The following is a 72089-nucleotide window of genomic DNA, read 5'->3' on the forward strand; positions in this document are numbered from 1 at the left end:
CTCACAAAACATGGTGGCCTATCATACAGAAAAGTGCATTCTGTGTATTAGTGCCTTGAATAGCCTTGTTGGAATGCAAAGTTAAATTGTTGAATGAATTCATGCTCTTTTGGAAGTACAGTACTCACGGATTGAAACAGGACACTCGGAGCGTGTGGCCGACGGTACATGTGCCGCCGCTCGTGGGTCCGCATAGAACCAATGTGTTGCGTTGTGGTATAGGGTGATAGGGAGAAGACCTATGGAGCAGGACTACTCCTTCCGATTGCCAAATTGTCGGCCTGTAGTTCACCACGTGTACACTGCCAGGGCAGCGCTGCAAGGCTCACGCACATTCGCATGTCGACCAAACTGGCTCGCCGCTGCGCACCACTTTTACTGCCAGGCCAGCAGACGACCCTCTCGTTCTGCGTGCTTAGGCAATGCAGTACGCATGCTGTGCAAGTAAGACGCAGGATTCAGTTAGTAGATTGCGCCTTGTGTGCGTTTGTAGACATGATAAACATCTGCACAAAAGCATGAAAAGTTTACTTCGTGGTTTCTGTCTCGACAAGAAAGAAAATGTGTGGCCATGCTTTTCTTCATGCAACATGGAAATAATATCATGTATTAGTGTCGTTAGGGCAAACTGTGGCATATTGTTGAATAAAAATGTGAGAAGCCCGCTTGTTCTTCCGTGGCCGACAGCTCTACGAATGCTTGCCACGCAAAATAGCCGCACTATTCACTGCTCGTGGCGAGACAACAAAGTACTAAGTTATTGTTTTATTGCTGCATGGAAACAGGCCCGTGGCTGGTGCTTTTCTTTTTCGTCGTGACAAAAAGCTTGAAAAACTTTTTATGCTTTTGTGCAGCTATTTATCACGTCAACGAGCGCATTTCAGGCGCGACATCGTAGCGGTATCCAATTTCTTGCGCAGCCTACGTGCCCCATCGTCGAAGAGCCGATCGAGAGCGTCGTCTGCTTGCGTCACAATATAAATGGTTCGCACCGTCCCCATCGATTCGGGCTGCATGCATGCGAAAATGCGCGAGCCTTGCAGCGCCACGCTGGCAGTGTGCATTTTGTGAACTAAATGCCAACTTTTTAGCGACCGGAAGGAGTAAACCTGCTCCATAGCTGTTTTTGCTCTCACTATATACAACAGGGCAACATCCTGATCCGCAAGCACCCATGAGCGGCGGCACATGCATTGGCGGCCAAGCGCTTCGAATGCTGTTTCGATCCGTGAGTACTCTACATATATGTTGACCATACTGGGCATATTAGTACGTACTTGGGAGGAAACAGGAGTGCAAGAAAATACATGGACTGCTGAATCCATTATTCTTTCGGTGTTCACTCCTTAGTGTACATTTTATTTCCTCACTGAGCTCGTACATACCCTCTAAATTGTATTATCTCTGTGACGTGTTGGTTCAGGTGATATTTTTGGCATCTGCATGGTCTGAAATAGTCATGAGTTCAACACTTTGATGTGCTGTTTCCTTAATTACTCTATTAACGCAAGTGTTTGGTCGGGTTGGTAATTTACCGCCTAGAAATGTTTCTAAGGTAAGGAAAATTTTAACTGGGAAAAGGGAGACGACACAAAGTAGTGCTAGTCGTGCTGCCGCCCTTTTGAATTTGCATGTTTTTTCGGCTGTTGATTTTTTTCTTTAGAAAGGGTTCCTATCCTTGTCCTATCAAGATCTTCAGCAAGTGCCAACTCACCCCAGTGTGGATTCTTGTGCTTGTTAATGACCAGCTATCAATTTCATAATTTGCAATACTGGCTAGTGAACATGGGCAACTGTGCACTCTAAAGCATGAAGGTAGGTGAAAATATTTCCTTCTTTATAAAGCTTTTGTCACCTTTTCAAGGTACCTAAATAATGCATTTTTAGCTATTGAATAATATGCAAAAGTAATCAAGGGTACAAAAATGCTTTGCTTGCTTCCTCTAATCTGTTGCTTGTAGAAAGATGTGTAGAAATGACCTGTAACATGTTACAACATGCATATCTGTGTAATATACTGTAAATTACAACAAGCACAATTTTTTAATTGTTTTCACTAGAGTTGTGTAGCTGTATCACCTAGACGTATACCTCTACATTTCATGTGCCTGTTTGTTGCTCAATTTCACCTTGCACATAGGTGTGCGCATAGGAGTGGGGGGCAGCCTCCCTCTCCCCAAACTTGTTACCTAAGACGGGGGCTACAAAACTAGAAGCTTAATTAAGTAAGGGGGAGTGCCGTGGTGAACCTCTCCGCCACCCAAGTGTAGGGAAACCCTGCACACGCCTATGACTTTGCACCTCTGAGCATGAGCCCTTAATAGTTCTCAGTTAAAAAAGAGGGATTTTAATGTGGAAGTTTTGTGTAAAACAAAGTTGTGGAATAGACCCACTGTTGCATGCCGTAGTCATACATTGGATACCATTGGAATCGTGAAAGGAGGTTATTCTGCAATATTGCCTTAGAGAAGCTGACTCAGCTGATTCCTCTGTTCATTGTAGTTGGTTTCTCTCCAATTACTGATGAATCGGCAGCCCTCTGAACTGATGTATAGCGGTTATTTTTTTTTCAACGCAGCATGAAGTCAAGGCTATGTGGTTCGATGTTGAATCCAGATAGATTATTTATTATAACTGATAAATATATATCACTATTTCGAAAAGGCATAACTCATCGATTGTTATGTCTATTTATGTGCTGAGATAAAATGTATGCTTGAGGGCCTTCTAAGTTTTTATGTTCTCCCTTGCAGGTTTTAAATACAGCAGCGGTGCGACCACGACGGTGCTAGAAGAGACCCTATCATCAGTGCAAAGTCGAAAATTAAATACAAATGCAGTTATTCCCGGAAACGTCTCACTTGGTGTTTCTTTGTTTGTTTGTAATTATAAAACAGCACTTTTGCAAGAATTGTAAACAAAGACGAACTAGCTCTATTTATTGTCCTATCGGAACTGGATCGTTTGACAATGTAATGCGTGTTTACAAACGCAGGAATTATATACTTGCAGCATTATTTATCGGCCTTGAAAGATTCTGACATGTAAAAAACAATGATCTGTTCTTTGGTGAAAATGGTCTGATGGTATTTCGTTTACAATCCTGCAATGTGCGCACACTTTCATATGTATAATGAAGCCATTTATTTATGCCGAAGACATAGAATCTGACCAGCCGCTCGTGGCGCTGAAAGCAGCGCAGTATCTCGGTTGCAAAGCCCTACGGGAGTACACACTCATGTATCTCCATGGCAAGGCGCGTAGCGGTCATGGCCAACTTTCTGACCACAAGCGCCCAGCGAGACTCGGTCCGCCTTTTGACGGCTGCGGGACTATTTTTTTTTTAATTATAGAGAGGGTAACGATTGGAGTACGTCGTACTCTACAATGGGAGAGCATAGAGCCGTCCCGGGGGCATACTTTGGCTTTAGAGCCCCGCCAACATCTCTCGTGCGCCGCTGAGAAATAATGTTATTCCGCCCTTTGACGGCTGCGGGACTATTTTTCATTTATAGAGGGGGTAACAATTGGAGTACGTCGTACTCTACAATGGGAGAGCATGGAGCTTTCCCGGGGGCATACCTTGGCTTTAGAGCCCCGCCAACATCTTGCGTGGGGGGGAGGGGGGGTAGAAAAGGGGGTACCGATTTAGAGCACAGGGTACTCTACTATGGGAGAGCTTAAAGCCGTCCCGAGCAGCGACTAAAACGAAGCGTTTCCCTCGCACGCCCAGCGTGCGTGCTCCGCTGAGATGTAATGTTATCCAACAGCTACCGGCGAACACCGGCGTCGGCGAAATTGGACAAATGCGGCCATCGAACGCGCGCCCGCTGTTGCAGAGTTCTTAGGAGCTTTGTTTTACAAACTGTTCTTTTTTTTGTTGAAAAATTTATTGATTTCAGCTGGTTTTGATACGTTAGTTTGATCTTTTATACGCACAATTGTAATTTGGTGGTGCGGTTTTTGTAGGTGCCGGTAGAGACCAAATGTTTCGTCGCCACCGCTAACAATTTCTTTCTACGCCAACGACGCCTATTGATCAGCGCGCCGCCGCCGCCACTGACGTGTGCTGTCGGCGCGATCGGCGCTCCATTTATATATATATATATATATATATATATATATATATGTGTGTGTGTGTGTGTGTGTGTGTGTGTGTGTGTGTGTGTGTGTGTGTGTGTGTGTGTGTGTGTGTGTGTGTGTGTGTGTGTGTGTGTGTGTGTGTGTGTTTTAAAGTTGACCTTCGTTTATTCTGCACCTTCTGTCACCGGTAAATACTCTGTTGTTTCTTAATTCTGCTCAGTTCGCAAACGCATCGCAATTCGTTTGCCTGCCACTGCAGCTTAAATAACCGGACTAAAAAAAAAAAAAACTCAAGCGCCCCTAAAAATGTGAACGTGTAGTGTTGGATTCCATTTCAAGGTTAATTTCAAGCTACTTTCGAGCTCAATGTAGTTAAGCGAATCTCGGTAAGTGACAGTGCCAATGGTGGTGTTGGCCAAGGACTGTCCGCATATTCTGGCTGACGAGTGCACGTAATGACGAGTACACGAGCAGTTGTGGAAAGCCGGTACTGGAATGTTTATAATTATGACTGTGAAAGCGCGTCGAAGAACAAAGGCACTTATGATTCAGATGCGAAGGGAGGGGGCTAGGAATGGGGACGGGCACGGTAGAAGCGCCTCTATTCGATGTGTATGCATGGAAGACATTGCTGTACAGGCTAATGTGGTAGAGCTAGCTGTTTAGGGCTTATTTAAATGAAAAACGTCAGTTCAAAAACAAGAACGCCAGGCCTGCACAGAAGGCGCAGAACAGTCACAGCGAAAGCTAGAAGAACGGCCTTTCAGAGCATTTTCTAAACACTCACTGGGTAACTGCTGGAAGCACACTTGGTTATCACCCATTACGGCATTAATAACTATTTCTTGGTAGTAGGCCGGCATTCGCTATGCTATTTTTCGTCATTCTTCTAAGAAGCGTGGTATCCGCTGAACACTTGCAAAGCATTTTGTGCCAATTGTTGATGCAGTGTGCCCATTGGGCTGATAACGATGAAGAATTAAGACCTACTCGCGACAGTGATGAGCGACAAGATTTGCTGTCGCGGAGGCCCATCCGTCGCCGCAGCTTGTCGCGTGCCTCATTTCTGGAAAACTAGACAAGATCGCTTGTCACCCGGAAGCCAGCTTGGCGATATCCGTCAACATGACTGCGCCCCTGTTCCTCGCTTAGTTTGCGATTTGCTCTCAATGCTTGTTATCTGCGCGTGCTTCGAAGAATGCAAGGTATCGACTACACTTTTTTATATTCTCATGTCATGCCAAGAAAGGGCGAGTGGTTGAATTTTGTCGTAATATCGTTATCGAAGGTTTGTTTTGATGTCCCGATGGTAGCTTGTTGCTACAATGCAAAAACTTCGTGCGAAGTGCGTCGCAGCCATCGTACCGTACGCTTCTGTGCAGCCTGTCGTGGTTACACTAAAGATTGCGAAAAAAGAAGGTCGTGAAATTCTTTCTTGGCTTCCTTATGTCACACAAGACAGTAATAAACTTGACACATTGTCGTCGACCGACTTTTAAACTTCTATTCACAATCAATTGTTATGCACGCGATAGTTTCCATTCAAGCAACAATGACCCTTTGTCGCCGACATGCGGTTGCAGACGTCGCGACGCGACAATGCGAAGAAGCAAGTTTGTCGCTGTTGCTAGGAAATCGCGTGCATGTGGTTAGGGCTTTATGTCTGAAGTGGGTCTGCGCCACAGTTAATAGTTGATCAAGAACAAGTATTTGCAATGGGTTGGAGCATTGGACGACCCACTCGTTACGCTATTCGCATTGTGCGACGCCTGGTTGTTCTGCTGTTCTAAAGTGCTTTATTAGTCATAACAACGCCATTCCTTTTCCGAGATCAAGCCTGCCTAAGACAACTTTGTGAACACTCTCGACTGGATTTTGACGGCACCGTTGGCATCGACGTAACCGTCACTCCCCGTATATGCATACGTATCTATACCTATTCTTGAAAACGCAAAAATGAATGAATGAATAAACTTTATTTAAAGTCCTACAGTTTTACCAGGCGAGGGGGGAAGAGGGGATTAACCCCTGTCTCTTCCCACTCTCCGTCGATTATGATGGCGGTGCCTCAGGTGACCGCTCGAAGTCCTTGGGCCCGGGCGGCATCTTGCCGGACGGCCCAAAGCTGGTCGGCCAGCTCGTCGCTGGTGAGTGCCGCCTCCCAGCGGCAGCGCAGCTGACGCCGTCGATTGGTTGGTGATTAGAGGAAAGAAAAGACGCCTAATTTATGCAGCCCATTTGGGAGAACGGCGCAGCGTCAGGCCGATCGGCAACAGTGACCGCGGCGGAGGCCGGTCCCTGCCCTCGCGCGGTGGTGGCAGCAACAATTGGCCTCGGAGTTCGTCCCTGCCTAACATGCGTCGCGAAGGGAGCGGCGGCAGGGATGTTTTTTCCAGCACACTCCCAAAGCATGTGCCGCAGTGTGGCCCTTTCCTCGCACGCTTTACATCCGTTCGTCGGGTATAGGTGAGGATAATACAGGCGTAGGATCACCGAGCTTTGTCTGTAGTAACCTCAGAGATACGGCATGTCTTTTGTCCAATTTGTTGTGGGGTGGTGGGTATTTGCGTCTGTTTAGTCTGTAATGGTCTGTAATGTTGAATGTGGTCAGGCGATCAGCCCACGACCATTCCAGTTGTTGTTGTGTGGATAGTGCCATCGGCCCGCTCTCGGAGGTGAAGGCGGCCACCGAATCGGCCACGGCTCGGTGAAGAAAAAAACGCAAGAAAAAAAAATAATTCAGAAAAAGAATCCGGTGCGCATAATGGAACTTGGGACCTCTGAAACGGGAGTGCGAGGCGTTAACCACTGAGCCACGGAGAAGCACGTCCTTCAACGTTGAAACGGCAAGCTATTAATATGTACCATTTACCGCTGTTGATGGGCATTAGGGGTGAGGGGCAGCTATCGTCTTTTCAGCATTACCCGCAAGATGGCGCAATGAGCGCGCGTCGCCACATCGTCACGACGAGCGGCGCTCTCATCTCCCGCGTGGATGGAAACTTAGCAGGATGAGCATGATCTATAAAGGAAAGGGGGACAAAGCTGACATAAACAACTACCGTCCTATAACAGTGACATCAGTGGTCTACAGGCTGGCGATGCAAATTATAAAGGAAAGACTGCAGGCATGGATAGAGGATGAGGGGGTGCTGGGGGAACTGCAGAATGGGTTTCGGAAACACAGGAGGTTGGAAGACTATCTGTTCTCACTGACGCAGTGCATCGAAATACCAGAAAAGGAACACAGGCCCCTGTGGCTAGCATTTTTGGATATCAAGGGAGCGTACGATATCGTGGTTCAAGAGGAATTGTGGGGAATACTGGACACACTAGGCGTGGAACATGTAGTCACTAATCTTTTAAAGGGTATCTATAAAGGTAACAAGGTAGTTATAAAGTGGGAAAAACAGGTATCCAAGCCTGCAGAGGTAAAATGGGGGCTTAGGCAGGGGTGCCCCCTGTCACCCTTATTATTCATGATGTACCTACAAGGATTAGAGGCAAAATTAGAGGGAAGTGGACTGGGCTTCAACCTCTCTTTAGTCAAACAAGGAAAACTTATTGATCAGGCACTACCAGCATTAATGTACGCAGATGATATAGTGCTAATGGCCAACAACAAGGAAGATTTGCAGAGATTGATGGACATATGCGGTAATGAGGGAGATAGGTTAGATTTTAGATTCAGTAAGAAAAAATCAGCAGTCATGATTTTCAATGACAACGAAGGTAGTGAGCTTAGAATACAGGAGGTCACGCTAGAGATAACAGATAAATACAAATATCTGGGCGTATGGATAAGCAATGGGACCGAGTATCTGAGGGAACACGAAATATACGTGACGACTAAAGGTTACAGGAATGCAGCAGTCATGAAAAATAGGGCACTGTGGAATTACAATAGGTATGATGTTGTGAGAGGAATATGGAAAGGGGTCATGGTTCCTGGGCTGACGTTCGGCAATGCGGTCTTGTGCATGAGATCAGAAGTTCAAGCAAGATTAGAAATTAAGCAACGTGGAATAGGTAGGCTTGCTTTAGGAGCTCACGGGAATACACCAAATCAGGGAGTACAAGGTGATATGGGATGGACATCATTTGAGGGCAGGGAAGCTAGCAGCAGGATAAAATTTGAGAAACGATTGAGAGAAATGGGGGAAGAGCGTTGGGCTAGGAAGGTTTTCAGCTACTTGTACATGAAGAATGTCGATACAAAATGGAGGAAGCGAACCAGGAAGTTGACTGGTAAATACTTAGAAAACAGCAGGTGGCCAAACCAAAAAGAACTATCGGTTAAGAAGAAAGTGAAGGAAACGGTGACTGACATGTGGAGAATGGGCATGATTAAGAAGTCCGCACTAGAGATCTATCGAAATTTTAAGCAGGAAATTGCCAAGGAAAGTATCTATGATAATACTCGGGGTAGTTCTCTACTGTTTGAGGCCAGGACGGAAGTACTGCGAACCAAGACAACATAATTCACAGAGCAGCCCACTGCTGTGTCGGTCCAGTACCGGCAAAACCACAGCTCACAGGCTGTGCTCGAGCAGATAACAGATCGGTGAAACACTTTCTCGCAAATATGATTTCTTGCGGCCATGTTTGCGTGCATAAATCTAAGTGGGCAAGGCAAACCACAACCATTCTGATGTCACCTTATATTGCAATTTTGTTTATTTTTACTGTACGCTTCGCTTGAGTGCCTTCCGAGCAAAAATTAAACCTTTACTGCCCAGTGTCACGAAATCGCGTCATACCGAAAAACTTCGTGCAACCGAGTCACGAAATGTGTGCTGCCTTTCAAGTACTCGTGGAAAATATAGCTTTCAGCATAAAAATTCTGGTGCCATCTCGACTAAAGTATTCCATGCTAGAACCTATTGTTTTGTGATGGATGGTGATGGGTGATTGTGGAAAGTGTGGAACACATGCAACAGCTCACACGTCTTCGTTTTTTCTCGCCTGGGTGATGCAGCTTCTATCTATTTGCAGGTGAACTCGTAGAGTAAACTGCAGTAATTTTTTGCAGTCAGTTATTGGCAACTTTATTGAAAGCATGTGGTCACCATTCCAGGCTTGCCGTAGTTCGTGAAATTCTGGCCGTCCATCGATGGCAGAAGACGCAGGCGCTCACAAACCTGGAGGTGTCGGCGGGGACCACTACACAGCTGCACCAGGAGCAGCTGAAGTTGGAAACAAACTCCCGCTTCTTGTAAGAGATGCAGTCATCTCATTGAATGCCTTGATGCCAAGGTTTGTGAATACCTATTGCCTTCATGCATGCTGTGAGGCCCAGCTACATGCAGGTAGCATGGATAGTTCTTGTTAGGTAGGCTTGTGTGAATGCAAATTTTAGGTTCGAAGCAAATAGGAATTTGGTTAAATAGCTTCGAATTGGATTTCATTAGTATATAGCACTTCTTGTTGTGAGGACCCAACCAACCTGCAATATATATATATATATATATATATATATATATATATATATATATATATATATATATATATATATATATATTACGATTTTTCTTCACATTTCTATACAATTGGGTTTAATACCTTCCCTTACACTTTTCTTGGCATTATTGTCTGTTTTATATATATATATATATATATATATATATATATATATATATATATATATATATATATATATATATATATATATATATATATAGAATGATTACATCTGACACACGATAATGCCAAGGAAAGTATAAGGGAAGTTATTAAACCAAATTGTATAGTAAACGTGAAGAAAGAAAAGTTGGTGAAAAGATAACTTGCCGTGGGCAAGAACCGAACCTGCGCCTTCGAATAACGTGTTCAATGTTCTAGCACTGAGCTACAACCGCAGCTATCCCCTCAGCCACTTTATTAGGTAAATACGTGAATTTAAACGTGGGAGTGTCAGGCTGCGCCACCAGTATCCATGGCGGGGAGTGTGGCACACTCTTTATGAGCCTGTTTGGCGTCATGTAGCACATGAACATATTACGAGCTAGCAGCTGACCAATAGTCCCTCTTATACAACCTAAGGCAGCAAGTCTGCCAGTACCAGAACCTCGGTAATTATTAAGGGAAAGAAGTGTACACTTAAGGGCTCATTTTTCTGTTTTAACATTATAATAATGAGATCTAACAGACCATAATGCCAAGGAAAGTATAAGGGAAGTTATTAGACAGAATTGTATAGTAAATGCGAAGAAGGACAACTGGGTGAAAAGATAACTTGCAGTGGTCAGGAACTGATTATACAATTCGGTCTAATAACTAATTAATTCCCTTAATTTTTCTTGCCTGTTAGATACCATTATATGGTGACAAAACATGAAAACACGAAAAACTAGCCCTTAAGTGTACAAATATTTCTCTCATATATATATATATATATATATATATATATATATATATATATATATATATATATATATATATATATATATATATATATATATATAGGTGTAAATTTTGAGAATTGTGCAGTATAAAAATATATAGTATAGTATAGTATATAGTATATATAGAAATATATAAATATATAGTATAGTATATATATATATACATATATATATATATATATATATATATATATATATATATATATATATATATATATATATATAAATTTTGAGAATTGTGCAGTATAGAAAATTAAACAATAAAATGTTTCTTTAATCCTAACAGTTTCGGCCGGTGGACCAGCCTTCTTCAGAGGATCTAAGTGAAATGATACAAGTTCCCGTAGCACAGGGCCACCCTCACAGTTTGAAGACCCCCAAAACGAAAAAAAGAAAAAAAGAGAAAAAAAGAGACAAACGTGCGAACGTATTATTTTTGTCTCAAAGAGAACTGGAAGCAACCTTGAATAGCAGTAGCAGGATTTGACTTTCGGTAAAATGCAAGTGAGAACCTGTATAAAAACCTGTATAGCCTTCTATAAAATGCTTTCATACTTGAAGAATATTGAATCAGTGTGAGGTTAGCGTGTTCATTTAGCCATAAGGTTAAGCTTTGCAGTGAGGGTTTTATTTCAGTTAATTCATGGTATAGCACCCCTCCATTGTAGTAAAACCACTCTTACAGGAAGGTAAGTGCAGACTAATATACTGTACATAAATTTGTTTATATTTATTGCTTTGAAAATTTTAATATTGTAAATTTTAATCAAATCAGTTTCTAATAATGTAACATTTCTTCAAATATTTAAAGTGTTAAAATATTCGCACTAGCCTAGTGTTACGGAATTTCTGTAGAAAGGTTTTTTTACAGTATGTGTACCTTGAGGAAAATCGTCTGCAACTGTTTGTAAGAGAGTGAGTTGGGAGTTGGGGGGAGGGGGGGGCTGCTGCGGAAAAACCAGGATATGAATGTGTGATACTGAGATGAAATTTTGCTTGATTAAGGACCGGTATGATCAAGTTAAGTTTTCCTGGAATGAAGTAATCACAAGTAATATCACATAGTACTCCTTTGCTGCTGTCCGCTTATGTTTAGTTTAACTTGTGAGCAAGGAAGAAAAAGTAAGGCAGCTGGGTTTATTGCGGTGTGCAACGATTTTTTATATTTTTGTAATGTTTCAGCAGCCTGCTATTTTGTTGTTCGTTTTGCAAAATTGTATAAGCCACCACAAGATATGGTTTGATAGAAAGGTGTTAGAAGAGCATTTTTGCTCAATTTAGGCATAGAATTTCACGCCATTATTATTGTGAATTGAAAAGCTATAAAATGGTATGCTGCTAGGAAAGATTGGGTTCATATGGAAATTCTTAGATTTTTGACTACGAAGTTCAGTAAGAATTTTCTTAAGGTTTGTTCTGCAGATGTGTGTACATACATTTTGCTCTTCTATGATAATATTTAGATCAGAAAGGAGGACTGGAACTCATCATACTTTAAAAATATGTTTCCATGTCAGATAGGCCAAGCTGTCAGAGATGATATTGCAATCAGTGACACCAGTCTTATTTCCATAACAGAGGTACTGAGACAAAATTCCAGGAAGGAAACATTAGTTGAGCTTGTCTTTTTCTGTTGGATTTTTTTCCAGCCAACAGAATTCAGAAAGACTGGACAAGCGCCGTGGTCTAGGGTTAGCCGTCCCGGATTTTGCGGAATTGTTCAGATTTTTCATGCAGCTTAGTAGTGTGGCAGCTTGGGCTAGTTGGTATGACATTACAGGTATAGTTATTGTTATGACGATCTGTGTCTTCGTTCTGTTCTCACACTATAACAATCGTCATGCAGCGTCCCAAGTCCTTGTCGGAGAACTGCCTGTCCCTAATTTGTTCTGAAACGTCCAGTCAGTAATTTTTATCTGATACCGTACAACGCACACCCAAAAGCGATGGACGGGGTGGGGCGGTGTATTGGCGAAATCTGATAGCAGTCCAGACAAATTTATTGTTTTTTTACTGCTGCAGCACTTTAATGTGGTACGTCAGGTGACTACGTGCACTGTTCGTTGGAAAATGTACTCGTAAAATTTGTCGCACTTCGTGACGCGCATTTTTGGGTGGTTCTGACCTCCTTCGTTGAGTATTTAACCCAGCCGTGGTCTCGTGTACTTTCTCCTCGCGTCTTATGATCATAAACCAACCAGCTTAGGGGCGTTTTCTTCAAAGTCGTCGTCACCTATTTTACCTTCCTCCATGTATTTACCATCGCGTGCTGCTCGGACCGAATCGCCTCGCGGCCAGGCCTGCTGTGCTTAACACTTTTTCCTCCCAGAATCGTCTCGTTCAATCCGTGGATGGAGCAGACGATTTACTCCATTACATAAAAAAATCTATGCATCGCTCGCCATTACGCTGCATTTCTAGTGCCTCAGTTCAACACGTGGTCAAGTAACACTTCTAATACTAATGTGATCGATAGATCTTTGTTTCGGTTGCCAACCACCGAAACTTTGTTTCGTGCACACGGGAGAAATTCGTCAGAACTACTGGCAAGGACAAATCCCACATATCGATCTATCAGCATGTGGGGTATAACGTGCCAGAACCACCATACGATTATGAGAGACGCCGTAGCGAAGGGTTCCGCAAATTTCGACCACCTGGGGTTCTTTAACGTGTCCCCAAATCTGAGCACATGGGCCTACATTGCCGCCTCCACCGGAAATGCAGCCGGGATTCGATCCCGCGACCTGCTGTTCAGTAGCCGAGTACCTTAGCCACTAGACTACCACGGCGGGGCGGCAAGGACAAGTGGATGGAGGAGTCAAGATTATGTAGCATCATAACCATACCGAACAGCCTTTGCTGTTTCTGCACATTGGGTAAGCAGAAGCCAAACAACAAAAAAAAAAGAGGGAGAATACAAGCTACCAAACAAGTGAAACATTGTTTTATTTAACACAAAAGCAGGCAAACATAACTCGGAATGAGAACAGCGATTGATAACAATACTTGTATAACAATAAATACAGCAGTGTCACTAGCAATATTCAACACAGCAAAGTTTAAAGGCTCCATCAGTTGTCAGCTTCGTAAACAAATTCAGGTAGTGGACGGTTCCACTTTGAAACTGCAATCAATGGCAACATATTAAAATAACACTAAGAAACTTATAATGAAGGACGAAAAGAGACAACACACATTACATATATAGCACTCTCACATTGCTGCAAGAGTGCTGCAATGTGAAGGTCTGTCTTTTTATTTTCAACATATATCTCATCATTTCGTCTTGTCTGTAAGTGAAGCCAGTAGCTCTCCAACTTCTTCGAGAGGATCTCTGGGGGAAACAAGAAAGAGGTTTACTCATGTGGCCCTGGCCATCCTAGTCGCCACCACAGTATTCAAGGAATGCTTGTTTGTAAAATCTCACATGCAAAAGAGCTGGTATCCTACAGTCATTTCAAACAATATTTTGTTCAAAACACTTGTCACATATATACCTGGCATGCATATCTGGTCCGAGGTTGGAAGAACCAAAGACACCCTCCAGGTGTGGCAGGTAGAGTCGAAGAAAGCGTGTTAACAACTGCAGCTGTGGAAGCTGGCTCCCACGCAGCCATGACGTTGGCAGCGTTGACACCAGCTGCATAAGCATGTGACACAATTGCAGTCAATGGACACACTTCCACTGCTGCCGAACTCTTCTTTTTTTGCAAGCCAACTTTTGATGAAGCCATTCGTTTAATATCTTTCTCTTATCCAGCCAGAGGTCAAACCAAAACATCACTGAGTAATGCCTGCACTGGCAGTGCAGGCCCAGTGCAGTTTCTTTCAAGGACATTTTATTCAAAGTAAACCTACTCAAGCGCAAAAAATACCAAACAATTTTTACTAAATACCACGAGGATACGTTCCATGGCAAGAATAACAAACAAAATAAGCTACAAATGAGCCTTAGAATGGCCATAGAAAGGCAAGTCACTCACGCGAGTGCACTTTTCAACTGTTTCAACATTTTCAACATTTTTCAACCCTTTGAGAGAGGCCGGCCTGTAAGGCCACAATGAGATAACGGTTGAGGAGGCTACACAGGGAGAGCTCCTTGAGTGGTTCTTCAGTCAGCAGACCTTGCCAGCTGAGCCCATTCTTCATTAGCTGCAACACATCATGAACATTAGTCTTTTACGCTGTTGTGATGACCCCGCAGTTACAGTGCATGGCTACTCACTCGAAAGGCATAGGTTCGATCCCAGCCATGGCAGTTGACGGTATCTCGCATAAGCTCGGTTGATAATAAACATTAAACTCCATAAACCAAACTAATAATAGAGTTTGACCACAGCCAGCTAATTATGAGAGTAAGTACAGTTTGAGATCGGCAACCTCATTTTTTAGAGTTTGTTTTTTGAGCCGTGAGCACAATGTGTGAGCGGTGGTCAGCTAGCTAACTAGCCACCTTGGCAGGTGCACAAACTGATGTCATTAGTGTGCATTTATGCAAGCTTTGTTTTGATAAGATGAAAGGTTGTTCTTCTTCTCGCTGTCAATACAAACCTTAAGGCAAGACAGGAACTGGTGGTGAAAAAAGACTGCACGCGCACCCAACCTGTTCTCCAACACCCTGTAAAGACAGCAGAATGTGAGAGGCCACAACAAAAAAGACCAGCAGTGTCACTAACTCTCTAGGGTATAATGGAATGTAGACATGTTCATCTAGAGCTCGGCTAACGTGTGCAGCCACCTTGGCGATGAAGTTCTGCAAGTTGTACGACAAGAAAAAAAATCAAGTTCTTCAGAATCATTAGAAAGAGAGATTAAGTTGGTAACTTCATTATTTTCTACTCTTCGAAATATTTAGTGAACTGTGCTATTATCTACACAATATGATTATATGCTGAATTATTAGACAGGACAGAGTACTTACGCAGCACAAATTCTGAACTATGACACCTCGAGCGAACAACAGCCATCTGCAGGCAGAAAGGCCCTGCTTTTACTAAATATTTGTTACATCTGTGCCAAATAAATTTGCGGGAGCCTTAATGCATTCATTACCGATATATACTGCGCACAGGCGCATGGGGGGAGGGTCTCCAAGGCCTAATTGTTTGAAGTAATGTCCTTCCATGGCAAAAAAGAAAACAAAAAAGTTGTCCAAGAATATGGTAGACTTGACATTTTTGGGGGGGTGAGAGAGGTGTGGGTTTACCTCTAGCCTACATGCCTGCTGCACAGTAGAGAACACGGATGACAAGCTCACGGAGACAAATGCATTACGTCTGTTCTACCATGCAGTAAACACAGATCATGAATCGTTGCCAACTGGCCAAACCGTCCACTTTGATTTGCTTCATGCATTCACCCAAGACAACTTGAAGGGTAGAGGCGTCATCATTATCATAATTAAAACCTAAATAGTCACGCTAGTTTTGGGACTGCATGTCTTGCTTCTGCAGCATTATTCTTCAGAGTCTTTGACAGCTGACCACGCAATTATTTTGTAATTCAGATGACATGGTGCATGGTGTGACTGTAGGACTCTGCCATGCACTACTGCATCTGTAAACAGGACTCCTTGCAAGACACGATGACGGTACGTGATCTTTTTTTCAACGTAGTTTCAAGCACTGGCGTGACTATGTTCTAAAATACTTGACTGCCACATGGAATACCTCGATTCCAGGTTGTCCCTGATTTGAGATCACGCGAGTTTTTGTATTGCGCACTGCATTTTTAAGGCCAGCTTGTGATGAGGCACTAGCTTACACCTTGATGAGAAAACACAGTAAAATGATGTACCAGGTGCACAGGAAGACACACACACACAAACAGCAAATAAAAGTGAGGCAAACCTGTAAGTGCCGACTCTGGGCATTGACAGTTGGGTAATCCTCGAGCAGCTTCTTGGCTGTCTACACCAGGTACAGTGTCTGGGTGCTGGACATGGGGTCCCAGACTTTTTCCTCTAGTGCTGCGCACAACTTACTAATTTACAACTTCCATCCGTCACTTCCAACCTTAGTAAGTACAACAACTAGGTGTGTTTAGTAACGTAAAATTCCACAAAGTCTCTCAGGTATACTCTGGCCAACATGCTTTAAAACAAATTTGGTAGCCTTGTTCTATGTTTCACAAAATGTGCATCAAGATGAAAGCTGTTTTGTGTTTCTCTAAAGTGCATCATGAGACAGCACAGCGACAGCCACTAGACACATACTATATGTTGTCACTGTGCTATCAATCTGTTTTTTTCTACTTGTCTAGCCTTTTGTAGTACTTATATATATTCATCCAGCTGTCTTGTATGAGTCCTAGAAAAGGTTTTTCCTTTACTTTCTTTGTAGACCTTAATCAAAACAGTGAGCTTTCTACTAAGCTCATTAAAAGTTTCTGAGCTCAGTGGTCAAGACCGCTTATCGAGATACGTAAAATCTGTTCAATGCAGCAATGACCTGAAGACAACCACAAGGGTTGAAGGACAGGACTTCTGGAGCAAGCTCAACCCAAGCTTGATATAAAATGGAAACTTAGTTGTTACAAATTTACTCATCTGCTCCTTGTTTTTTATCTCGAGCACACAGCCAATTTGGTTGTGTACCTTTTACTCCAAGTGTGGTCACTTGTCACAGAACAGATGCTTCACAAAGAGAAAGCTGACAGACCAGACATCTTTGGAAGGACGACACGCTCCACAATGCGGGGCAGGAGGCACAGATCAGGGTCTTCAGTTGTGTCTTCACCATAGAACAGGAGTGCATCATCCCACCCACAGCTTTCAGAACTCACGGGCTTCTGCACAAGGTATTGCCACACTATTAGATGAATGTCGGCCCGTGAAGAAGAACTTCCAAGGACAGAGTTCTTGCTGATCCAAACTGGCAGTTGCAAAAAAACGTACAATATGGCAGTGACTACGGCAATACAGAAAGCACAGATTATAATCGTTTAGGCTATGCTGAATCTGGTCATCTCAAATGGTTTTAAAATAGAACCAATCATTGTCCATTCCCACAGTTTTGAACTGTGCTCGCTACCTCTCATACACCCGCTAAAAATAAGGTCATCTTGCTGAAACCTACAGCATCTGCAAGACAATATCCATTTGCTCCCAAAAATATATCTCTTGCAGAAGCTGTAGCTTAGCACTTTGAGAATTGACAAAAAGGAGACATAACATTTACAGCACGGTAAAAAATTTGAAGTGGAATTTGAGATAATGTAGGCCTCCCACTATTTCAAAAAATAAAAGTAAATAAATAAATAAATAAATAAATAAATAAATAAATGAGAAGTGGAGACAGTTGAGGAATGGAAGTTTAGGCAAAGTGCAGCTCACAATAGAACACAATGCAGACTCTATGAAATCCTGGTTAAATGCTACTTTTCTCAATATACACAAAATTAAAACTCAAACTTTGACATTACCAAATCCAAGATGATAACTAGGGTTCTGGCCCTTAAATGGGGGGGGGGGGGGAGATGAGCTGCCAGAACATCACAATAGCATTGAACAATAGATACCATGTCAGGTCTTTGGCATGCAGTGCCATTTATTGTAACATTGTTTTTCTTCTGCCAAATAAATCTGATGTACAAATAAAAATGGCAGACTGAGCTAACCTACTAGTCTTATTGGCGGCATGAAAATACCCGTCATTAGAATGACGCTGCGCTTACTGCTCTGAAAAAAAAGGGGGGGGGGGAATAAAAATTAAAGAGAGCCAATTCAGTGTTGGCGGGTCCGAACCAGTCCAAAACTCCACAGCTGGCAACCATTGTGACAATACATCTCCCATATCACTGAGCTTTGAGTGCACACACTGACACTTCATATATTTAAGCATTACTTTGATCTGGCACACAGCAAACTTTGCTCTATGAAATCCTCTTTTGCTTCTGAGTTTTAGGTAGAGAAATATCGCTTTAAATAAATTCTGCAAAGCAATATGTAGAATAGAACTTTTTGGAGACAAAGGTACTACAATCAACAAACTGTGCTACAGTTTACAGAATGAATCGACCACCAAGTCGCATGGAACAGGCAGGAAGCAGGTTGCAGAAGAACATGACAAGCTGCATCTTTGCTATCCTTAAACAAAGACATTAATCAGTAAGTTTTATTTAGAAGACTATTCCTTGTTGAACACACTATAGACAGATATCAAATATTCCAGATTTCACAATAACAAATTTTTATTGATCTTGTTATAGCCAGAAGTGCTTCAAGAAATCACTTTCAGCAGCAATTTTTTACTTAGTTTTATATACTTAGTTTTGTTAGAGTGTATTTCCATGGTCACCTTAAAGATACTCAGATGATAGCATTACGATTGTCTTTAAATTTTGACTGAAGTGAATGTCACTGAAAGCAAGCACTGTTTAGGTGTTTAGATGTTAGCAAGCACAAACGGACGGGCGGACAACCAGACTAGTGGACGGACACATGGTGATATGTGGGGTTTAACGTCCCGAAACCACCATATGATTATGAGAGACGCCGTAGTGGAGGGCTTCAAAAATTTCGACCACCTGGGGTTCTTTAACGTGCACCCAAATCTGAGCTCAGGGGCCTACAGCATTTTCACATCCATTGAAAATGCAGCTGCCGCAGCCGGGAGTCAATCCCGTGAGCTGCGGGTCAGCAGCCGAGTACTTTAGCTACCAGACCATCGCAGCGGAGCCATACATTGTTTACATAATTCACCTTATTAAGAATACATCCTCATGGCAAGTAATCAGAACTTGACACTAACAGCAGAACCACATACGACTGAGTCATTGCTGTAGTCGATTCATTGAATTCTTCACGCCTCTGTTTCTTTCCAGTGAAAAAATGCAAAAGTACATCTAAAAAAAGTCCCTGTTCAATGGGATTCCAAGCAACCATCTGAAGTCGCACAAAGGGCACCAGGAGCTTGACCAAGCACAAAGGAATGTATGCCTGCACGTAAGATTCCCCGAAGTCCCGCTTCCAGCGCGCAAACTTCTGCTTCAGGGCAGCCACACTGCTGAGCTGCTCAGTGACATATTCAAAGACGTACCTTGCATCATCCAGGATTAGCTCTGCAATCCCAGACCCACCGATTAGCTGCTGAAAGGAGACTGATTAGCAAAGTGGCAAGAACGCTGAATCGGTGCTTATTGATTTCTGGAACAGCATATGGAAAGTGAATACAGGAGAGAGGGCAGACACACAGTGTCGCCTTACAACTGAAAAATTATTCGGGCCAAAAGCGTGAACTTATACACACAACTGCACATGTCAAATTAGGCCAACTGCAGGAAAAATTTGTTTTCTGAAGTAGCACACTAATTATTTTTGTGTGTGCAACATCGCAGTAGTTTGCTTAACACAAGCATCAAGTAGACTTACAAATGTAAAAAGCTTTGAACACGTCTTGGTGAATTGATCGTGGCATTTTAAACAGAACTATGGTATTCGAAAAAAATTGTGTGTACGAGTGCACAAGGCACAGTGAGATGCTGAATGAGAATGTGAACCAATCTGCAATTAAGATAGTGTTTTTGCAGGCAATAATTTAATAAAATGCGCACAGCATACAAAAATTGAGGACAAACCAGAAAGGAAGGGTCCCGTACAGGAAGAATTGTTGTACACTCATTTTAAGAACTAATCTGCAAAGGAACTTCAAGTGGATTTTTTAGAAAGCTTTGCACAAAAGGTGAACCAGCTGGTTTTTGCTGCATAGTAACACATTATTGGCAGTACCAGCACACAAACACACGGGATGATGAGAAGAGACACAAACAGCGCTTGTTTGTTTCTCTTCTCATCGTCCAGTGATTTTGTGCTGCCCATAATGTATCACCAACTAGCCCAACTATCAGCCCTGCTGCAAAGTGATAACCAAGAGACTGGAATTCGCTGAGGTGTCAGGCTGACATCATGGCAAAGTATTTTACAACCGCTTTAAATCAGCCGCCAAAGAATAAGCCGCACCCACTGTTTGTGTTCTCGTGTCAGCAATTTTCTACCCCGGGCCGCCTGGCCAAAAAACTAGGCATACCTACAGGGTTATAGTTATAGCAGTTTAGATGAGTTATGGCAGAACACTATGAACAACTGGCGATCAAAAGAAAAAAAAGAGGACAAAGCACTAATCGTTGACCCTATTTTGCCATAATGTACAGTGCTCAGGAAGTCAAATGCGACATCAAATTCTTGAGTATATTGATTAGTGTATGCAAGAGCTCAAGACAACGAAGTCTTGCCTCTGCAAATATGGCTGGTAAATGTTGGCAGTGATGCAAGTATTCAAGTCTAATCTACACAAATATGAGAGTAACTGAAAATAGAAGAAACGAAAGTGTGCATGTGCATCATATATCACTATAATTTCAAGTTTCAATCCTTATAAGTGCAAGTAAACTGACTAGCTGAGCTAAGAACTCGTGTATTTAATTTCTTCACTTTTTCCTGTTTGTTCTCTTGTTCAGCCATTCACACTATTTTACCAAAAAGCTTCACAGCTCAAGAAAGGTTAAATTTGGTTTAGTAACTTTTTACATGGCTACAAACTTTCTTTCCCAAAAATTATTATGGGTTTGATTTATAGATTTGTGGAACTTACAGGCAGATGACAGTTTTCCTTTTTTTGAGAAACAGCTAAGTTACACTTCTGTAGCGAAAAATGAAAACACTTTACCGTGCCCACATCACAAATTAGCCAACCCACCTCGCTCCTTGTCGAAGGACAGCCTGTCGGCATCGGGCTGCTCATCATATGTGAACATTCCATCGTGATGCACCAAATTCCGTGGTTGTGCTAAGCCTTGATGCTGGGCCTCACGAGCCTTGCGCTGCGCACTCTACAAACAGCACATCAGGTTACCTGGTCATTCTGATAACCATTTATTGATATTAATTATTGGCAATTAAATAGATATGTCTATTGAAACATATAAATACATTACGCACAAGGAGGCATGGACTAAATGAGACCACACTAAGATGTGACGTCGACACTGAGCCAACTGCATGCTACGTGAATGACTCTGTATGGATTAGTTAGAAAATGATAAAAAATAACTGGCTACTTCACCAGTCGACTGTTTTGCCTGCAAGTGAAGATAAGAGGGCTCATAGGAGGATAGCACCATTGGAATAATGCTTTTGACCGTGGGAGCCATCATTTAACCCTGTACTAGTGCTATTTACTATTGTAAACCCTTCCTGGTAATGCTAAGATAATCTCTGACGCCTGTATATAAAAGCCTTTTCAAATGTCTGTCTGCGCAATCATAGTGTACTGTTACATTGATTCTGTTCCAAAGTAGGCAATAAAATTATCTGGCTAATTGTACTTGCCCTGTTTACGTATACTTCTGCAGTTTGTTCTTGCCGAATTAGCCAGGCAACAGAAATACACTGACCAGCTCACGAATTATGAACTGGCGGGTAAATGCACTAGCAATGACGGCATATTATTGTCAAATGTGATCCCAAGAAGAGAAAACCCACCTGCGGCCTTCTCGTTCAGCTGCCCGCCTTCTTCGTTGCTGGCTGCCTCAATTATTAGCCTCTACGGGCTGGCCTCGCATCGCCTTCACTGCAGAAAGAAAAAAAAATTTAAAAACTCTGACTTCCGTGACTTCACTAGACAGCAGGATTATGAAAAGGTAAAAACAGGATGATACACAGGACAGAGCTGGTTCTTTCCCAAAAGATCATGTACATGACAGGAAGAAAAAGGACTCATGTTGATGCTGCTCAATAGTTTGCTATTTGCGAAGATGTACCAACCAGCCCAAATGGACACATGATTGACATCAAGTGACTCTTCCTATTTGAATCGCTGAATTCTGTGTGCTTATATTTAAATTCATGTTAAAAACCTCCCAGTTGGCCAAAATTTCCTGAGCCCTCCACTATAGCATTCCTCATAAGTATATGTAGTGGTTTTGGGACATGAAACCCAAACAATCACATTATTAGGGAGTTTTGAGGGAGGCTCAAAAGTTTGGATAACCAAAGCCATATGCATGCTTTGGGTCAAGCGGGAGCGAAGAGTTTTCGAAATTGGGTGTGCGGCGCTTTGGACACTCCCCCTATATTTTATGCCATTCCCGTCTTAGCTGAGAGCCGTCACTTCAGAGTGTGCCATCACGTTTGTCTGACGCAAAGCTTTTGGGGCAGGCTTTTGGGCTCCTGCCTAATTCGATTGATTGATTGATTGATTGATTTGTGGGGTTTAACGTCCCAAAACCACCATTTGATTATGAGAGACGCCGTAGTGGAGGGCTCCGGAAATTTTGACCACCTGGGGTTCTTTAACGTGCACCCAAATCTGAGTACACGGGCCTACAACATTTCCGCCTCCATCGGAAATGCAGCCGCCGCAGCCGGGAATCGAACCCGCGACCTGCGGGTCAGCAGCCGAGTACCTTAGCCACTAGACCACCGCGGCGGGGCTCCTGCCTAATTCGAGAAAAAGCGTCCCCAACGCAAAACCCAAACCTAGTTTGGGTACCGGGCATGCACAGTGGGCTCGATGCTATTTCTTTGGGGCCCCAAAACGAGTGGGACCTCACTCGAAAACTTTCTAATATTACCTGAATTACTTAAGACAGCAAGTTTATATCTGTTTGTCACGCTGTTTGTCACCAATCTGACGAAACCTAGACATGGAGATGACGCTGGGGCCTGGATCTCCGACTGATTCATCTGGTTGGTCAACAGGGTAGCGGGACAAGCAGTCGGCGTCCAGATGGAGGTATCCAGACTTCTAAACAACTGAGTAGGAGTACTCCTGAAGACGCAACGCCCAACGACCGAGTCGTCCAGAAGGGTCCTTCAGTAAAGAAAGCCAACAGAGGGCGTGATGATCTGTGACGACTAGGAACGGGCGGCCATACAAGTAAGGACAAAGTTTCGAAACTGCCCAGACAAGGGCAAGGCATTCTCGTTCTGTTATAGAGTATAGTTACGCTCCGACTTTGAAAGGAGACGACTCGCGTCTGCAATTACACGATCAGTCCCCCCCCTGAGTTGGGGCCAAAACTGCGCCAATGCGGGTGGTGAAGATGATGTACCTTGAACCTGTGACTTGGCAGGGCCCGTGATGATGCGGCCGCTGCGGAGCTTCGTGATGGGTACAGAGAAGGACCAGCACCTCCACCACAAATATTTTACGTAAACGAGACGGGAAGTGACTAGTTGGCAGGGTATTGACACCGATAAAATCGGAGCGCAGCACACAGTGAACGAGCAAACCTGTCCTCTTCGTCGTCTTCTGATCACAAAATGGTTCACCCTTCATGCGATAGCTACGTAGCAATATGACGGCCCTCGGTAAACCAGCAAGAAGGCGGAACGCGACAGGCACAAGTGATCCTTCCTACTGCGGTTTCAACATTTTTTCTCTGGTGCGCATTTATTACCCGTGCCGAATCTGTAGTTTCGGAATTGTCGGTGTATTGCAACGCCTCCAGGAATAAGCTAGCTCTACAGGAAGGCGGTAGAATAATAATAATAATAATAATAATAATAATAATAATAATAATAATAATAATAATAATATAATATCTGAGGTTTTACCTCACAAAACCATGATATGATTATGAGAGACGCCAACGTACAGGGCTCCGGAAATTTCTGCCTCTTGTAACGTGAATTGAATTCGCACAGTATACGCGGGCCTCTACCATTTCGCCTCCGCTGAAATGTGACCACCCGCGACCGGAATGGAACTCGTCATCTTCGGGCCGAGCACCTAGCCACTGGTTCTCGGTCGTGGACGAAGACGATCAATCAAAAGCGTTTTGGCTAAGGAAAGGCTTCACATTTTTATACAAGAGAACTGGAGCCGTATATTTGTCGCACTGAGGAAAATCTAATATACTTTATCATATTAGTGCTTAATTGTGAAGGGAAGTCAAAACTAACACATACGCACAGGCACCACAGATAGGGCTTTATAAAAGCCAGTGTGTTACGTAAGTATACCATACTGTGGGAGCTATTCCAAAGGTCTACAAATTTCGGCAGCAATGAGTTTGAGGGTTCCTAAAGACGAACTAGTTTTTTAAAACAAATCGAGAAAGCAACAGCATCCTTTTCTGTCTTGAGCGTCTTGCTCACGGCACTGGGTGTGTTCTGTATACCCAAGACACAGGTGGAGTTCTGTGCCCAATGATTAGCACTCAAATTTACAACGAGGCGTCATGAACGGTGGCAGTGATCATGTTTGTCTTAAAGTGACTGACTGTTCTTTGCTAAAGGAACCTTTTCCATTGTATAGACCTGTACCGCGGCGAAGGCGAAATTGCCTAAATAACTTTATCTTCCTGCGCTATTGCCAGCTGACGTAGAAAAAAACGCAAGCCTGAATCACGTTGACGTGATCGTTATCAACACCTTTCGTCACCAAGAAGATAGGTTGGCTACTTTTCCTGACATGTTCACACTTGTCCAAATATATATACCGCACTTTTTGTCGAGTACCTTTAGTTACCTAAAATTCAGAGTGGCCGAGAGCGCCAGCGGTACAGTTTCTCGGCGGCAGCCTGATCGGCCACTTCTTTCTGGGTCCATATCAGCCCCAAACACACAGGCAAAACACTTTATTAAGGGCTTGAGGATTCGGCCAGTGCAGTCACACAGAGCACCTCCGGCTTGCTCCATAAAAAAAAAAGTTCTGCTTGCATTTGACATTTTTCGTCATTCTCGGCTGAGCATTGTCGCTGCAACATGAAATTGTGCAAGTTTTTATGGTTGATCAAAAGGAAATGATGGTTATTATGTCAGCGCTAGTCAACGAAATACCATGTCCAAAATAAAGTTGTGTTTAAGTGTAAAAATGCCGAATGTGAAAAAAAAGAATATCGCATCAAAGCCTTCCGTTTAGGTTACTTTGCATATTAAGCAGTCTAAAGCTCTAATGAAATGCTTCTTTTCATCGGTTTCGTTAAGAAATAATGATTTGCACACTCTTCAAGCGCACATGCCGGGTATTGAATCCGGGTGAAGCCAATGTGCCGGCCAATTCGGCGCCTCCTTTAATTATTTCAATGCCAGTGCAAACGCGCACTCTTCATCGGGAGCCGTCGGTCCGCCTGAGTTCTGGGACGCGACGCTTCATGTTGTGCAGGGCTTTAGTGTGGGGCTGCTTGCGTCAACCATGCACTCGAGCGTTTTTCCATGGAGGGGCGATAGGCGTGTTTCTCTCTACTGTTTCACACATCTGTCAGATTTGTTCCTTCGGGCTCATTTTTTTGTGGCTCGAAGCACTGTCGCTGCCACCTTTCAGCGCTCTTAAAGTGAGCGCATGCTGTAGCGTCGAAGTGAGGCTTCCCCGCTGAATCCTCAAATAGCGTCGTGAACAGCAACACGTTATCTCAAAACACCGTGTCTTTTACGGAGCCAGCATGTCTACCAACATTGTGAACACGAGGAATGTAAGAAGTCGCCCCACGAATCTGTACACAACAAAACAAGACTTTAGTTCACATCCTTTCCGTCGTGAGGCATTACATGATGGGTTTTCTCCCCCATGACTTCAAAGCACACGCGAAGGCTTGGTTATGGGCGAGAGCAGGAAAGGACTATAGGACAGGGTTTTGCGAATCGTGGGATCGGGCCAATTCCACCTAGAAAATTTCAGGCCTGCTTGCTGTTTCTGCCGCAACCTCTGACGTCACCTTGTTTAGACCGCTGTGTCTCACTGCACAGACGTGCGTACGCTTGCTCTTGTCGCTCTACAGACGTGGATTGCCAAGCTTGATGAACGTTCTCGTGGCGCGCTGCTGTGCTTGTTGACGAATCGAGATGACCATGTTTTTTCTGTGTCTGTGAACTGCAGTGAGGATATGTGATGCGTTTTGTGCACCGGGTATTTGCAATGTCTACATCTGCAAATTCACACGCTGAGGCGATGCTGCGTTCGAATTGTCGCAGCAAAGAGCCGAAGTGGCGAGTGTTCTCGTTTTCTAAGGACAACCAAAGAACGAAATGGGAACGTGTCGTTTGTCAAGCTGACGTCAACGTCCGTTTTCTTCGTGATCCGAAGGTACGTGTGTCCGTACTACATATTTCTAAGTCATTTTAATGACACCATCTCCACCACGTTCTGTTCTTGCTCTAAAATAAAGATGTCATTTGTGCTTCTGACTTGATGTAAGCCCTGGATTTACAAATATAGTAAACGCACGTGGCAGTACGTCTTCAGAACAGGCGTTTTTCCCTATGGGTCCGGAAACATTTTGCCGTAAACATTAGCGACGTGGGCTTCTTTTGTTACTTTGTGTACATGGTTGAGAGAAATGGAAAGAATCCCGTTGCATTGCTTAGGCCTTCAGTTTCATGCATAGTATTTTCTTGCGCGTGTTTCCACCAGTTTATTACGGTATTATATTTTGGCATCAGTCTCGACAGCACCTTATCATAATATGTTTGCTTGAAACTTAGATGCGTGTAGACACTTATGGAAGCGCTTTCTTAAATGGTCTCCAAGTGTGTGAGCTCTACCTCAAGCTAGAATATTTAAGAACCACCACCAAATAGACCGATACAAGAGCCGCCGGTGCAATAGAAGCGCCCATGGGGTCTTTAAGCTATACCCACTACTAAGACATTTCCCAGGTCCGAAGCTATATGACCGGCTACGCACCTCCGAGAGAGGGGCCGGAGCAAAAGCGAAAACGCCGCTCCTTGCATCGGTGACGAAAAAGTTTCTGTGAAACAAAATATTTCGTTTCCTTTTTCAGTGGTCCTCACGCTGATATTGTGCTGAATAACGTACTTGTGGCAGCAGCTCACACTCACCTCCATAACTTAGTGTATATGAATACAGATGTTCGTAAGAGCACCGTAGTGAATTGATTGAAGTAACGTCACTTTGATTCTTGTGCGGTGCGTTGATCAATCAATCCGAAGACGATAAGTCCGGTAAACACATAAATATTGATGAATGAAACTGATTGCTGGCGACAATACACAGACCAACACAGTGATCCCGTACACGTATGCGCTACACGGCTACACGCAGTCTCTAGACACAACAGAGTCTCTCCCACGTGGGCTTATCGTCTGTCACACAGCCGACCAGCGGTAGAACTACTCGGTGGACGACCGAGAAGGAACGGCTCAGTGGCAGCCGTGCCTCACTCACGCCCACGTGAACGAGTCACTGTTGCGGCTAGTGACTGCGTGTAGCCGTGTAGGGCATACGTGTGCGGGATCACTGTGTTGGTTTGTGTATTGTCGCCAGCAGTCAGTTTCATTCATCAATATCTATGTGTTTACCGGACTTATCGTCTTCGGATTGATTGTTCAACACACCGCACATGAGTTAAAGTGACGTTCCATCAGTCTATTCACTACTCGTGCAAATAAAACGGCAGAACCTTTGCAAATAAGTGGGAATAGTTTCTCTGTATGTTTAAATATAGTTAGTGTGTGTGTGCGTGTGTGTGTGTGTGTGTGTGTGTGTGTGTAAATAAATGAAAAATTGTATACAATTTACCTTATTCATTTCGTCGCTTCGTAGGTTTATTAAACTTTGCTCTTACACATCAACCACACATTCGATAGCGCACAGTCTTTTTCGGGAAATAAATGGTCCGAATAAATGTCGAAGGGCTTTCAAGCGTAATACAGCACCTAAACAAGCGTCCTTTTTGACGCAAAAGGCACTATAAAGCTGTTAAGCATGTAAAACTCGCCGCGAACACTTTATCTTTTACCGGTACGATGGTGGCAATGAATTCATAGCCTCCCGTAGGCGCACTCGCTCGGGCAAAACGAGTACCGTCACGGTGGCAGTGAGCAGGCCTGAAAATATTCTTCTTGTTGGCATTGATCGGGTGCATCTGGCTGGCATTGCAAAAATAAAGGTGACGCTCGTCAATCGTTCGAACGCTACGTTTCGTGCGTCTGAGAATTTTTTAAGTCGCATGCCAAAACTTATGAGCTACAGCTCCGCGCATGTGCGGACGGTCTGGCACACTATCAGTCACAATCAGCGTATCACCGTTCTGCTAAGTGATCTGTAGTCGCAGTCACTGATGTTATATGTTTATACCAGAAATAACGAAGTCCAAGAATGCTTTTTGAAATGCCCAGTTTATGATTTCACAGAACATACCAGTCACCCTCTGCTTGGGGCGTATTCTCGCACAGAGCTACCAGGATTACATATATAGACATCGATATTTGTAGGCACAACAGCGTTGTACCTTTACAATTACTGTGAGCGATTCCTATTCCCTTCTTCTTCATTTCTAGTGTACTATCCGAAAATGACCTCAGGTCATAATAAATTATGCAAGCCTCATTTGGTAGTAGGCACCATATTTGGATTCTCAGTGTCTTACTTTCGTATCATAACGTTTAATTTTCTTTATCTACAACTTACTTAATATTTGCACCCACATTATAATCCGTCGAAATTTTTTCCCTATACCTCGTTGTGGGTAAAATCCATCTCTGCTTAAGCTGTAGCAAGATCATGTCGGCGAACAACAGCAACACCTCCGTCAGCAAAGAAGACGCTACCGAAGGCAACGTGACGATCGCTTCTTCGGAGCAAATTATCGATGAAGAAGACGACCTGGTGGACGAGTATCTACGCGAGGTGTTGAGCCTGGACCCAGAGGCGATGGAGCAGTTGTCTGTCTTGGACCAGGAGGGAACCCGAGCTCCAACCAACAGCGCCATCAGCGTGGAAGCGCGGACGCCCGAACTTCCCGCTGCGTTAGGCCCAACGCTGCGCTGCCGCGTCGATTCCAAAACCGCGTTTGCTAAGCGCCGGTCGCAGCCGACTGTAGCGGAAGGTGAGAGTTTCTTGAAAGGCTTCTCTTTTCAGCCTCGTGCTACCGAACGATCGTGGAGTACTTCCCTGGCAGCCGTTATGACCCGGTGCAGCCTTTGTCCCTTGCTCGGTGCTGTATATCTGGTTCAGCGCATGGGCTCCAGAATCCTCTCGTCCCTCTCATCCACTCTTTTCTGACGGCCCTGTCCTCTCTGTAGTGCCTAAAGCAAGATTATATTTATTTGTGCAATTATGTCCAGCGCAATCAGTTATCAAACAGATATGTTGTTCTGAGCTATTTTACAAGGTATTCTCTCCTATTTCAAGCCTGCCGTTTGCTGGGATAGCTGCTCTGCATTTGCATTACTTACAACTATGCTTATATTAGGTCGTCTATTACTGAACGGGGCCTACATGCAATGGGCTTAATTATGTGGATTGATTCGAGCAAAAACAGAAGTCGCTCTTGTGTCATATTTCAGTTCGCCCGGCTATTGAGCTGCAGGTCGGTCAAAGCGGACCCGACGTCGCATACAGAGCGTAGAAATCACGCCGGCTGGACTTTGACTGGGAATAATTTACTGTGTGAAAAAAAAGGTGGGGGGACTCTCTTGAGGCAGGAGCCGTGCAGGGATAGAAAATATTGGGCAGCTTTGCACTGGTGGTGACAAGTCTCCAAGAACAGTGGATCTGGCGGCATTCCTTAGCTTACCGACCGAGCTTGTAGCCTTGAGATAGCCGGTTAAGCTTAGATAAACGCACATGACCATGGCAACATTTCCAAAAACAAGTTCTTGATACGTTGATCAAGAGTGCCAGTTAAACAGGTGGTGCCACAAAAGTTTCGTAATATAAAAAGCTTACTGTAGGCTTCTCCTGTATGCGAAGACAATAAACATGAACTGTTAGACACAGTGAGTGCTTAAAATATATTTTAGTAATCTTTCAAGGTGTGCTCAAATTCTACGTTCTCGTGATCGAGGCCTATAGCTAGCGAGACTGGCAATGGCGTTACTACGTAAAAAACGTAAACAAAGTTTAAGTGACGTCAGAGACAATAGAGTAAAGTGCAATAAGCGGTGGTCGACAGGTATCACAGCTCTGATGCACCAGGCCAGCCAAGAGAACACTGGCTGAAATATACACCAATTTTTCCTGGACTTGATACCGAAATAGACAAAGTTTATCGTTTTTTTCGCCAAGTGCGTTGCATCACCACATAAAGCTGCGAAGGTGACATTAGAGAAGAGCAGTTCGTTCGCACACTTCGTCGACTTAGCATATCAAGCTGTCATAGCTACAAAGGGTAAACGTGAGAAGCCGAATTGCTGGAGTCACTTGTGGGTCTAACGTGAACCAGTCATGCACAGAAATGCTTTCGCAGAAAGGTGATGTGTTCGACAGGTCTGCTTGTGTAAATTCCCGACCGTGGCATAGTTCCAAATCTGAGGCCTTTTAAAACATTTTTTCTTTTCTGCCTCGGTCACTTATTGAAACCAAAGAAATGCATCCGTAGTTGTGGTCGCTCGAGATGTCACGAGATGTCCGGTAACCCGATACTCCGGAAGCATCTTTGAGTATACCTGAATACCGCACACGCTCATGTTCTCTATTAGAAAACTTTAGCGCTGAGTCTTGAAGGTTGCTCGAATGAGTGTGCAAAGGTATACGATGTATGTCCGGCCCACACGTTCAAGCTAGCCACAATATGAAGCTAGTGTCCGACTGAGTACGTAGAACTCTGACCGCTGTAGGAGCATGCTGTAATTGTTTTCCCTCTTCTTTCCTCGGAAGACTTTGGAAGCTAAACAGGGAGGGATGACATGGGGAAAAGAAGTTACGCGACGCGAACTTCATGACCTTGTCGAACGCGTAGTTTAATTTGAATGTAATTGTGAGTTAGCGAGCGGTCACGTGAAAACCTCTCGCGGAGGCCATTTTTGCTATGCAGTTTACGATGCTCAAACCAGCCAATGGCCGTTGATTGTCAAATATGGTGGTATTTGTAGAAATAATAGTTGATAATTTCTAGCTGGAATTGAGCATATATTGTAAATGCCCAGCAGCACGCGCTTCACTATAATGTTCGAATCGCGTCTCTTCAGGACCCACCAGCAGCGTTTTCCGAACATGCTAAGGAAATATTGCTGGACCCATTTAACGCGCGCGTTGTTAAGAGTAGTGGTATTTTGTGTTAGGCACTGCTTACCTTTTTCATCCCTGGACATTTTTTTATTTTGGTTAGAGTTTGTTTGTTTTGTTTTTCGTACATGTTTTTAATAGTTAAGACGCTGGAAGACTTCAAACAAAATGTTGAGCCAATGGTGCAAATATCTATATATTAATAAGGATGGCGTTGAATTAGGCCATCGGGGCCCAGTGGTCTTGAGATTAGAGAAATGGTTTGATTATTTCTGCGATTCGTTAGTGTACACAAAATCTGAAACGCCTTATTTATCAGTGTGATAGGCATTGAAACAACTTCTCTACTTCAACGGTGCTTATCCACTTCAGATTACCGGCCTGGGCGTCACCCATCATTTCGATCATCATTCTTCCAGCCACCATACTACTTCTTTGTGGCTACCACCACCGCAAACATGCCAACGTTTTTATTTTCTGCCAAAACTCAACTCTAAAAACACTCAAACATGCCACAGCTTTCCTTTCGATTGCAGTGGGATTCATTGAAGAATCTTTCTCGCAAGAATGAGAGCAGTTGTGGTTTTGTTCCCGAGGCGCTAGGAGAAATGTATGGTGGGGTCAACAGACGCCATCAGGGCGGAAAGGCTAAAAAAACAGTTGTGTATATCCACGCGAAAGAAAAATACATTGTTGGGATGTGAATATCTTGGTGCATAGTGGTTGTTGGCAACAAAAATGTTTTTGTCAATGACATAAGTGAAATAAGAGCTACAGGTATACCCACAACTTGGGAAACATAGGCAGTGGAGGAATAAGATGTCACTATCAAATATTAAAACAGAAGAAAGTAAGTTTGCGTCACCTTTAAATGTTATTGCTGTGATTATTAAAGGAACCTCGTGCATTCAATGCAGTAACAAACAGCTCTGTTTCCATGCAGTCGACCACAAGGCCACTGATGACAGCTTTTCGGATGTGGCGAGCAACGAGTGATGGTGTTTTCACGGGGAATGTTGCCACGCTCAAAGACTCCAGTTGATACCGTGCTGAAGTCTACACCCGCCGTGTCTGTCTGTGGCTCGTACTATCGCACTACAACGCTACACCAAGTCCCATCATTTGACTGAACAGGACCATGAACAAACGACTTCAAGTTTCCTCGTTCACGAGTTTGGAGAATTACCAAAGCGGGAGCTGGACGTTCGTACCTTGTCCTTGTCCCCCCAATTTTTGCTTAAAGCCTTCTACGAGTGAACTGCAGCTATGTCGTCGTTCAAAATTAAACTGCACATTGCCACCTTATACTGTTGCTTGTACAACGCCAGATTTTTTTTCTGGGTTTCAGACATCAAGAATGTGTACGTTAGTACAACGTAGACCAAATCTGTACACAATGAAAATACAGATTTGACGACTGTCACTCTGGATACTACAGGGCCCTGAAAGAGGATACATAGCTATCTTTCTCTTACCGCGGCGAGTTTTACGTGAAAATGAGTGTTCTCAGTTCTCATTGTACGAAAATTGGTTTAGAGTTCACTTATGCAGCCTGGCAGCCTATATAGCGCGCCATATATACGTGCAGTGTGCTTGTATACGGCGAAAGTGGGAAACATTTCTGCTGTGCTTTCGCATGTGTCAGCATGAGAGGCCCATTCTCTTTCTGCAAGTTTCACTCTGTGTTTAAACATCTGATAAATTTACTTCAACAAACGAAAGGAAGCTGGATCATGCCAGTGAAAGCTGGTCCATTCGTTGCTCTCATTTGAAAAACAGCATATTCGTACCTCTTAATATACCTTGAAAAGACCGACTTAAGCGTGATAAGACCGATCAATGGCGTGATAGGAGTTACACAGCACTACTCTAGGGCTTCTCAGTCGGGTCATCAATAGCCGCTTGCGGACGCTCAGAGTTCATAACACAGTAAAAGATTGTTGACACGCAGAAAGCGTCTCTGCGACGTCTCCTTCCTAAATTGCAAAGACAGCAGCTCCTGAAGGCCATCAACCTGCACTTGGTGTAGAGTCTGATTGCAAGGATCAGGATACCTAAGCACATCAGAGGTTGTAACAAAATTGATTGATTGATTTTTGGGGTTTAAGGTCCCAAAACCACCATTTGATGATGAGAGACGCCATAGTGGAGGGCTCCGGAAATTTCGACCACCTGGGGTTCTTAAACGTGCACCCGAATCTGAGTACACGGGCCTACAACATTTCCGCCTCCATCGGAAAAGCAGCCGCCGCAGCCGGGAATCGAACCCGCGACCTGCGGGTCAGCAGCCGAGTACCTTAGCCACTAGACCACTGCGGCGGGGCAAGTTGTAACAAGGCAAATGCTTGGGTTTGTTGGTTGTACTTCATAATGAAACGGCAGCGGAACCACACTAAGAAGTAAGAAGGTACATGAAATACAGCGTTGACTCACAACTGCATTTTTTTTATTTGAGAAAGATACCCGCAAGAACAATCACGATAGGCTAACCGCAAGCACGAAATGAAGGAATGCACATATAACTTCGTATCACTATTTAAAAAGGTTTAGTGAAGCACAGCTCTACGTTTCGTGTACCACATTTCCTCTGTAAGTGTGCAGTTGCTCTGACGTCCCTTTATGGCACCAGGGTTACGATGCAGATTCGAACCCTTCCTTAGGCATGGGCAGCCCCGACACCGAAATCGCAAAAACGCACGCGTCCTGACTACTCCATGATTAAGTTCAAGCTTAGGTTGACGCGGCCTCAGCCAAACTCCTCGGACAATGGAGCCCCAAGAAAGCTCCCTCATGGAAGCAGCCATTGCTGGATCAAGTACATGTGGATTGTGCGACGTAATAGAAACCGGGTTAGTATTCTTGTCCACATATCCAAACAGAAAGGGTAACTCTTGAGTGTGCGTTTGTCTGCGTCATTAATAAGTTGAAACATGAAAGTTTTTAATGTCCGAACACGATAACATTTAGGTGGGACTGGCTGGTGCGTCTTACTTTAGCTGTATCATATTCCGCTGAATGAGACCACATCAAATAAATGTTCATTCACAACTTAATTTGCCGTTTGCCAGTACTTACGGTAGCCATTCTGAATAAGTTCTGCGTCGATAGCTTTTCGAAAAAAAAACATGAGTGAGATGATTGAATACTTAGCAAGAACGCTAGTGTATATAGACGACGTCCTATAGTCAGAAAAGGTACCGGACGAAAACACGATGAGATACTAGCCCACTGCGTGCTGTGAAACCTTCAGCGTAAGCCAAGAGTGGGTGATGTGCTCATCTCGCAACACAGCGTCAGTCCTTGTCTCGTCTATTCTTTGTGGTCCGTCCTGGTTCACGTGGAAGTTATCAAGCTATGTACCTATAGTTATTTCAAACAATGCAGAAACGGGACACAGGAGGGACCACACAACGCAGGCGCCGATTTCTAGGAGATATTTATGGCGTGGTTGGGAAATATATGGATAGAAAAAAAAACACAAGAAAAGATCCATACGTAATAAAGTAAACATCTAAAAGGATGACTGGGTTGCAAGCTTTTAAAGTTGTAAATCTCGCAGACATGCGATTTTGATTGATATGTGGGATTTAACGTCTCAAAATTACCATATGATTATGAGAGACGCAGTAGTGAAGGGCTCCGGAAATTTCGACCACCTGGGGCTCTTTAACGTGCACCCAAATCTGAGCACACTAGCCTACAACATTTCCGCCTCCACCGGAAATGAAGCCGCCACAGCCGGGATTTGATCCCGCGACCTGCGGGTCAAAGTTACCTTAGCGACTAGACCACCGCGGCGGGGCGATTTCTTTGTCAAATATCTGAGTGAATCGTGAACTAACGCAAGAAAAGTTCCGTTTGATAATTATGAAGAGTGCACGCTTCAATGATCTCAAGCGTGTGCTCTTCCAAAGGGCTTCTGGGGACTATGGCCGGATTGAAATTTGGAATACAATGACATGATTTGCAATGTAACGCCCAGTTGCTGCCTAAAATCAGCAAGCATTCTGATCTTTGCTAAGACACGTTGCCGGGTTAGTTAGTTGAGATTCATCATTTTCACTGGTATAGCGCACCACGACAAGGACACCCACAAAGGAGAGATGCACACACACACAGCGCTAACTTGCAACTAATGTTTTATTTGCGATCACACACGCTGTTTATACAACAGTAGACCGATAAAACCTGGATAATGTCACGTCAAGAATACAGCACAGCCCATGCACGTTTCATCACCGATAGCGACAATCTACACTAGCCCGTCAAAGTGAAGATTCCAGATACTTTTTTTTTTTAGATGATAATGCTATGGAAGCCACACTCACCCATTTTTCTTTCATTTTGTCTATTTCAAAAGCTTCAATAATTTCACGTGTGGTTCTGCCACGGGCCTTAAAGAGTATACGGGTTGATTGATTGATTGATTGATATGTGGGGTTTAACGTCCCAAAATCACTATATGATTATGAGAGACGCCGTAGTGGAGGGCTCCGGAAATTTAGACCTCCTGGGGTTCTTTAACGTGCACCCAAATCTGAGTACACGGGCCTACAACATTTCCGCCTCCAAAGAGTATACGGGTGTTATGGAACATAGGGACGCAACCACACCTCTGACAGTGAAGGGCCAAATGACCATACACAGCTCTTTCTACATTGTACTTGTGCTCCTTTAGTCTTTCATTCGCACACCTTCCAGATTGGCCTATGTATTCGCAACCGCAAGTCAAAGGAGTGCTATAGACAACACCACAACAACAATTCACAAGTTTCTCCCGGTGCTTAATCTTACAATCCTGTTTCCCGCTACTTCCTGCATTGACCTTTTCGCATTTCCTTGCAACTTTCCGGAAGCAGAAAACACTACACCCGCACCCGCCTTCCTTGCTATCCTTCGCAAGTTATGCGAAGGATAGCAAGGAAGGCGGGTGCGGATGCATTATCATCTAAAGAAAAGAAGTATCTGGAATCTTCACTTTGACGGGCTAGTGTAGATTGTCGCTGTCGGTGATGAAACGTGCATGGGCTGTGCTGTATTCTTGACGTGACATTATCCAGGTTTTATCGGTCTACTGTTGTATAAACAGCGTGTGTGATCGCAAATAAAACATTAGTTGCAAGTTAGCGCTGTGTGTGTGTGCATCTCTCCTTTGTGTGTGTCTTTGTCGTGGTGCGCTATACCAGTGAAAATTATGAAGCATTCTGAGCAGTCTATGGTCGTGGTCACTCAAACACATTCTATTATCAAGCAGGTTCATCCAGTTACCTGAGAAGGATATATCATGTCTGCTAGTTTAACAGCTTCAAAAGCCTGAAACCTCTAGTCTTCCTTTTATCATGTGCACCACGTTATCATCTCTTGTTTCTCTCGCTTAGGGGGTGTAGGATAAGTGAGCGTCCGTGAGGCATGAAAGCGTTGCCAGAAAACAAAGTATCTAGATTAACGGTTGACAACGGTGAGAGGAACTCTGGGGTCGTTCAAAGCGCTTTCGCAGTGAATGATGGATGCGCTGTTTGGTGCGTCGGTTTTGGTTTTGCCTGCTAAATTAGCCAGATTTTATCACTCCGTGGTTATTATCATGAGGCCATCTTTCAGAAATTTGAAAGTGGCTATTTACTATGCGTAGGAAGGATTTGTACTCACCTATTAGACTCGACCGCTTATCTGCACTGGTTAAAACTTAATTGTTTTGGCTTTTATAATTATTACCGGGATTAATGTTCGTGCGCATCTTAAGGTGTCCTCTGCCACTGAAAAGGTAACGCCACAAGCAGCCTGCAGATATCACCTTTTTGTAATTTTTATTATGTTTGACGCATTTCTTAAAACACACAGCCACTCTACGTATGGCAGATGACTTGACGCAGTATGTCTTCCCGCCATACAGTTATCCCTCCAAACATAGTTGCGTAAAAAACATTTCGAGATCGGAAAAGCACACGTCCTTCACACCACTTGTGAGAATTTTTCACTCAACATCTGGCAGCATGGTACATAACTCTGCTGTCGCGATATGCAAATCGTTTAAATCAACCTTGCTCCGCCAATCGTTCTTAGTTTTTTTCTAAAAAAAGAAATACTTGAAACACACCCCCCTTCAGCTGTTGGTTTGCTCTGTTTATTTTTTACACATTTCAGAAACTCAAACGACGCCTGCAGACACAGCCGGTACCTGCACATTTTGAGAAATACGCCGAAATAGAAGTACACACCGACGCAAGCAACGTAAGACTCGGCGCTGTCCTTTTACAAAAGACCGACGGCCTGGCCGCTAACCTGTCTCTATCAAATGCCGAGGCGAACTATTCCACAACAGAAATAAATAGAGTGCCTTGCCATCATCTGGCCAGTGTCAAAATTTTGCCCTTAACTCTACGGCAGGCCTTTCAAAGTTCTGAGCTACCACCATGCCCTGTGTTGGCTAGCTAACTTGAAGGAGCCTTCGCGTGGCCTCGCACGATGGAGCCTGAACCCCGTATTCTAGAGCACCCCTTCACTAAACGCACCACCGCTTTCTCAAGTGCAGCTGCACTTGAGAAAGCGGATCAGAGCGCCATCTCTAGGCAGGGAAAGTCACTGCATATCAGTGATATTTTGCTGCTATGCTTGAGAAGCGCAGTGTCATTTTCAGCCGAGCAGCGGTGCAGTGCGCAACTGTCAAGTGAAGGGTGAAAGTCGAGTCAAGGAGCGTTTGTGAATACGGGAATAAGGCTTCAAGAATTCAACATTAACGTCGTGTACAAATCTGGAAGGAAACACTTCGACACCGACTGCCTGTCTCGTTCTCGATCCACCACTGCGGAACGACCAGCATGATAAGTACTTCTTGGGAATCATATGTGCCGACGACTTCACTGAGCGACAGTGAGGTGACCCAAACGGAGGTGGCTTGTACAATACCTCGAGGGCCGAACCAGCGTCGTTATAAAAGTATGCAGGTTAGGACTGCCGCCATTTTTGTTTTAATGAACAACATGCTGGTGAAGAACTTCTCTCTTGCCCGAGCCAGCTAACTTATCGTCGTGCCTTCGGTAATGCGACTGGAAATTATGCAGGCCCTGCACGATGACCCAACGGCAGGCCGCCTTGGTTTTTCCCGCACACTCGCGAGAATGCAACAGAAATACTACTGGCCACGCCTTGCCACCGACGTCGCTCATTGCGTGAAGACATGCCGGGCCTGCCAACGACGAGCGACACCGCCGATAAGACCTTAAATGTTGTAGGCCCGTGTGCTCAGATTCGGGTGCACGTTAAAGAACCCCAGGTGGTCCAAATTTCCGGAGCCCTCCACTACGGCGTCTCTCATAATCATATGGTGGTTTTCGGATGTTAAACCCTACATATCAAGCAATCAATCAATCAATCAATCAAATAACCGCCGATAAGACCGACAACACTTCTGCATCCAATCAAACCACCTCGCCGTCCGTTCCAGCATATTGATATGGATTTACTTAGGCCATTTCCGACGTCGGCTGTGGGAAACAAATGAATCGTCGTAGCTACCGAGAACCTTACCCACTACGCCGAGACAAAAGCCCTACCGAAAGGTAGTGCATCTGAGGTAGCCAAATTCTTCGTTGAAAATATCGTCCTGCATCACGGCGTTCCGGAGGTCCTCATCACCGACAGAGGTACGGCATTTACTGCTGAGCTAACCCAAGCGATTTTTGCATACAGCCAGACAAGTCACCGTCGTAACAGCGTACCGTTCACAGACCATTGGTCTCACCAAGCACCTAAACAGGACCATCACTGAGATGTTGGCCATGTACAGTCGAGTGCACAATTTTAGAGACAACGGGAGCACGCGCCGAGGCGCGTTTATTAAACAAACTTGGCTTATTAAGGATAAATCCTTTATTAAGGATAAATCCTTTATTAAGGCAGTCGTTTCGATGCTCAGCTGCTGACCCGAAAGACGCATCTTCAATTCGAGTAAACATGGCTTATCAAGGATAAATCTTTTATTAAGGCCACTGCGGTGGTGCAGTCGTTTCGATGCTCGGCTTCTGACCCGAAAGACGCATCTTCAAGTCTAGTCGCGCATGCCGTATTTCGATAGAGGAGAGATACTTGAAACTAGTATACTGCGCGGACGTTAAAGAACCCCAAATGAGCAAAATTCTTAAGACGTTACTTTGGTGGAGCTCTATGTCATATCTATATAATAAAATTTATTTCTCTCTATATTGTGGTTCTGTCACGTCGAGAGCCCGCACCTATTATTGGTAGGAGTCGAGCCTTGACCCAAAAGTTTCTAGGATTCGAATTTCAGATATTCATGTGTCGTCTTCTACTTCTCGAACCATAAACCCCGATTGAAGTCAACCCAATTGAATAAACCGAGTTTGTTTTCACCTTTCTTCCTCGGCTCTTTTCGGCAGCTGTTGGACGTTTGGTGGTTTCATGCATGTTCATAAACACATGACATTTGGACCTAGTATTACTACGTGCGTTAGTTCGGCGAATGAGAGCGCAAAAGTGAACACTACTGGCTGAGCTTATTGATTGCCTAACTCGACATTCAAAATGTGATCACGCCGCGGATCACCTAGAAGTAACGTGCACTATGTGCAGCACGCCGAAATCCGCAAATGATGTGCTGTCGTCGCATTAGCACTCGGCTTTTATCAGTGTCTTCACAGCGACTACAGAAGTGCCACCTTGCACCGTCCACACTGTTTCGAGATGCGTGCCGTTCAAACGAGCGAAAGAGCAGGCTGCCGGGTGATATGGGACGAGCGTGCGCAGTACGCGCTCCCGGATAGAGCCGTGCAGCCGCCAGAAAGCACAGTTACGCGCCTCGGCACGCGCTCCCATGGTCTCTAAAATTATGCACTCGACTGTACGTCAACGCCGAACATACGACGTGGGATGTCATCCTTCCGTGTGTAACCTTCGCATGCATACAACACCACCGTATAAAAAACGACGCAGATGACACCGTGCAAGTTGGTTTACGGAAGGAACCCGACAACGACGCTCGACGCCATGCTGCCAAACGTCGCTGATGAAGAAAACCTCGACGTCACCGTCTACCTTTAGCATGCGGAAGAAGCTTGTCAACTCGCCCACCTGCGCATCAAGAATGAGCAGGCTGCCGAAAGCCGCTGTTACAATCTTAGACGAAGCTTCGTGGAGTATCAGTCCGGTGACCGTTTCTGGGTATGGACACCGATACGCCGACGTGGACTCAGTGAAAAACTTCTACGAGTGTATTTAGGGCTATACAGAATAGTTCGACGTCTCGGTGCACTCGACTACTAGGTTGTTCCTGACGGCATTACGAACTCTCAACGGCACTGTGCTTCACCTGAAGTCATCCATGTCGTATACGCCTCAAGCCATTTCATGCATGAACCCGAGGACGGTATTTTGTTATTTTTCCGGAGCCCTCCACTACGGCGTCTCTCATAATCATATGGTGGTTTTGGGACGTTTAACCCCACATATCTATCAATTATTATGTTGCTGTTACTATTCTTTATTGCTTGTACTTACTGATGATTGTCTTTATTATTGTACCTTCGTCTTTTGTTAAAGCATAGGGCCTGCCTTTTTTCAGAGGGGGGCAATCCAACATTCGTTTCCTCAAGTTTTGTTATCAACCCGTTACACTACGTTCAGCGCAAACTACGCCTACGGTGTTCGAAAAGCCTCGAGGCTGTAGTAGATAGTTTTGTTGAGATTACGCCCACCTCGTAAACATAACAAATTTTTCTGGAACCTACGTCGCCGTTAGCGATAATTCTAGAACCTTCGATGGCAAGTGTATAAATGCTGACGCACTTCGCCACTTGTCAGTTGATCGGCGGCCGACGCTCTTCTCGCCCCTATCGGTGCCAGCGTCTTGCTGTAACCTGACTTTCCTTTTACGTGGCCATAAGTTAGGTCCAAATAACAGTTCATTATCTGACCTGCTGTCTGCTTCCATTGTCCACGTCATGACCCCATTACAATATATTTGCCGCCAGCGCCTACATGCCCGGCAGTTCATGTAGGCTCCCCATACACAACACACTTGCACTTCAATTAGGCTCATTACTTTCATACCTATACACAACGACACATGACACGTCCATGATACCACAGAAGGGTGACTTTGATTACACGGGCTTGCTTTGCCGGGCTCTTTGATCCGACAGGGCACGCAGCGAGGAAGCGTAATGATGGCAACAAAACACACCTCCCTTGCCTATTGTCGTTACTCGAATAGAAAAAACTCCCAACCGCGATTTTTTTGTTCAATTAACCTCAAAGCCGGTTGACAAGGCGTAGCCAGTTGCAGCCAATCACTTTTTCAATGATAATTGATTTATTGATTCATTTGTGGGGTTTAACGTCCCAAAACCACTATATGATTATGACAGACGCCGTAGTGGAGGGCTCCGGAAATTTCGACCACCTGGGGTTTTTTAACGTGCACCCAAATCTGAGTACACGGGCCTACAACATTTTCACCTCCATCGGAAATGCAACCGCCACAGCTGGGATTGTATCCCGAGACCTGCGGGTCAGCAGCCGAGTACCTTAGCCTTAGCCACTAGACCACCGTGGCGGGGCCACTTTTCCAATGACTTCACATGTGACGTTTAACCTTGGGTCACGTGAACCCGACCTGTTGAGGTGAAAATGGACTTTCCCGCACGGGGTAGATGAGAAGTCAGCAGCAGGAAGCGGAAACTCTATATATGCCTCCCATGTATTCCCTCTCAACAGCGGCAGCGCCGCTTTTAGCACCAGCACTTGCCGGGCGTCCTACTATAAATAAATCACGAACAGAAAATTTATTACATGACTTCTCTGGTGATGTCTCGAAATAGAGAAAAAGGATGAAAAATCAAGAGGAGGGGGGTTGCGCCGGAAGTTTTCTTACTTCGCATGAAGGGGAATGCGCTCGTGCCTTCTTTCTAGAGTCCGCGGGCCGCTTGGGCGATGCGACCATTTGTTCGCTTCGTTTGATTGTGTTTTCGGAAGAGCCGAAAGTTAGGCTAACTTATTTCTCAGTAAGACGAAACTCGATTGGCACAAACAAAATAAACTTTTTTATTGCAAGTTTTCTGTAAAAACAGACCTACGCGTAGTGTGAAAGTGTTAATCTGGTACACTCTAAAAAAAGGAGCAAGAATGGAGAAACGGGCTCCGTTCCTCCTTTGGCGCAGCGACTTACTCCCTTTCGGGCGCTTTACTCGTCCCGCCCTCTCGCGGCAAGGACCAAAGGAGCAACGTTCCTCCTTCAACGTTCAAGTTTCTCCTCAATCACGGGGTTCTTGCGCGCGCGCATGCGCACGCCAAGCCTAGCCGGCCGCGGCCAGTCTCGAGCGATTGCTTTTAGTTATGATTGTTGTAAGCAATGCAGGAGTGACGTTTTCTTTCGTTTTATTAGTGTAGAGTAAAACCCTCTCTTTTTTATCATCAGGCACTCGCACGATGCTCCGCACACTTCCATGTGTGTCTCGTGTTGTTTCATACTACCAATTTGTCACGAATACAAGAAGCTCTGCTTCCCAAGGAGTGTTGCTTAATCGATTACCTTAGAGTGTACAATAATTAATTTTTTCGGTGTCGACATACTTGGTAAGCCCACGCATTTTTAGTTTCGCACAGCACCAACAGCACTCATGCATTCAACGAGGCGCGGAAAAAAGCATCACACTTAATTTTTCAACATACTAGGAAACCTGATACCACTCTGCAGTCCATGCGTGAAAGCACGATCATATACAATTGATAGAGTTATACGTGCCACACCGCCATATGTATGTTCTTTGCAGTTTACCCCCATTCGAATACGGCTGCCGTGGCCAGACGTCGAACCTGCGCCCTCCAGCATAGTCACACGACACCCAATAAGACTATGCTACCACGGCAGGTGAAAGCACAAAGGGAAACAGGCTGCGAAGTTTCACCCAGCGTTTATTCACCAGACTAAGTTACAACCATCAGAAACGTTTTAAATATTAGCATAACTAAACTTTTGTGAAAAGTGAACCAATGACTTCTATAGGTTAAACGGAATTCTCAATCGCATTCGTTTTGAATCGCCCATGCCAGCACTGAGAAGTAGGAAGTAATTATGGACGCGTGCAGTATGCCTTTCTCGTCCACGATTCTCCTTTGTTGTGAGAAACTGAACACAAAATGCACTTCTACTAACAGCTGTGCGCAGCAAGTAAGTACTAACGCTCACTCACCTTTGTGAAAAGAGTATTCCGAGTCCAGAGTAATAACCACCACAGCCACAGCACTAACAACAAAATTGTGGCACGCACTATGATTGCAAGTTGACACGCGAGGCGAATCGCAAGAGGCATCTGAAGCAGAAAAGTACGTAGGCGCAACATTCCATAAAGTTATAGTAAATTTGCGCACTGCAGCGATAGTTCCTCCACTCAAGTATTAGAGCTGCACTGACACCAACAGCCACTGTCATAGCTCACGAAAAAATACCGTCGGATGCGAGGTCATTGCTTATTTCTCTCGCAAGACCCGCGTTGTAACATACGTATACACGGCTAGGATGGTCGTTACCGCAACGAAAACATTGTCATTGAAGGGCTAGTGGTGTACTGTATCCATGGCTAATGGTCACACTTGTGGTAAGCACGTAAAAAGAATATAAGCAAACGTAACACGAAACAACTAAACGAGGTCGACGTGACCACAGAACACCTACCACGACGGAGACAAAGTTTGGTCGGCATGCTGCGCCCTCTCGAAGCTACAAGAAGAAGAATAGAAAAAAACGGGACCTCCGAAATGGCTAACGTGCGGCAAGTGTTTGCACTCTCGGAGGATTCAAGAAAAAAAGTAACTGTGGCAGTGGTCAAGAGATGGCGCAGCGTTTGGAATGCCATGGGCATTCTATGCAAGGCTTGGGGGTAAAACCTGATAAGCTCTAGTAATGATTTCCTTCATTATTGTGCAACCATTGATAAACTTAAGTTTGTCTAAGCATCAGATACAATATATTTACGTGTGCGCATGTTGTGGTATTAATACAAAACGTAAAAAAGTGTAAGAAAACCTACTTGTACCTTGTGCCACTATGGTCAGTCAAAATTCATCGCTATATAAGCTGGTTCGCGTTCATAGTAGGGTGTGAGTAAACACGTCGAAGTGTGGGCCATTGCTGTGAATGGTTGATTGTGCTCTTGTTGCGTATATGTTAGCGTACGCGTTGCGTACTCTATGTGTAGTTTATGTCCATCTGTGCATGTGTAGGTATATGCATTGCATCGTCACATATTAGGCTTCCGGTGTCAGTGAGTAATCCTGAATGGGCTGAGGCGCAAACAATCCGCAAGGGAGCCGTGATATTGGGTATGCCAACGTACGTCGCGGCAGGCAACTTTTTTTAGTTTTGTTTAGTCCCTCCAGATGCCGCCGGCTACCACCTACTTCACGGCTATGACGCTCTCACACCTCCAGCTACTTATATAACGTTGAACATCTATCTATCAAAGCTGCACCACTGAGTCGGAAGGGTTTCGCTGTGATCGAGTCTATGGTTTGGAGGCACACCTCGCGATCTGCGGACCCGTAAACGTAACGTCGGTACACTATGTGAATCTGCGAGAAATAAATACAGAAAGCCTAGCATGCACTCTTCAGGTGACGCCCTGCAGTATCCGTGTCTTTCGGAGTGAACGTGGCTTCGCTGACCGAATGAAACGTGCTTGCTCCGTCGTTCTCTTTCGCGATGTGTTCATCGCCACAGGTTCGTCTGCTTGTTTTTGTAATCATTTCGTTCAACATCAAGCTCAGCGGGATCGTTTTTTGTAACTTTCAGTACCGTGTACTCCTTATCAGTCGAGAATCGTTGCATTTGCTAAGCCTACTCGCTTCGCCCGAGGGCAGCCATGTTTATTTTCATAAGGAGGAACATGTTTTTCCGTGGATGAGGGAGCAACCTTTCTCTATTTAGGGACAAACATTGGGGGTACCGCCGTTCCTCCCTAAATGGAAAGAACGTCACTCCAATTTTTTTAGGAGTAATAATCAAGAGTGCCGCGCCGAAGAAGAATAGAGCCACGTGGCTCGGGAAGCGCGAGCCAAGAGAAATTTAAAAACGGCCTAGCGTTCGCATCAGATATTCAGTCTGTGGGAGATTACACAAATATGTGCGACTTAAAATTGCAAGTATTCGTAATTAACGCTACATCAAAAATCTTCGCAAATTTATTTAAGCTTTTAATAAATATTAATCATAAATTCAGTATGTATGATCCGCCCGAATCATGGCTGATCCCCCAGAGTGGGTAGGTGCCAATGATCCAAGCATAATCATCAGCAGCAGCAAAGCGGCAGCGGGACTTCAAACGCCAAGTCACGTACTTTGCGTGAAGATCCCGCCCACATGACGGACTACGTGACGCCGTCCTACAGTTCTGCGGTGCTGAAAAGTACCTACGACAAGGTACGGACCGAACACAAGGCGTTTCTCCACCAACCGCCATCCAGCCTTCTTCGTAGTTTGAAGTCCCCAAAAGCGACACCGCGGCGTCGACTACGCCTCCCGCACTATGGTCCGTCCAGACTATCGCCCTGCCAACAACCACCGGGTACACAAGTGACGGAGATCACCCTGTCGCTTGAAACGGCCCACCGACCGAAAAGCCCGCCACCCCACTGTCTCCGCTTCCTGTTTTCGAGGTATTGGTTCTGCCACCATGGCCACGTCCACCTCTCCTTGGAAGATTTGACGCCGGTTACAGCTTCGGACACCGCCGGATTCTTAGCACAATCCTGTCTTGCTCACAGGCTCCCGAATCACCAATGACAGATGAGCCAGCTTAGCCGGCTGGTGGCTTCTCGGGCACAGCTGCCGAGCCTCCCACTAGGATGGTGACGACAGCGTACATTGCACCGGGCGGGCCAGGCTTGGAAACGCCCGCGCACACTACAACAGACACACAAGCAGTCAATGAGCATGCTCCCCTGCCCGCGAGCTGCTCGTCACAAGACTTTCAACGGAATACCTCGAACACTGGTTCAAAGAACAGTCTAACAGCGGGATCTTCACCTCCTCCGCGCGACATCCTCCTGATAGAGGCCCATACATGTCAGTGGCCAGGCCCCGCAAATGCAAGTACCCCGGCTTCTAATATGCCAACAAGCGGCCACGACCTCTCACGTCGCCGAGTTGTGACACAAGCACGGTGACGTCATCATACCCAGAGCCAAGCACACGGGCAGCTTTCCACTTGCCCTTCCAAGGTACCCCAGGGTGCAGTCATCCACCGCAAGAAGGCGGAAGTACGGCGAAGGCACCCTCTGACACGTCGTCAAATGCGGAAGACAGCTGGTATCAGTGCTCCACACATCAGCAGTCGGCATTGCGCGAAGACATCGTGTGAAGCACCAGCCTCATGAACACCGCAGATGCAGCCCCCCACATACGGTAGGCATCATGAGAACATTACTACGCCACATTGAAGCAAATGTTGGACAACTTCCGCATGCCTTCAGCATGTATGCCATGCAACGCGCCATTTGGCGTCATGTCATCGCCGACAGTCACGCCTGCGTCGTAGGCAAGTGACTTGTGTCACCCACCCATACGGAAACCCTTGCTTCCAGCAGTCTCCGTCCCTCGCAATTCTCGCCCGCTGCGATTCTCCCAGAGTCGCCCACCGGAGATTCACTACTTACCTACGGCTACTCCATGTTGACAACCTGGACTTCGCAACGGACACCTTACGGATCGCCGTTCACGTATATAAAATGAATGAAATAACGAAACTACTTTATTGTGAAATCCGGCTTGTTGCTGGTCTGGGCCAGACCGCTCAGATAGAGGATGGAAGACCTTGTCTCCCAATATCCTATATAAAGAAAAGACTATATAAATCTCCCAATATAAAGAAAAGACTAGTTTTTTTAGAGTGGTATCATTATTTTTTATTTGTGAAAACTTGTGAAAGCCAATAAAGGTGAACATTCATATCAGTCTCACTCCGTTTAACCGGATCTTAGGATGCCCGACAACCACGTACGCGCGTGCATGTTCTTTGAAATTTTAACGAGCGATGAGTTTCCGGGCCCTGCCTGCACGGCGACAAGAATGGAGCTACTTTTGCTATTTCTAGGAATTTTAGTATTTGCCACTGCGTTGGGATCCTAATCGTTAGCTTCGTCGGCGTTTTGCGAGGTTTTGCGATGCTTGTTGAGTTAGTGTGCATTGAGAGGAATGGCGTCGCATTGACGAAGACTCAGAGAGCATGTTTCGTGTCAGAAAGTGCAATTCGGGGTACGGAACATGCACGGCAACGGTGTCACTTTCCCATGCGTGGCCATGCTGATAGACTTGCAATTTAGAAGCATGCCATCTCTAAGCCCAGTAGAGCTATAGTTTTTTATTATGGGGCCCAACAAACAATGACTATGGAAGGAGCCAGGCTCGTACCACCAGCATAACCGGAATAAAGTTATGCAGGAAAATTTGGACATTTCAGAAAAACAAACATTTTGGCTCAAGTAAATGTTAGAACCAGAACAAATACTGTAAAAGTTTTTACGTTCATTTGCGACGAACGCAAAGAGCTAAATTACAAAATGTTTTGGAGAGCTATTACAGAACTGAATGATGGCTCTGATAAGTTCATAGGTCTGAAAGTTCAATCTTTTTAGGTGTTACTTCAATATTATTTCATCGAGTATTCACCTTTTTAAAAACGCCTCTTTGGGGGGCACCACAGCCCTCTTTGGGCTGCGCGAATGGACGTGACCCCTAAAAAATGCACTGACAAGGCTGTGCCTTGCCCTTTGCACTCCCGCACGCAGACTATCATGGCGGTGTTTTTTGGCTCCTGTGAAAAGGTGTATATAGAGCGACGCAGCGATGCTCACATTTTGTATTGTAAGCACAAATAACAAAAATGCGCGCATCTTGTCCATATAAAGCATGGGAAAAACAGCTGCAAAGTTAGATAACTCGTAAAAAAGATATATAAGGGCTGCTGTACCCACTCGAGTGACTATACATATTCACACGCAGATATTGTAAAGCACACTCACACATGTTTTCCGCGCGTTGCACCTGCATTCAAAGGTAGTAGGCAGCTTGATGTAGGTCTGTAAGCAGCTTGTTGCAGAAATCAGCTGCGCCGAACGTGTAAGCAATTCGCGAAATCTTCAGTGTGGTCAAACTCTTTTCTCCAGCTGTCTGGAATATTAGCCAATACTGTGAACCTTTTTACCAATTTCAGCAGTAGTTATTCACTGTTTTTTGTTAGTGGCCTTGTCAGACTAATAGTAACTCCATATACTCCACTGATTTCTTCTTCAAACATGCAGGATCTCACCACCACGAGCGTATGTCTCCAAGATGCCCGATAAACGGCCCGTGTGTGTGCTTCCGGGATCGGAGGCTTTTAAGGCTTCCGCTGTAATAAAGAGAATCAAGGAAGGCTTGGCACCTCTAGAGTGCACCTGACTTAATTTTTTTTATTCTATTCTCAACAGAGCTGTTTCTGGCACATACGTGCCGCTGGTCCACAGAGGAGGACACTATTTTCTAATATCGGTCACCAAAATGAAGTCATTTTTTAACTAAATGCATGCATTGAGCACGTTTTCTTTTTTTTCTGCACCATGTGTTCAAGCGAAAGATACCCCGGCAAAATAATTTGGAGCTGCTGAACGGCATAACCCCCAGACGCTTAATTCATGATGTACGAGCCCAGCTTGTCTTTGGTAGGGAAAGTGCTTATTAACATTGCTATTGAAACTTCAAATATGAGGGCTCATGCGTCGACGACCGCTCCTTGTTTTGCTGACTGCGTGAGGCCGTCAATCGCAATGCGAGCAGTAGAGGCAGCGGCCGGCGTGACGTGCTCTGCGCTTGCTGTACGAAGTGATATACTTGTTAGTGGTGTCATAACTTTTTTGAGCAAGCGGCTGAGTCTGGCACTGATAACTGAAACTGTGGCAGTGTCGACAAGAGCAAGTGCAGTGACGCCGTCCACATATACGTCGAGAGCATTCGTCGGTGAAGACAGAGGCCTTGGTCTTTTCGCGGGTGACGCAGTTACTGCCTCTGGAACGGCGGCAATTAGTTTTCGTGCTCCGGCGATGAAGGACGAGGACGCATCGGCGATGGCAAGCGGCGTCTAGGCGATGGTGAGCGATGGCTAACAGAAGGGCGGTGGTCGGCGTACGATGACATCTGGTCGGGGTGCTGAGAGCCTACGAACGAAGGGCGCGATGGAACATAACGGGCAGGTTAGAAGCTCTGGTGGTAGTTCTGGTGATAGGCAGGGACACACCGACGGCAGTATCGCGCTAAGTGCCCAGCAGGCCACAGGCAAACCATATTGGCTGATTGTCGGGTGTCCGCCATTGTCCGCTACTCTGGAGGGACCTTGGCTGAGCGAACCGAGGAGTGGGCACGGCTGATGGTAGCGACATGAAAGTCTGAAGAGGTGGCCTTGCGACAAACTCGGCATATCTTAGAGGTGCATTCACCTCGACACAGGTCACAGGGGTCGGCAACAGCGAAGTGTTGTGGGCAGATGGCACATCCACGCAAACTTGCTCCTGGATGACCTCACGAATGTTTGCTGGCAGATGTGATGGTGATTGGCCGACTGTTGATAGCAGCGACCGCTGACGAGCGACCTCAGCGCGAACAAACTCCTTGATCTGTGATAGCAGTGACTGAAAGTCAGAGGTGGTTGTCAGGCTTGAGAGTGCGTCATCCGGGACGTTAGGGCGTCATGTGAGAAGATGCTGTCGTAGCTAGTCGAAACTCTGACACTGCTCGGTGAGCTCCTAGACAGTGGCAGGGTTTTTCTAGAGGAGCATTTGAAACATGAATCTTGAACTTCCATCTTCAACCCATTATTCAGCACTAGATTGTACAAAATCTGTGCTAGCTACCTTTTACAGTGTGATCCGTCATGAACCTTTCCTGAATGTGTTCTTGTACTGGACTCGCATTGCATTGTCACTTGAGGACCCTAAATGAATTACACTGAAGACAAGTGTAAATTGAAAAGATGAAATATATTTATTATTGCCAAAAGTGGGCTGAAGAGTCCTGATGTTTTGTTCACTGTCAAAAAAAATGTTGGTTTGGGGCAGATTCAACGGCTTCTATTAGTTTACAGCTCAGTTTTAGTATGGAGAGTTAAAAGCCTATATACTGGTTTACACACTATTTTGTAACTCTTACATAATATGGCACATAAAACTTAATCTTCTTATGTGGCTACACATTTGCACAGTAGTATCGATTTGTATCTATGGTGCATGAGCAAGTTTTGACGCAAGAGCGATTCCTTTCACATGCAAAATAGTAATAAGTTTACTGTTGTAGTGCTACAGTACGCATACTCAGATATGGCGTTTTAAAAGACATATCGAGCAAAAATACACGGTGAAAGTGCTGCGTGAAACCGCTTTTGCTTCACCATACTGCTCCAAAATGCATTATTGCACCGAAACTGCTGCCACACTTTCTTTGGTGCCTTTATGTGCCATCTTCCACGACGGGCGAGCCCAAGCGAGGGTCTATCATCATCATCATCATCATCATCATCATCATCATCATCATCATCATCACATGAGTCGCCCTCCGTGACGCTGGCGATGGCGCTAAACAGCAGTCTCGCCTGAAGGACGAAGCTGTGAATACGATGGCAACAAATCGGAACGTTATGCGAAGTAGGGCTATTAGCTAACTATTTTGCATCCGATATAAGATTCTTCTTATGTGTTTATGTGCGCACCCATTTTTTTCTGTATTTTAGTGTTTGTCTTAAGACTGTATGAGTACCTGCCAGTTCATATTATATTCAGCTTGTGTTTTTATAATTTCAGCAGTTTATTATTGTTACTACTATTATTCCTGCTGGTGCAGATCTCACTTGGAGGCAAGTGTAGAAAAAGAGTGGCAGTCCCATGGAGGCTCTATAGAACCTCTGGAGTGGTAGTCCAACCTCCATCAATGGGAGCATGTGAAGCCACCAGCAGACGTAATGCTATAATCGCGGACCTTTTTTTCGTGACAAAGCAGCCAACGCTACAGAGCCAAATCGTGCATATCCTTCCACTAATAAATGTAGTCTTACAATTGAGTATTTGTTTTCGACACAATATATAAAAATTTTGCCTTCTTTTTTTACATATTGCTCTTCGACACAGGACATAGCTCACACCAGTAAGATATTCATATTTGTTTTAATTTATTTGTTCTCACATCATGTTTCTGAACGCTTGAAAAATTTGCACCTTTTACTGTACCTGAAATTCTAAGCGGGGTCTTTATAGATATGAAATGCCGGTCGCACACAGCCATCACTTTCCACGGCGGTACGGAACGCATTACATACCGGACAACTTCGTGTAGTGGTACATGTTCAGAAGGTCTGCCCCAGAAGCTTTCCTTCTTTGCCAAGACAAATTGTCCGCGAGTACAGAGTGAAAACGATCAAGACCGTCATAGACCGTAATGGAATATGCGCGGCGTCGCGTTGGTTTGCAGTCCCAACATAAAAAATGAGATGAAGCCACTTTGAGGTCAAGTGTACAAACAATTGCCCTTTATCGTTTATAAAACAAATTATTTCATGCACCGATTGTCAGCTGCAGGCTTTCAGAATAAACAGTTGTCATAGAGATGCTTCGCATATCGTGGTTGCTGGTGCACTGTAGTCACACATGTGTTTCTGGAAACGAGGTTTTTTTGTGATATAACGGTGTCAGTGCTCAAGGAGAAAACAAAAGCTAACTTGAAATACACTATTCACTCTAGATAAGCACAAATATGTCACACCAACATTTCACTAACAGAAGGATGAAAATTCGGGCAATTGGTGATCATATCATTTCTGCTAAGCACAGCGCATACTTTAAACCAAAAATAACAAAGAGAACAACACGAGGCAGCTCTCATCTTGTGTTTTTCCTCTCCTATTTGACCTCATCCTTGTTAAATATGCACTAGGGACTTGACAAATTGAGAGTCCATTAGCTCCATGCGAGTCGTTAACTGGGTTGATGGGTTCAGCCACACCAACTTTTCTTGAGGAATTTTTCACTTGCACACATTTGTGGTGCATATATATATATATATATATATATATATATATATATATATATATATATATATATATATATATATATATATATATATATATATATATATATATATATATATATATATATATATATATATATATATATATATGAACTCTAACAGACAAAAGTACTAAGGAAAGTATAGGGAAGGTTATTAGACCAAATTGTAAGGTAAATGTTAGGAACTTGCCATGGGCAGGAACAGAACCTGCCATCTTCGAATAACACGTTTGATGCTCTACCACTGAGCTACCACGGCGGCTATCCTCCCAGCCACTTTATTTGGTATATATGTGAATTTAAACGGAATATCAGTCAGTGCCAATTGTAGCCATGGCGGCGAGTGTGGCACACTCTTTTATGAGCCTATGTGGTGTCACATAGAACGTTAACCTATTGCCAGCTGGCAGCTGATCAATAGTCCCTCGTATACAATCTAAGGCACCAAGTTCCAGTACGAGACCCTCGTTAATGAATAAGGGAAAGAAGTGGATACTTAAGGGCTCGTTTTCCGGTGTTTCGACACAATAATAATTAAATCAAACAGACAATAATGCTGCGGAAAGTAAAGGGGAGGTAATTAGACCAAATTGTAAGGTAAATGAGAAAAAGAAAAGTGGGTTAAAACATGACTTGCCGTGAGCAGGAACCGAACCTGCGACCTTCGAAGGTCGGAGGTTCGGTTCCTGCCCACGGCAAGTTATCTTTTCACCCACTTTTCTTACTTCATAATTAGCTTACAATTTGGTCTAATAACCTCCCCTATACTTTCCCTGGCATTACTGTCTGTTAGACTTTATTATTATTATTTTGTCAAAACACGGGAAAATGAGCCCTTAAATATCCACTTCTTTCCCTTATATATATATATATATATATATATATATATATATATATATATATATATATATATATATATATATATATATATATATATATATATATTGTCACAGGTACTGAGTGTGAGCCATCAGTTGTTGCGTGAAATCGCTTGGAAGTAGAGAAAGAAGAGAGCATTGCTTCCTGGTCTGGGGGGCGAGCAAGACGTCGATTCTCTGGCAAGATGGCATTCACTGGCATCCCTATTCTAACTCGCCCGTGGCTTTCGTGGTGTCCGCCATCCTAGTGAATCCTCGCTGTCCTCGCCGTCCTTGAGGTTTCCTCCGGTGATTCCTGAAGCCTGAGCGTCCGGTTTGAATTCGGGATCTACCCACGCTGCTATTTCAAGGGCACCTTCGTGCTTCCTCCTGTAGGGGAGCAGCTGGATCTGGTGGTGCTGTTAAGCCTACTAACTTGATGTCTCTTTCCTCTCCTGGCCAGGCATATTCTGCCTGGTCGGCTTCAATTCCTAACAGTGATTTGCCAATCGATCTACTTTGCATAGTGGTCTGAAGAGCGTTCCTGTGGCCCTGGTTCCACCTAACGACGAGTCTATTTGCATGACTAATCCGAAACTAATTCAGGAAGAACTCCGGAAGTTTTCCGATTATTACCAAATGGTTACTGAGGTGCGTCGATTTGGACGTGGAGGCATCCTGTGCTGCTCGCCGTACGAGGCCTGCATCACAGATCTTCTACAGTGCACAACGTTTGCCTCAAATCCGGTGAGCTGTTTCGTACCTGTTCATTTGGTCTGTGTGAAGGAACTGGTTCGAGGAGTGGACTTGAGCTTTACACCAATCGAAATACTTGAAATGTTTGCGTCCACAGGAGCAGTCTCTGTATTTCGATGCTCGCGAAACGTTGAGAAAAAAAAAGTTCCCCACAGAATCAGTGATTGTGATTTTTGCCGGCACGGTTCGACCGACCGAAATTACGTCATGGCAACTAATTTATCGTGTAGATGCACTATCCCCTCGTCCAATGCAGTGCAAACAATACTGGAGGTATGGGCATATCATCAAGAGATGTAGATGGGATGTGAGGTGTCGCACATGTACTGACCAACATACACCCGACAAATGTTACACCCAAGCTGTCTATGCAGAGGAAATCACGCGGCTGACGATAAAAGTTGCCCCATGAGGACATGTGAGTTGCAACTTCTTGAGATCATCGAACAACAACGATGCTCCCGTCGTGAAGCCCGATCTATTTTTTCTGAGTGCTCATGTGGTTATGCCTCCGTTGCCAACCGGGCAAACCAGATGCTTGAGTCGTCGTTGCCTGATTTAATAACAACAATGGTGGAAAAGGCCCCGACGAAACCTATGGAATCTCTATTCTTGACCCTAATGGAGTCATTGGCACAAATAGTGAGCACTCAGTTGAATTAAATATTGCAGGGAGGTAACCAACCTAACGTGCCCCCTTCTCTACCTTCACCAGCTATGGTTACTGATATTCCATCGGAAACAGGTCCTTCGAAGTCAAAGCCAGACACGCCGAACACTGGCCATAGGATAATTATGCGTCGTGTACAGGACCTAGATTGGAGCTCGGACTCCGATTCTGATGTCTCACAACCAGAACAAATGGACTCTGACTCAAGAAATATGAAACGATGTGCTTCTCCTGAGACACAACGCTCCTCAATTAGTCGTATATCAAGAAATAAGAGCAATCAGAAGGAAAACCCATCAAAAAAGGATTTTTTGAAGAATAGCATCTTAGAGAAAGCAGTGAGTGCTGCTGGTATCTCTTCAAAATGGGGAATTTAAAAGTAGTACAGTGAAATTGCCGCTCCATTTTTTTTGGCAGCTACAGACTTACTTCAACTTTGCGATAATTATTCCCTGGATATTGTTGCTGTACAAGAAACTTGACTTGCAGAAAATAAGTACTTTAGGATTTAAAATTACCGCACATTTCGTCTAGACCGCCCAACTCAGAGTGGAGGTTTGGTAATATTTATCTCATCTAGAATCGCCCATAGAGCTAAAATTATTTATCACTCATTGACTTCAAAAAGCGTGATTTTAGCATTAAGCATTACTATTCCTGGGTTCCTCCCATTCTCATTTATTAATGCTTGATTTCCTGCGGGTGTTCTGAATTCTTCCGTCCTAGATACTGCAGTTCATTATTGCCAAAAAGATATTGTATTAGTAGGTGACTTCAATTCTAATCATAATTCGTGGTGTTTTAAAACTGATCTGAATGGCAAACGTTTATGGGATTGGGTGAACAAGAATAACTTTATATGCATAAACACAAAAACTCCTACTTTTATGTGTAATCAGTCCTCCTCGGAACTCGATCTAAATTTTTCTAACGCTAATCTCTCCATCCTATATTGGTCTGCGATTAACTCGGGAACAAGTAGTGACCATATGCCAATATTGTTCGAGGTGGTATGCACAATAACCTCCAAGAATAGATCTTCCGTAACACATGTGAATTTTAATACTTTTGAGAGATTGTTACGAGTCACTTTATCTAACCAAACAAATGATGCAGAACTAGACGCCATAAGAATTAGCGACATTTTAAGAGAGTCGTTAAATAAATCAAAATTCACCATTGAAAGCTCTAAACCGTCTACCAACCCTTGGTGGAATGCGGACTGTTCGTGGGCTTATAGACTAAGAAAGGCTGCATGGAAAAAAATAAATTTTAACCAGTGTTCCAGGAACCGGAGTGATTATAAGTGCTTTTTTTAAGAGAACCATCACTAATGCGAAGGACTAATATAACAACGACCGATGTGAGTTCCCGTCAAACCCGATCAATAGAAAAGCACTTTTTAGCTTTCTGAGAACTAAGAAAGTCCTTCCGGTATAATGAAATATAAAATCTCTAGTATCGTTACCAGTTGAACTGAAGGCCCTTCTTGAAAAATGGCCTAGAAAAGGGCTTAGAAAAAGGCCACAGGGCCTAGAAAGTGGCTTTACGACACTTTTCTCATACCAAGCCCAGTCCCCCAATAGGGCTGAGGATTTTCAAGAAGTTACACCTGCAGAGTCAGCAAACTTAGTAAAAACACTACCCCATTCTGCTTCTGGTCATGATGGCATGACAACGTCGGTGATAAAATCAGTACATAAATTATACCCACTTGGCTTACTCGAAATTATTAAGCACTCACTTAGAATCTCTTGGATGCCACCAGATTGGAGAATGACAAAAGTGATTCCATTATTAAAAAAGCAAGGCGCTGGGTTTACCTTAGATAATATCAGACCTTTTTCACTTACATTGAACCTAGTAAAACTCGTTGGAAGAATTTTATATAGACGTATAGATCGATGGATGTAGAAAAACCGACACTGAGCCCATGTCAAATTGGATTCAGGCGTGGTTGCTCCATTTGGTGTGCGCACGTGGATCTCGAAAGCACAATTCAACTTGCTCGATATCAGAAACAATACTCCGCTTTGGTAACCTTAGATATCACAAAAGCCTATGATAGCGTGGAGCATGTTAAACCGCTAGATTCACTTCAAATTTAGGACTGCCTCAATATTCTATGCCTGGATCCATGCTTTCTTAGGTGATAGAGAATTTTACTGCTCGCAATCTGGTGTCAACTCTTCAATATACAGGCAAACGAGAGGTATACCGCAACGGTCAGTACTATCGCCCTTATTATTTAATGCTTTACTATGTACCATTCCCATACAGCAAGATGTACAGGTCTATGTGTATGCCGATGATATTGCATTTTTTGCTCCGTCGGCGGACATTCACACACTGTACCTGATTATGCAGACATACATTAATAGTCTTGAAACGTGGTTGGAGGATATCAACCTATGCCTCAATGTAAACAAAAGTAAAATCATAGTTTTCGCACAAAACACCGCAGTGTGAATTTCACTAATGTACTGACTAGATGCCATACCTCAGGTCGAGTCAGTTAGGTACTTGGGGGTAACCTACACCGAAACGCTTAAGTGGAGTCCCCACATAGAAAACACAGCTGCTATAGAAGCACGTGCCGTAGGGGTGCTGCGCAGGCTCAGTATTTGTCGTGCCGGTTTGCTTAGAGACGTGCTCGTTATGATATATTGCATGTACATTCGACCGATATTAGAATGCGGCTGGGTTTTGTTTTCTAGCGCTCCGGCCTACAAAGTTCGACCACTGATTCTGCAAGACGTGAATATTTACGCTAATGCCTAATGCAACCCAAATATGTTGCCAACAATATCATATACGAAAATTCCCGCCTGCCTTCTTTTATCAAAGGATGTCATGTTCTAACAGTACGTACATTCCTTAAAATTTATGCATCACCTTAGTGGAGGTCACAGTATTTGTTCATTAAACAGCAGACCTCATTCTTCAACCACCAATGGCCTAAATTAAGGTGTCCTGAAGTAATATTTACTCAGAAACATTTGGAGCGCTTAAATGTTAACCTTTTGGAAACACTTGTTCTCAACACTGTAGATGCAATTAGTATACAATTTGAAGATATATATTCCAAAAATGCAAAAAATTTACCATATCAGTACATAAATGGCATTTTCGAAGATCATTTGGCCAATCTAGAAACATCCATTGTGATAGCGACTGACGCTTTGGTTTATGAAGAGAAGGCTGGCGTAGGAATCGTATAATCCTCTCTAGATTGGGCTTTCTCCATTTGATTACCCGACTTTACACCAATTCAAAGCAGAACCATTCGCAATAGTCCTTGCATTGCGTAAAGTACCGCAAGATCTATCAGCGGTGATTGATCTAAACGACTGTCTCTCGGTCTGTACTGCCTTAAGCTCACCAACTTTTTCACAGGTCGGGTCTGGCACAGTCGCCTTTGTGCTTTTATTATAATGAGAGGAAATCTTTGGAGCACTTCTTTTTGTCATGCCGAAAATTCAAAACTCAAAGGAAAAATCTACTAGAAGAACCCCTAGAAAAGTTGGGCCTAAACTTGACACTTCCGGTGATTCTTTCATTTGGCGCAGTCGCATTTCGATACAGCCACAGGAGCGTTATCACCGCTGTTACAAATTTCTTACGAGAATCTAAAAGAATGGAATGCTTAAAATAAGTAACTTCTGTTGTTTTATGTATATATTCTTTCATTTTGTATATTTATTACGTTTTCTTTTCAAGGTTCTTTGTTTAGAAATATAACACTTTTTTATTACTACCTATATTACCTAATTATTCCAACCCTCTCTTTAAGAAGTCAATTTTTTAAAAAAACAAGGCACCGTCCCATTTATGGCCTAACCCCTAGGTGGGTTGCGCCAAGGTGTTGAGGAACCAACCAACCAACCAACCAACCGACCGACCGACCGACCGACCGACCGACCGACCGACCGACCGACCGACCGACCGACCGACCGACCGACCGACCGACCGACCGACCGACCGACCGACCGACCGACCGACCGACCGACCGACCGACCGACCGACCGACCGACCGACCGACCGACCGACCGACCGACCGACCGACCGACCGACCGACCGACCGACCGACCGACCGACCGACCGACCGACCGACCGACCGACCGACCGACCGACCGACCGACCGACCGACCGACCGACCGACCGACCGACCGACCGACCGACCGACCGACCGACCGACCGACCGACCGACCGACCGACCGACCGACCGACCGACCGACCGACCGACCGACCGACCGACCGACCGACCGACCGACCGACCGACCGACCGACCGACCGACCGACCGACCGACCGACCGACCGACCGACCGACCGACCGACCGACCGACCGACCGACCGACCGACCGACCGACCGACCGACCGACCGACCGACCGACCGACCGACCGACCGACCGACCGACCGACCGACCGACCGACCGACCGACCGACCGACCGACCGACCGACCGACCGACCGACCGACCGACCGACCGACCGACCGACCGACCGACCGACCGACCGACCGACCGACCGACCGACCGACCGACCGACCGACCGACCGACCGACCGACCGACCGACCGACCGACCGACCGACCGACCGACCGACCGACCGACCGACCGACCGACCGACCGACCGACCGACCGACCGACCGACCGACCGACCGACCGACCGACCGACCGACCGACCGACCGACCGACCGACCGACCGACCGACCGACCGACCGACCGACCGACCGACCGACCGACCGACCGACCGACCGACCGACCGACCGACCGACCGACCGACCGACCGACCGACCGACCGACCGACCGACCGACCGACCGACCGACCGACCGACCGACCGACCGACCGACCGACCGACCGACCGACCGACCGACCGACCGACCGACCGACCGACCGACCGACCGACCGACCGACCGACCGACCGACCGACCGACCGACCGACCGACCGACCGACCGACCGACCGACCGACCGACCGACCGACCGACCGACCGACCGACCGACCGACCGACCGACCGACCGACCGACCGACCGACCGACCGACCGACCGACCGACCGACCGACCGACCGACCGACCGACCGACCGACCAACCAACCAACCAACCAACCAACCAACCAACCAACCAACCAACCAACCAACCAACCAACCAACCAACCAACCAACCAACCAACCAACCAACCAACCAACCAACCAACCAACCAACCAACGTTGATTCGTGGATTTCTGTTATTTCGTTCGTGCACTGGTGGAGGTGCTGAGTAAATTCACCTCGGTTCCAGATTTTCAGCCAACACACCGAGCTACTTGGAGACAGCTAAAGCTCCCACGGCAAGAAGCAGTCGAACCTGCGAGGGCTATCTCCCGAACACGGTCCTCTCTGTCAACACAAGACGGCGACCTCGACTAACTCCCAGATGAGCTAGCGAGTCCTGAGTCCTGAGTCAAACCAACGACGCCTATTTTTTCTTCCGCATGTTTTTATGCACCGCAAACACCACTATCATTTTATGGAGACATTTTTGAGGATGTTGATGACTAGCTTGACCACTTCGATCGAGTTGCCAACATCAACGAATGGGATGAAGTTCGCAAGCTGCGGAGAGTTTGCGTTAGGAGCCGCTGCCAAACGTAGTATGAGAATCAACCACCAACCAACCAACCAACCAACCAACCAACCAACCAACCAACCAACCAACCAACCAACCAACCAACCAACCAACCAACCAACCAACCAACCAACGTTGATTCGTGGATTTCTGTTATTTCGTTCGTGCACTGGTGGAGGTGCTGAGTAAATTCACCTCGGTTCCAGATTTTCAGCCAACACACCGAGCTACTTGGAGACAGCTAAAGCTCCCACGGCAAGAAGCAGTCGAACCTGCGAGGGCTATCTCCCGAACACGGTCCTCTCTGTCAACACAAGACGGCGACCTCGACTAACTCCCAGATGAGCTAGCGAGTCCTGAGTCAAACCAACGACGCCTATTTTTTCTTCCGCATGTTTTTATGCACCGCAAACACCACTATCATTTTATGGAGACATTTTTGAGGATGTTGATGACTAGCTTGACCACTTCGATCGAGTTGCCAACATCAACGAATGGGATGAAGTTCGCAAGCTGCGGAGAGTTTGCGTTAGGAGCCGCTGCCAAACGTAGTATGAGAATCACGAGGATTCATATGCGGCGTGGCAAGAATTCAGCCGACAGTTCCGCGATGCGTACCGCAGCGCCGAAAGAAAGAGAGCGGAGTAGGCCATCTCGTCTCGGAACCAACGACCTAACGAGAGAGTTTCGATGTTTGTCGAGGACATGCTTCGACTTTTCAAGGGTGCCGACCCTGCAATGTCCGAGGAAAAGAAGGTGCGGCATTTATGGCGTGGTGTAAAAAAGCAGCTCTTCGCCAGACTCACGCGCAATTCACCTACGACTGTGGCTGAGTTCATAAATGAGGCAACCACAATTGAGCGTACTCTCCAGCATCGGTCGTCACAGTATGAACGCCACGAAGTCACCATTGCTGCATGCTGTATCGGAGCTGACAGCGAGAGGCATGCCCTCACAGAGTTCATAAGAAGCGTCGTGTGGGACGAGCTGCGCAACTCCAAGCAGCGGGACCCCAACCACTCGTAAATCCTCTCGCAGACTTAACCCGAAATGAAATCCGACAGGTGGTGACTTAACTCGCGCCAACAAGGCCTGAGGCCCCTGCGCTGACTTATGTGGCGGCCCTGCGATCTCCTGCACCACGTGCTTCTGATCCCGCTACGTGGACAATTTATCAGGCTAGCCATAGATTACAGGGTACCTCTTCGGCTCCGCCACCCGCCTCAAGGTTTCCGAGTGCACCCACTTATCAACGGCGCGTCGTCCGCCATGCATTTTGCGAGTGTGTGTGCAACAAAACTAACGGAAGGAACCGCGCGTTGCAGAAGCCGGAGCGGGTTCTCTTGCTATGTGCGCAGCTATGCAATTAGAATTAGAGATCACGTCTCAGTATTAGGGACGGCGGGGAAACTTAGTCGCAGCAGGCGGTGCGTTGCCCCCCCCCCCCCCTTTTATGTTTTCACAGCTGATCATGCCGCGTCGATGACGCCCCACGACGGGGACGCTAGGCTTATCCTAGCTGTGTCAGCAATCGTGTACATATGAACAATAAACGTGTCAAGGCTGGATAATTGGAGTACGTCGGATATACACACTCATGAACAAGTTCATCGCACACGCACTCGCGAAATGCACGGCGGACGACACGATCTCTTAATTGCACAGCTGCGCACACAGCAAAAGTACGCGCCCCGACTTATTCAACGCGCGTTTTGCGTTCATTCCGTTATTTAAAACGTAGCTAACGCACTCGCAAAATGCCCCGTGGACGACACCGAACTAACATAAAAAGCCACTACTACATAACAACTTTTTCGCCAAATTTGGCAGCAGTCTGGCAGCAGTTATTCCCAAAGTCTGGCAACTAAATTATAAGACGCCTAACGCATAGAGTTTCTCAATATACACTAGAGGGAACTCTGGCGCTAGTGTCTATGGGAGCTGCAACACACGGCGCTTCAGCGAGCATAGAATGGTGGGTAGTCACAGAGGAAGTAAAGGTAAGGAGAGGCCCTGACGTCACTCGTTGTGAACCCGTGATGAAGCTGGAAGTCGGCTATATTGACTGGGCGAATTCTCCTCTCTTGTTTACATATGAATGCGAAGCAGAAGGCATGACTCCCTCTCTGTCTCAAAAAGCACGTGGCCTGCGCGCCGCGTGCGCCGGTGCTATCCGAAACCAACGGAACGGATTTCAACACGCTGTCTTGCCGAGATACGCTTGATGAAATCTCAGCGTATGGCTGTTGTACTCTTTCTTGCACTGTCGGCGTTTACGATAAACACGGCAAGTTGCACGCTAAGCTTTTTCTTTATTTGATGTGTTCTTTGTGAAAATAAAAATGATATTTCGGACATTGCCGCTCGACGAACCAGGCACCGAAATTTGTACAGCTTCTTTCAGATCACTTTTTCCCCCTTTTACGCTTCTCTTTACTCTTTATGAAATTTTCGGTAAGGCTGTGGGCGAGACACATTGATAAAAAAATGTCTTCCCTGCAATAAACCCGGAGGTCCGTAATTGTGCCCGTAAAGTCGGCGTCGGTGGAGCTTGTGTGCGTGGCAGCCCGTTGAGTTAGCGCTGGCCTCTTTGTTTTCGCCCCTCTTTTGCCCGACGCGCACTGTTTTCTACGGTTATCCCAAAGGCCATGATCTCATTAGGACGAAAGCAGCGAAGACCACTCGAAAACGCGTGGGAACACGTCTCCAGTGTGATTCACGTGCACTAAAAGGTACGCAGAACGGACACCAGGATCGCGGTAGGGCGAAAGGTGGGAAAGTTAGCCGAAGAAATGCGTGATAAAAAGTCTGCAGGAAGCTTCACGCGCTCGACACAGCCGCCAAAAACGGCCGGAAAAGCCAGTTTTTTGGGGGGATTTTTTGATGAAAGTATTTTCGAAGGTAGTGTCGTTGACGTCGTTACGTCGCAGCCGAGTTACAGTGTACTAGAAGAATTCTAGTACACTGTACCGTTGTATTTCAATCGGTTGCCATCAACATCGCCTTATCACGTGGTAAAGTTATGGCCAATGGCAGTTTGACGCTGGTAAAGTGTGGTGCGTTCAAAAAAAGGCATCAGCTGTCATAATAACAGATTCCCTATCTCTCTGTGCGGCCCTTTCTGTTGGTGCTGATAATCACGTAACAAAGGCGTTCCGTGTACTTGTACCTGCGCATTTGAGAAAAGTACGATTAGTTTGGTTGCCTGGACAGAAAGGTTTGTTTCTAATTGAATTAGCCGACTCCTTGGCTAAGTCGTGAATCAGCGAACCAACTCTACCGCTCTGTCTATCATCCGCTTATGTGACTGCTGCTCGATTCCGCAGACGTATGCTTATGGAAGTCTTTAAAGGTTCAGCACTAACAAACTCTACAGAATATCGCCATTTAATATATCCCTGGCGAAGAGACTTTTGCCGCACTCGAAAACAAGAAGTAGCTATCACAAAGCTGCGTCGCCGGGTACCAAATCTAAATTTCTTTAAACACAGGTCTACTCAGGCACCTTCGCCACTGTGCGCATTCTGTGATGAACTGAAAACAATAGATCATTTCTTTTTGACCTGCAGGCGGTTTAACTCATTACGAAAAACCCTTTTAAATTACCTTTACGTGGTATTGCTATGGACTTATCTGTGCCTGTGATTTTGTCTTTCGGAGCTTCCATTTCTGGTTTCTCTAATGCGACAGTATGCGCGGCCGTCCGGGACTATACTGAAGAAACTAATAGGTTGACTGAGTAACCAGTTTCATTATCCTAGCATGTCCACATTGTTATATTAGTAATAAATCAGATTATTGCTCTATTCTATAAATAAATTTGTTTATGTCAATTTTTTATGCATTACATGAAGAACCACACTTTCCTAGGCTATCGGTAATCATTCCATTATACCTCAATTATTCCAAATCTGATCAGTAACTTTTAGAATCACTCGATTCTTGGCCAATCCCCCATAGTGGGTATGGGCCACTAACAATAGGTGAACAACAACAACAAAAAAAGAAGGCTCACGGCAGTGGCCTCTGTGGCTGCTTGTAGTTCAGTTTTGTGGCTGTGCGTGCTGCAAGGAGCTCATTTTCGCAGTTTCGCCTCCTGGGCTTTTTTTCACACTGCCATGGCTACCAAGAAGCTGGGTAACCAGAACATCCAAGTTTTCGTCTGGTGCCGGTAAGCTTATGACCGTTTCTGTTGTTCGTAGCACGTCAAAATCCGTTATCATGATGTAGGGAACAGCAAATCTAAGATTTATTTTAACGTTACGTTAGTTGTCTTCAGCGACTCTTCAGCCCTTATTATTGAAGTCGCTTGGGGAAGGTGCAAGGGCACGTGGTGTTTTTTATGGTGTTATGTTAATTATGACCCGTGCGTTTCTTCTAGGCCTCCAACTGCAACGGAGAAAGGGAACGGCTCCGCCAGAGCTATCGAAAACATAGAGGAAAGGAAGGAGATCCTTGTAAATGACCGAGTAAGGCCGGAACGGACCCCTCGCAAATCGTTCGCGTTCGATAAAATATTTGGGCCTGATGCAAAGCAGGTAAGCATGAGCGCTCTTCCAGACCCGTACTGCTAGTTCTCGGCACTAGTGCCCTTCACGTAACAATTTTTTGTTTATTTGTGTTATGCAGATCGACGTGTACCGGGCAGTCATGGCGCCCACCATAGCCGAGGTCATCATGGGCTACAATTGCACAGTCTTTGCGTGAGTTTTCTTGCTGTGGTTGTCTTTTTCCACGTCTTCTTTGACCCATTTTTTTTGTAGGATTTGCAAAGGAACTGCCTACTGCACCGGCAGCCGCTAGAGCAGGCTGCGCAGTATGCTTCCGGCACTTCGTCACCATCGGCTGGCTAGAGTATCGTGACCAAACTGCCGGTATATTTGCTTTAGTGGGGTAGTGCCGGCAGCCGGCACAGTAGACCACGGCGAAGTTTACCGGCAGCTGGGATTGTAGACCGCATGAAAACTTGCCGGCCACTTTTGTGAACATATGTTCTCAGAAGTGGTTTCTGAGACCACTTCTGATTCATACAGCTAAAACTCTAAAGCCGATATTTTACAGCTGAAGAATGACTTTTTTCAATACAGCATGAAGCGACTCATCATTTAAAGTTCGCACAGAAAGAATGTAAACAACCTCGCAAAAACAGCTTAACATACTTTGAACCATGAACACATGGGCAGTGTTCAGTGCTGCCCAACTTTGTTCACTGCTGCCCCCGCAGTCTTCCCTTCTTTGTAGTCCATGTAATGTTCAATGTCAATTTCGTCTACCATTAAAGTGACGGCAGTCTCATGCGACTTCAGTTTCTTATATCCCTGGCCAATGTATTTATGAAATTTCTGATCACCTGATTTATTCTGAGGTGATAGCTTGAAGGACGAGCATACATTTCTGATAATACTCGGATGTGGCAAAATCGAAGAACCTGATCTCCTAAAAAACTTATGAGCATGGGGAGATATATTGTGCAATATGCAGGCAAATACCATTATTAGTGACGAGTATTGTATTCTCTCTCAACCAACAACACTTGCCGCCTCAAAAATTTGAGTGTCCTTTCTATTCTCAGGGACATTTTCCTCAATCTTTTTAAAGAGATTTGCTATAAAATAAGCAGCTCCATCAGGGGAAGCTTTGTCGCCAGAAATCGGCTGCAACTTATTCAGTTTGTCAAGTAAATGGTTAATATTACTGATGTTATCTGGCACAACACAGTCACCTATGCGTTTTACGAAGTTACTGTGTACACACACAGTAATACGAAGCTCTCCGAACACAGTTGTAGTGACGTGAGGGCCACCGCGCACCCTGTGGTCATAAAAACCTGCGGAGCACCATTCCAAACAATGTGCTGCTCTCCTCTCTGTTTCTACTTTGTCTCTTTCACTCTTGCCCCTTCCGGTGCACCTGCTCTATTTTCGACTATCTGGTTGCAGAATAAAGCATACGCTGTTACTGAAAAAATGTGTTCGTCTCGTACAAGCTGGCTCTACATAGTAACAGAGGACTGAAAAACAGGCAAGCACTCATTTACAATGTGCAGGAACGTGGCGCAGTTTGGGGGACAAATAACGATCCACTCATCTAAAATGCATTTCCCTTTTAGGCGCTCCATCAATTCAGGAAAAGACACAAATTTGGCGGCTTTTGTTTCTCACGCTGGAAGGCGGCGGAGTCATCAATAGCATGAGCAAGACTGTCTGCCTCGAGGCGCGCTTTCTTGGCATCTGAAGATTTCTTTGTTGGGAGGGCATCTTGCTTCGACAGATACGAAGGGCAGCCAAGAAATGTAGATGGCACTGATCCAAGGCGCAGACGGGACACCTTTAGGGGAAGTTCAAGCATTTTTCCTGCCCGGAGATTTGTATACGATGATGTACACTCGATACATGACGAGTGTAAGTTTAAGACATATACCTGCATTACAGTAGCAAGGGTGCAGAGCGCAGGATTACCCTTGCGATATAATCAAAAAACATAGCGCTTGTCATGGCTCCCTTATAAACCGCCAATTCATGGTAACAGTAGTGAGAATAAACTTCGTACCTTGTTGTTAGCAGTAGGCACAAAATCCCGTCTAGAAGTCGAGCTTATCCATTTCTTGAAGATCATTTCATCGTTCGGGAACGAAAACGCTTGCACCTTGTTTTCTGTCTTGTAGTTGCTCGCACAAATAGGCACACAATCCTTATTTAGCATGTCGAGACCTGCATTCCGCAGAAGTAGCAGTAGAAAAACAGGACAGGAGCGACTGGTTCGACGAACTGGCCACAAGCAGCAAGAGAGGAAAAGTGCCGTTGGGAACTTGGAAGAAGAAGGGACGGGAGGGTCGGTTTGAGGAGCCGACTCGTAGAACGGCGATCACTAGCGTCACCTGGGAGGGCGTAGGCTTTGAAAATATTTAGCAGGTGTTGGCTTAACTAACTTTGAGGTTTGTCTGTTTTTTATTTCACACAACGACACAAATGGTCTGCTAGCTTAGACAAGCCTTTCCGTCTCCTTTGCTTTGACCTTTAGCATCGGCGTTATCTGGGGGGGGGGGGGGGGAGGGGCGCGTGTAAATATCCCCCCCACACTTAAGTTCCGCTGTAACAGCTGCATTGTCTCTTTACATCTTGCCATGCCGCTTTTTTATTTTTGTAAGCAAAGTTAGGACGGATGGAACAATGATGCTTCATATATTTATCTTCCCAGTTTCTTTGCAGCACACGTACGCATTTCAGATGAATATGTGTTTATAAGTGACACTTTCTTGAATAAGCCTGCTGTACAACCATGCAATGTGAAGCCTCTTAAACATCCTCAATATTCTTGCTTGTGCTTTTGGCTTTCTTGCTGGTCTATGCTTCGACAGAATTATTGCAATCATGCCGGGCACCCTGGCCTTAAGAAAAATGCCATCATCAGCGTAGTTCACAAATTTTCTCATAAGTTTGTCCCATTCGATTATAAACATGGCCTGAGTAGGGCAATAACTTCTGCCTGACCCAAGCCCCCCCCCCCTTCCCGCTTTCCCCTTCTTTACTGCCCACACGCATGCAGAGCTGTTCGGTTTCCAGCAAAGCTCAAACACACTGCCTTATTGCTTTGTTCCCACTTGTCCCTAGGTGTTTTTTTTTTCTTCTTTAAGTGTGAATTATCTCGTCAAAATTGCCTTTTTTATCTGTACCACAACTAGTCTGCAGTGCCTCTGTAGCTTGCTTGTCACCGCTCTAATTCAAAATTTCAGATACGGTCAAACAGGTACAGGCAAGACCTTCACCATGGAAGGCGACAAATCGAATGTGAACTTGGGCTGGGCTGACGACCCCTTGGCTGGCATCATTCCACGCACGCTACAGCAGCTGTTTGAAAAGCTGCAGTCGCAAGATCTTGAGTTCACCATCAATGTGTCCTTCCTTGAGTTGTAGAATGAGGAGCTTGAGTTGTATAATGAGGCGTCGCAATGGAAATATTGAAAGTGAAATTTTCTGGTGCTTCAAGCAAGTGTGTTAAACTGTCAAATTAGAATATTATTGGCAGACGTGCCTCTGGTGCTGCTTGGTTGCAAACTCTCAGACCAACTATGGACCGGTCAGCGTGCACTTGATGCTGTGCAAGAGCAAGTGCTCTCAGTGAACAGTAAGCAGCCTTATTTAAGCAAATGGGCCTTCCCATCCACACACAAAAAAATATTTTATTGTTATGAATGGTAGTGGCTGAAAAAGCCTGCTAGAAACTTGAAATATCGTACAAAGGCTGTGATAAGTTGTAAGTATATTGTACTAAGTTTGTACGGTTTCATAAGTGTTGTAAGTGTCTACTTCTTGTGCTCTAGTTAGGATTACTTTGATTATTATGCTATAAACTTATTATTATCAGGCTAAGTATTGCTGCAAAGCAGTGACCGTTTGCATAGCGTCCGTGCATCTACTCTAACGACACTCTCCTATTTTAAACGTGCACTGGAACCAGCCGGCTCCATGCTGCTAAGCTAACTTTAAACAGCCCCCCCCCCCCCCCCCTGCTCGTGCAGAGTTTGGGTATTTTTGGACTTTGGCTAGTAAGCACCCATTTTTCTGGATTGTGACTGTCCTATGTAAAGAGAGTTGACTCCATTCATTCAAAAAATTTCACTCCATGCCAACCTCTCCTATGTGCTTATTGCAGGAAGTTCTTTCCGGTGCAGTTAGGTTTATTAATCTTTTGTAAGCACCAGGCTTTGCGGTGCGTATACTCTAATTTCAGTAAGCCTGAGTTAGAGGGACACTAAAGACAAATCTCAAATCGGATTTGATTGTTCAAAGAGTGGTCTAAAAACCTCACAGTGCCAGTTTTGTGCAAAGAAAGTACGTATTTTGAAATAAAATCTTGTTTGAGCGGTTCGCAGGGTGTTATCGCACTTCAAATCACCCGCCTGAAAGTGGTCTTTCTGACGTGGCTGTTGCCGTGCCCAACAGTGCTCGCTTTTACAGCATGGATGCCAACACTATTAGCAGCAGAACAAAAGTAGCGGGCGCCAAGGCAGCAGCAAAGGCCATTGAACTATATCCTCCTAGCTTGGTTGAATTGAATTCCGCTAGATGGCACCATCTATCCAGCCTAACCAAGCAAAAACGGAACTATCGAACCACTCACGCCAGTTCTTATAGTATCGCCAAGCGGTTCTTTCTATAAATCAAGCAGGAACGAACAAGCAGCACTTTATTAGGTCTCTTGATGCACAGAAATTTTTTGTATTGCAGCAGTTTGATTACTAGTGAACAATTGTAGTCGGACGCTCTTGCATCATCCATATGATTTTCGAAATTTCCCACTTGCGGGGCACGTCGTGTGATATATTTCGCTTGAATTCTCGTTAAGTAGGGCACTGCTGTTGATAATATTGCCGTTTTAGATGTTGTCATACATTGAGTTTTCTCTCTGACATAAATTATTTTCCTTTAGTGGTCCCTCTAAGGCAAATGGAGATGTCGTTTCTTTTGCACTTGATCACCACTGGAATAGCCTGGCTTCCTATTGCCTTCTTATTCTCAACTCATTTTTTTAACCCGTGTGCACATAGCATTTTATTGTTTTTGTTTTGCTTTTTTTCTACTAATGTTTGGCTGTATCTTGGAACGGGAATAAGGGAAATGAATAATCGCTGATATCTCTATTGCACTGCTTATCTGGAAAATCCATTTAGGAAGAACGAATAGGAAAGAAGAATAAAAGAGTGAGCTGACGGAAGTCATCCAGGCTGGGCGTATCGCTAGTCCAAGATTTATGGGCTCCTAGCGAACCATTTGACCCTGTTAACGAGAAATTTCTGGTCTCCAAGGCTTGATCCTGCAAGCTGGGCCTCCCACCTCGGGACGTTAGGCCCTATTATAGGCAGCACCAACGGGTGGTGCCCATACTCAACCTCCCTGTCCTTCCTTCCTCTTCCTCCTCTTATACCATACGGTGGTGGTTACTGGTTGCTGAGTGTAAGTTAGCTTATGGATACATGCAAATACATCATGTCCTGGTGAAGGAATTTTCTTCTCCTTAAACATCAAGCTGGCAGACTGCATCTAATAAAAACAAATTTAGGTTTTTTTTGGGCTTTGTGGTTCATGATATTTTCAGCTGAGCTTTGAACAAGTTTTGCTGCATTATGTAAGCAGATGAGTCGCTGCAGTGGCATAGTCGTTATTGCACTTGGCTGCTCGCCTGAAAGATGGCCAGTTTGATTCCAATCACGGTGCTCTAGTTTCAATAGTGGCAAAGTAATAATTACTATTAATTGTTGGGGCATTACCTGAAGGACTCTAGAGAAATTTTGGACTACCTGGGTTTCCCTAAAATTGCATCTGAATTTAATCACATGGACTCCCAGCATTTTGCCTCCATTGAATGGGGGCGCAAGTGCTAGAGGCCAGTGCCCTGTGCCCATTACAGTAGACATCAAAGATCCTCATGTGTTTGAAATCACTCCCCTACAACGTGTCATAGCTTGAGTGAATTTAGTGGATTGAATCCCACAAACCCGCCAACAATCTGAAATAATCGTGTGAGACCATCTGTATTTACATCTAAATATATTCTTGCAACCGGGATGTCATTAGAATAATTTAGGGTGGTGTGATATTCTACTTCCAGCACGGGAACGTCTTGTCTGGGAGCTCACTGTTTCTGCTGTATTTTTTTACGGCTCGGTGATATTCCCGGGGCTCGAGGAGATCATGGTGCACAACCGCGAAGAGGCGTTCTTCATCCTCCAAAAGGGTGCAGCAAAACGTCAAATTGCAGCTACACTTCTCAATGCAACGTCTTCGCGAAGCCACACAGTAGTCTCGGTCACAGTTCACATCCACGAGACAACGGACGATGGCGAGGAGCTAGTAAAAACTGAAAACTCAACCTCGTGAGTAATGGTGTCACTGACTCTAACACCCGAAAAGCATTCTCGCATGTGCTGTTAACTTAATTCCTTTGTTTCCTATGCAATGTTGCCTCTAAATATTCTCAATTTGTCCCCTAAGATCTCTGCATTTAACTCTCCACTTTAATTGGCTGAAGTTGTCTGTGCAGCTATTGCATTTTTCTTGTCCATTTGATCACCTCAGTATAACTGAAACATAGTTTCTTCTTGCCTGTTTTTCGTATCGGTTTATTTCTGCTCAAGCCTGCATTGATTTGTTTTTCATCCCATTTCACACCAAGGTTGATCTTGCGGGGAGTGAGTACATTGGCCGATCAGGTTCCATTGAGAGGAGAGCGCGTGAAACAGGTAATTTTCTTGTTCTTCGGAGACTATTAGAGTACGTACCTCTGGTAATCGAAACGGCACATTTCGTTGTATTCTGTATGCTTAAAAAACATTTGATCCGTTTTCGTCAGTTTTGATAGTATTATTATGCTATGGGTTAAAATTTGAGTGTATTTCTCAACTTCATTTTGATGAGGGCTCAAAAGAATTTTGTCTACTCTATGATATGTGCCTCCAACTGCGTTGTGGTTCTGGCACGTAACATACTTGAATTTATTTTCAGAGTTTATATAAGTTTAAAGTTTATAATTTTAGTTGTAATTAGTAGACAAAAGGTGCTGATAGCACTGCTTATTTTTTAGGAACGCAATCAGAATTTTTGTGTGTATAAATGCTTAAATAATTATACTAAATTATTTCTCGCAGTACCGGTGTCTCAGTTTTCTATGCGTTTACTCTGCACTATCCCGGTTTACTTGTTGTACCTTAAG

At 44.9% G+C, this 72089-nt stretch overlaps 2 protein-coding genes and 1 pseudogene across 2 annotated transcripts; 2 read left to right on the forward strand and 1 right to left on the reverse strand.

The window, feature by feature from the left end:
- Window positions 1-13766: 13766 nt before the first annotated feature.
- LOC142775248 (intron Large complex component GCFC2-like) lies at window positions 13767-27276 on the reverse strand. Its single transcript, XM_075876598.1, has 7 exons — window positions 27271-27276; window positions 21185-21317; window positions 19333-19550; window positions 15094-15243; window positions 14520-14642; window positions 13988-14130; window positions 13767-13824 (listed from the first exon to the last, which is right to left on the reverse strand). Exons 1-7 carry the CDS (start codon window positions 27274-27276, stop codon window positions 13767-13769), a joined length of 831 nt encoding a protein of 276 aa, XP_075732713.1.
- A 515-nt stretch (window positions 27277-27791) lies between these two features.
- Window positions 27792-33401, forward strand: LOC142776109 (uncharacterized). The gene is made up of 2 exons (XM_075879089.1): window positions 27792-29279; window positions 32343-33401. Exons 1-2 carry the CDS (start codon window positions 28955-28957, stop codon window positions 32393-32395), a joined length of 378 nt encoding a protein of 125 aa, XP_075735204.1. The 5' UTR covers window positions 27792-28954; the 3' UTR covers window positions 32396-33401.
- Window positions 33402-62948: 29547 nt separating this feature from the next.
- LOC142775249 (kinesin-like protein KIF11) overlaps window positions 62949-72089 on the forward strand; it is an 11307-nt pseudogene continuing 2166 nt past the window's right edge.

This window comes from Rhipicephalus microplus, chromosome X, assembly GCF_043290135.1.
Source record: "Rhipicephalus microplus isolate Deutch F79 chromosome X, USDA_Rmic, whole genome shotgun sequence".
NCBI lineage: Eukaryota > Metazoa > Arthropoda > Arachnida > Ixodida > Ixodidae > Rhipicephalus > Rhipicephalus microplus.

Bases quoted from the DNA above. Each gene is read 5' to 3' on its own strand.
- LOC142775248 (XM_075876598.1), bottom strand. The intron at 14,131-14,519 runs GTTGAAAAATGT...ATGCTTATGCAG, and splicing joins AGGCCGGCCTCTCTCAAAGG to CTGGTGTCAACGCTGCCAAC. The intron at 13,825-13,987 runs GTATATATGTGA...TGTTTCCCCCAG, and splicing joins GGACCAGATATGCATGCCAG to AGATCCTCTCGAAGAAGTTG.
- LOC142776109 (XM_075879089.1), top strand. From the start codon at position 28,955: ATGTCGGCGAACAACAGCAACACCTCCGTCAGCAAAGAAGACGCTACC. The intron at 29,280-32,342 runs GTGAGAGTTTCT...GTTTCCATGCAG, and splicing joins GCAGCCGACTGTAGCGGAAG to TCGACCACAAGGCCACTGAT.